The sequence below is a fragment of the Loxodonta africana genome, chromosome 2 (genome assembly GCF_030014295.1).
Source record: "Loxodonta africana isolate mLoxAfr1 chromosome 2, mLoxAfr1.hap2, whole genome shotgun sequence".
Taxonomy (NCBI): Eukaryota; Metazoa; Chordata; class Mammalia; order Proboscidea; family Elephantidae; genus Loxodonta; species Loxodonta africana.
Window position 1 is genome coordinate 38,611,865 of NC_087343.1, and position 72,089 is coordinate 38,683,953.

The window sequence follows — 72,089 nt, forward strand, 5'->3', positions numbered from 1 at the left end:
GGTTTGGAGAGGGATGCTGCTGAGGAGTGAGTGTCTTGGATCGGGTGGACACTTGAGACTGTGTTGGCATCTCCTGCCTGGAGGGAGATGAGAAGGTTGAGGGGCTTAGAAGCTGGCGAAATGGACACGAAAAGAGAGAGTGGAGGGAGAGAGCGGGTTGTCTCCTTAGGGGGAGAGCAACTGGGAGTATGTAGCAAGGTGTATATAAGTGTTTGTGTGAGAGACTGACTTGATATGTAAACTTTCACTTAAAGCACAATAAAAATAAAAAAGGAAAGAAAACTAGGGCTAGTAATAGTGGGAAGTCTGTAAGAACCTCTAGCCTGAAGGGTGAGGGGAGCCAGACTTCATTAGAACCTAAAGGAAATGACTTGTATAGAAAAGATCACCTTGAGAAAAGCAGTGACTTTTGGTTGTAAAGCATAAAGAGCCCAAGGCAACCTCTTGGCAGAAAACAAATCAGGGGAATAAACACCCTGTCTTTTTCCTCTTCCCTTTCATCTTCTGCTGAGGGTCCCACTGAGTGGAGGAAACATGAAGACAGGCGGCATGGGAATTCGCTGATATTTCCACACTTGTTTTCCTTCCTCATCCTCTATAGCCTTTCAGCCACAGTAAAGGTGTATATCCCCAACACAAGGGGCACATGAAGTCTCTTAAGATTGTTTTTGTTGTTAGGTGCCGTTGAGTTGGCTCCGAGTCATAGCAACCATTCACACAATAGAATGAAAACTGCCGAGTCTTGGGCCATCCTCACAATCACTGTTACGCTTAAAGCCATTGTTGTAGCTGCTGTGTCAATCCTTCCCTTTACTTTACCAAGCTTGATGTCCCTCTCCAGGGACTGGTCCTTCCTGATAACGTGTCCAAGTATGTGAGATGAAGTTTCTTCACCCTCACTTAGAAGAATTCTACTGTACGTCTTCCAAGACAGATTTGTTCATTTTTCTGGGAGTCTGTGGTATATTCAATATTCTTTGCCAACATTGTAATTCAAAGGTGTCAATTCTTCTTCCATCTTCATTATTCATTGGCCAGCTTTTTCATGCATATAAGGTGACTGAAAATACCATGGCTTGGATCAGGCCCACCTTAGTCCTCAAGGTGACATTTTTGCTTTTTAACGCTTTAAAAGAGTTCTTTTGCAGCAGATTTGCCCAATGCAATGCATCATTTGATTTCTTGACTGCTGCTCCCATGGGCTTTGATTGTGAATCCAAGTAAAATGAAATCCTTGGCAACTTCAATATTTTCTCCTTTTATAATGATATTGATTATTGGTGCAGCTGTGAGGATTTTAATTTCCTTATGTTGAGGTGCAATCCATACCGAAGGCTGCAGTCTTGGATCTTCATCAGTGACTGCTTCCAGTCCTCTCATGCTTCTGCAGGCAAAGTTGTGTCATCTGCACATCGAAGGTTGTTAATGAGTCTTCTTCCAATCCTGATGTCATGTTTCTCTTCATATAGTCCACTGGCTTGGATTATTTGCTCAGCATACAGCCTGAATAGGTATGGTGAAAGAATACAACCCTGACACACTCTTTCCTGATTTTAAACTATGCAATACTCCCTTGTTCTGTGCAAACAACTACCTTTTGGTCTATGCATAGGTTCCTAAAAAGCACAACTGATTCTTGAATTCTCATTCTTCACAGTATTATCCATAATTTGTCATGATCCACACAGTAGAATACCTTTGCATAGTCAATGAAACACAGGTAAACATCATTTTGGTATCCTCTGCTTTCAGCCAAGATCCATCTTTATGTCCTCTTTTGAATTCAAATTGAGCTTCTGGCAATTCCGTGTCAATGTACTGCTGCAACTGCTTTTGAAGGATCTTCAGCAAAAATATCAACCTGTGTGATACTAAGACTTTTTTCAAAAATGACCACATTCTGTTGGATCACCTTTCTTTGAAATGGGCACAAATATGGATCTCTTTGAGTCAGTTGGCCAAGAAGCTGTCTTCCAAATTTCTTGACATAAATGAGTGAGCATCTCCAGTGCTGCATCCATTGTTGAAACATCTCGATCGGCATTACATCAACTCCTGGAGCCTTGTTTTTCACCATGCCCTTCAGTACAGCTTGGACTTCTTTCTTCAGTACCATTGGTTCTTAATCATATGCCACTTCCTGAAATAGCTGAAAGCCTTGGCCAGTTCTTTTTGGTAGAGTGACTCTATGTATTCCTTCCATCTTCTTTTGATGCTTCCGGCACTGTTCAATATTTTGCCCATAAAATTCTTCAACGCTGCAAGTCAAGGCCTGAATTTTTTCTTCAGTTCTTTCAGCTTGAGAAATGAAGAGTGTGTTCTTCCTTTTGGATTTTCTAATTCTAGGCCTTTGCATCTTTCATTACATTACTTTGTTTTCTTGAGCCGCACTTTGAAATCTGTTCAGCTCTTTTACTTTATCATTTCTTCTGTTAGCTCTAGCTACACTATGTTCAAGAGCATGTTTCAGAGTCTCTTCTGATATCCATTTTGGTATTTTCTTTCTTTCCTGTCTTTTTAATGACCTTTTGCTTTCTTCAAGTTTGATGTCCTTGATGTCATACCACAACTCATCTGGTCTTTGGTCATTTAGCATTCAATGCATAATCTATGCTTGAGATGTTTTCTAAATTCAGGTGGGATATACTCAAGGTCGTATTTTGGCTTGTTCAAATTCGTGAACTTGTTTTTTTCTTCAGCCCCAACTTGAACTTGCTTATGAGCAATTGATAGTCTGGTCTGCAGTCAGTTCCTGGCCTTGTTCTGACAGATGATGTTGAACTTTTCCATTGTCTCCATAGATGTAGTCAACTTGATTCCTGCATATTCCATCTGGTAAGGTTCACGTGTATAGCCACTTTTTATGTTGTTTTAAAAGGTATTAGCAATGAATGAGCCACTGGTTTTGCAAAATTCTATCATGTGATCTCTGGTGTCATTTCTACCACTAAGGTCATATTTTCCAACTACCAATCTTTCTTCGTTTCCAACTTTTGCATTCTGATCAACAGTACTTATCAATGCATTTTGATTGTATGTTTGATCAATTTCAGGCTGCAGAAGTTGGTAAAAATCTTCAATTTCCTCATCTTTGGCGTTAGCGCTTAGTGTGTAAATTTGAGTATGTCATTAACCGGTCTTCCTTGTAGCTGTACGGATATTATCCTATCACTGACAGCTTGTACTTCAGGATAGATCTTGAAATGTTCTTTTTGACGATGAATGTGATGTTATTCCTCTTCTGGGTGTCATTCCTGGCATGGTAGGGCATATGATTGGCTGATTCAGAATGGCCAATACCACTCCATTTCAGCTCACTAATGCCTAGGGTATCTATGTTTATGCCTTCCATTTCATTTTTGATGGCTTTCAATTTTCCTAGATTCATACTTCATACATTCCACATTCCGATTATTCATGGATGAGTGCAGCTGTTTATTCTCATTTTGAGTTGTACCACTTCAGCAAATAAAGGTCCTGAAAACTTGACCTCATTCTCACCATTAAGGTTGGCTCCTCTTATGAGTCAGAACTGACTCAATGGCAACATGTTTTTTCTACTTTGATGAGGCAGCTCTTCCCCAGTCGTATTTTGAGCGCTTTCCAACCCAAGGGGCTCATCTTCTGGCACTATACAAGACAATGTTTCACTGCTATTTGTAAGTTTTACACCAGCTAATTTTTTCAGAAGTAGGCCGCAGGATCCTTCTTCCTAGTCTGTCTTAGTCTAGAAGCTCTTCTGAAACCTGCCCATCATAGGTGACACTGCTGGTATTTCAAATACAGGTGACATAACCTCCAGCATCACAGCAACTTGCAAGCTACAGTATGACAAACTAACAGACGTAGGGGACTCTTAAGATAGTGTGTCATATTGGAGTGATGTCGAATCAATCTTAGTTCCTCATGAAACCTATTATCTTAGCCATCCCTGGTATTCTTCGTGTACGGTAGAAGGAAAATTCCAAAACCCAAAACCAAATCCGCTTCCATCAAATCGATTCTGATTCATAGTGACCCTACAGGACAAACTAGGACTGCCCCAAAGGGTTTCCAGGTGGTACATCTTTATGGAAGACAACTGCCACATCTTTCCCCCATGGAGTGGCTGGTGGGTTTGAACCACCGAACTTTAGGTTAGCAGCTGAGTACTTTAACTACCGGGCCACCAGGGCTTTCAAAGGAAAGTTAGGGAGGGAAAATAAAAAGAAAGAAGTGATATAAAACATAGTTCCTACAGTCCAGACTTCTTTCTGCTCATTAGAACTAAGGTAGTAATCATAGTACCAGGGACAGCTTCATGGGTGTATGGCCTGCCAAGTCACACACACCTTGCACTTAAAAAGGCTCTGCACTTGGTTGATGCTCTGTTGTTGTCACCTTGAAATTCTTGATAATTTTTTAACAAGGGGCCCACATTTGTTTTTGCACTGGATCCTGCAAATTTGTAGTGAGTCCTGCATAGCTACCTTCTTCTAGTACCTATTCAAGTTACGCTTAACCTTTGTCAGGACCCAGCTAGGCAGGGCATTTTATGTAGTAGGATGACCCAAACCTTCCTTCCTTACTTACTTTTACTGGGTTGCCACAGTTTTCCAACGAGAACATGAGGCAAGGACATACTAAAAACAAAAAAGTCTCAGTGAATCTCCTGGAATTCTGACAAGGTCGTCCTTTATGTACCAGAAACTCATTTTCCTCCTAGTAATCAGAATCAACTGCTCTGGCCAGAAAAGCAATCCTCTAGCAAGAATCATGAAGATGGTGCAGGAATAGGCAATGTTTCCTTCTGTGACACATGAGGTCACCATGAGTCAGAGTTGACTCAATGGCAACTAACAGCAACAATGATTCCGCTTATGAGTGCAGCAGCGTGTGGAGCCCAAAATGACCAGAAGGTAGTCCCAACTCATGGTAACCACATGTGTGTCAGAGTAGAATTGTGCTCCATTCTTCTGCATCATGGCTGTGCTCTCTGGTAGAGGCATTCTTCCCTTGGAGACTACAAGTAAGCAGTTGCAGTCCAGTCAATTCTGATTCATGGTGACTCCATGTGCATAGGAACTTCGAAATAATCAATCCCAAGATTGCAGAAGCCAGAAGCACAAATTCTTCAAATGATTTACTAAGGGTTAATAGTGAGAAAGGCCTCTCCTTTGTCCATAGATCCATGAATTCTGGATTGAGAAGAGCCCCATATAGTAACAACTGTTTAATATACATAGATATACAGTAGTGTATTGGTAAATATTTAATAATCAGCTCTCTGGGAAAAAAAATAAGCCCTGTGCAGCATGTGTCCTTGGGTGGCACAAATGTTAATAAGTGCTAGACTACTAACAAAAATGTTGGTGGTTAAGATCCACCCAGAGGCACCTTGGAAGTAAGGCTTGGCTATTTGCTTCTGAAAGGTCATTAAAAAGACAGGAGAGAAAGAAAAGACCAAAATGGATGCCAGAAGAGACTCTGAAACTTCCTCTTGAACATACAGTAGCAAAAACAAATGGAAGAAATGAAGTAAAAAAGATGAAAAGAAGATCTCAAAGGGCAGCTCGAGAAGAGAAGAAAAGTAATATAATGAAATGTGCAAAGACCTAGAGCTGTAAAACCAAAAAGAAGAACATGCTTGGCATTCCTCAAGGTGAGAGAACTGAAGAAAAAACTCAAGCCTCAAGGGGCAATATTGAAGGATTCTATGGGCAAAATATTGAACAATACAGGAAGCATCCGAAGAAGATGGAAGGAGATGGGGCGAAGATGGCTGACTAGGTAGAAGCTACCTCAGATCCCTCTTGCAACAAAGACTTGGAAAAACAAGTGAATCAATCACATACATGACAATCTACGAACCCTGACCATCAAACACAGACCTAAAGAGTTGACCTGAGTGACAGAGACTGAGAACGAACAACCACGGGGAGGCAGCGACTGTTTTCGGAGCCTGGAGCCAGCGTCCCAGTCAGGAAACCTTGGCGCCGGGCTTTGGACTGGGCACAGAGGAGCTGAGCATGGCGTCCTGAGATGGCACAAACACGGGACGCAGCCCTAGCCCCCATAAGTGACCTCAGGGGAGCCCAGCCAGTGCACACAAGCAGCGCAGCAATGCAGCTGACAGGAGGAGAAGTCACCGGGAGGCAGCGACTGGTTTTGGAGCCTGGAGTGTGGCGTCCCAGCCGGGGAACCTTGGCGCTGGGCTTTGGACTGGGAGCTAAGGAACTGACCACGGCTTCTGAGACAGCACAAGCACAGGACGCAGGCCTAACCCTCGGGGGCAATCTCAACCCAGCCAAAGCACACAGGCTAAACACCCCTCAGGAATCTCAGATGAAACAGTCATCCCAAGCAAGATAAGTAACTTTGTCTATATTCCAGGGTGCTACTCTCTCCTATTTATCTGAACCCTCCTCTCCCCTTCCCAGGCAGCTTCATCAACACTGGAATTTCCTGAGCCAGAGAATGAAGTTAGCTGCGGTTTTTTTTTTTCTTTTTTTGGTCTTTTCCTAACCCCATTCTCCTGGCCTGAGAGAAGCAGCTACAAAAAACCCAGGGACCAAAAATCCTTCCCTAATTGGACTAAAAACACAGAACCAACTCCAGCCAAACATGTGTGATCCACAGTCTTGGGCTTTCATCCCTACAGGGAACAAGCCTGTATTATAATGCAAAGGCAATTCTGATAGGGATCTGACTGTAATTGCTTTAGCGGATTACTGGAAAGACAAGTTTCGCAGGTCTGATAACTCTGCATATTCAACAGAGCCCTCACTGACCCACAACAGGGAACTGAGGGCTGAAGCTCCCCCCAGACCACCTAGCCTCCTGCCTTAGTGGTCTAAGGAGGGTGACACCTACCAATCTGTAGAGGTACTTGCATTGGGGACCTAAGGTACAGCTGCAGAGCCCACCCACCAAAGTGCTTTAGGAATAGAGACACACCTACCTCACTGGCACTTGGGGGAAGCCTGTCAGCATCCTGCACCACCCCCTCCGGAGTGTGAAACCTTGCTGCTACTAGAATCTGGTGCACATAACTATCACCACTACTTCCCTAGGTGGACAGGTGACAGTCTGCACCACACACTTGATGACCCAAAATCAGATTCTACTCAAGAACAGTGAATGGACTCTTAGGCTTATATATCTGGTAACAGCCCAAACCAGCTGGTAATAGGACATAAGTGATCCAAGGGCTACAACAATCAAGACAGCACAATCTATTAGCCCCTCTATGTATACTGAAAGAAAACAAAACGAGATAAGACTCAGTGAACAAATATAGAACAAATCACTACAATATCTTAAAGATGGCTCGGAGACAGCAGTCGCTATCAAACCACATAAAGAAGCAGACCATGATTGCTTCTACAACTCCCCAAACTAAAGAATCAAAATCTTTCCCAAATGAAGACACTATCCTAAAATTGCCAGATGCAGAATATAAAAAAATAATTTACAGAATGCTTCAAGACATCAGGGATGAACTCAGAAATGAAATAAGGCAATCTACAGAAAAAGCCAAGGAACACACTGATAAAGCAGTTGAAGAACTCAAAAAGATTATTCAAGAACATAGTGGAAAAATTAATAAGCTGCAAGAATCCATAAAGGGACAGCATTCAGAAATACAAAAGATTAACAGTAAAATTACAGAATTAGACAACTCAATAGGAAGTCAGAGCAGGCTCGAGCAATTGGAATGCAGGGTGGGGCATCTGCAGGACAGGGGAATTGACAAAAATATAGCTGAAAAAAATCAGATAAAAGAATTTAAAAAAATAAAGAAACCCTAAGAATCACGTGGGACTCTATCAAGAAGAATAACCTGCGTGTGACTGGAGTCCCTGAACAGGGAGGGATAACAGAAAATACAGAGAGAATAGTTGAAGATCTGTTGGCAGAAAACTTCCCTGACATCATGAAAGACGAAACAATATCTACCCAAGATGCTCATCGAACCCCATTTAAGACTGATCCAAAAAGAAAATCACCAAGACATATTATCATCAAACTTGCCAAAACCAAAGATAAAGAGGAAATTTTAAAAGCAGCCAGGGAGAAAAGAAAGGTCTCCTACAAAGGAGAATCAGTAAGAGTAAGTTCAGACTACTCAGCAGAAACCACGCAGGCAAGAAGGCAATGGGATGACATATATAGAGCACTGAAGGAGAAAAACTGCCAGCCAAGGATCATATATCCAGCAAAACTCTCTCTCAAATATGAAGGCAAAATTAAAACATTTACAGATAAACACAAGCTTAGAGAATTTGCAAAAACCAAACCAAAGCTACAAGAAATACTAAAGGAAATTGTTTGGTCAGAAAACCAATAATATCAGATACCAGCACAACACAAGGTCACAGAACAGAACATCCTGATATCAATTCAAATAGGGAAATCACAAAATCAAATTAAGATTAATTTTAAAAAGAAAAAAATGCTCAAAACAGGGAATCATTGAAGTCAATGTGTAAAAGATCACAATAATCAAAAGAGGGACTAAATACAGGAGGCATAGAACTGCCATATGGAGAGGGAAACAAGGCGATATAGGACAATACAAGTTAGGTTTTACTTAGAAAAATAGGGGTAAATATTAAGGTAACCACAAAGAGCTATAACAACTCCATAACTCAAAATAAAAACCAAGAAAAACATAATGACTCAGCAAACATAAAGTCAAAAACTATGAAAATGAGGAACAAACAATTTACAAAGATAAACGTCTCAGCACAAAAAAAGTAAGTGGAAAAATGAAATTGTCAACAACACACATAAAAAGGCATCAAAATGACCGCACTAAACACATACTTATCTATAATTATGCTGAATGTAAATGGACTAAATGTACCAATAAAGAGACAGAGAGTCTCAGACTGGATAAAGAAACACGATCCATCTATATGCTGCCTACAAGAGACACACCTTAGACTTAGAGACACAAACAAATTAAAATTCAAAGGATGGAAAAAAATATATCAAGCAAACAACAAGCAAAAAACAGCAGGACTAGCAATATTAATTTCTGACAAAATAGACTTTAAAGTTATATCCACCACAAAAGATAAAGAAGGACACTACATAATGATAAAAGGGACAATTGACCAGGAAGATATAACCACATTAAATATTTATGCACCCAATGACAGGGCTGCAAGATACATAAAACAAACTTTAACAGAACTGAAAAGTGAGATAGACGCCTCCACAATTATAGTAGGAGACTTCAACACACCACTTTCGGAGGACAGGACATCCAGTAAGAAGCTCAATAGAGACACGGAAGACCTAATTGCTACAATCAACCAACTTGACCTCATAGACTTATACAGAACACTCCACCCAACTGCTACAAAGTATACTTTTTTTTGTAGCGCACATGGAACGTTCTCTAGAATAGACCACATATTAGGTCATAAAACAAACCTTTGCAGAATCCAAAACATCGGAATATTACAAAGCATCTTCCCAGACCACAAGGCCATAAAAGTGGAAATCAATAACAGAAAAATTTGGGAAGAGAAATCAAATACTTTGAAACTGAACAATACCCTGCTCAAAAAAGACTGGGTTATAGAAGACATTAAGGAGGGAATAAAGAAATTCATAGAATGCAATGAGAATGAAAACACTTCCTATCAAAACCTCTGGGACACAGCAAAAGCAGTGCTCAGAGGTCAATTTATATCAATAAATGCACACATACAAAAAGAAGAAAGAGCTAAAATCAGAGAACTCTCCCTACAACTTGAACAAATAGAAAGTGAGCAACAAAAGAATCCATCAGGCACCAGAAGAAAACAAATAATAAAAATTAGAGCTGAACTAAATGAATTAGAGAACAGAAAAACAATTGAAAGAATTAACAAAGCCAAAAGCTGGTTCTTCGAAAAAATTAACAAAATTGATAAACCATTGGCCAGACTGACGAAAGAAATACAGGAAAGGAAACAAATAACCCGAATAAGAAACGAGATGGGCCACATCACAACAGACCCATCTGGAATTAAAAGAATCATATCAGATTATTACGAAAAATTGTACTCTAACACATTTGCAAACCTAGAAGAAATAGATGAATTCCTGGAAAAACACTATCTACCTAAACTAACACAATCAGAAGTAGAACAACTAAATAGACCCATAACAAAAAAAGAGATTGAAACGGTAATCAAAACACTCCCAACAAAAAAAAAGCCCTGGCCGGACAGCTTTACTGCAGAGTTATATCAAACTTTCAGAGAAGAGTTAACACCACTACTACTAAAGGTATTTCAAAGCATAGAAAATGACGGAATACTACCTAACTCATTCTATGAGGCCACCACATCCCTGATACCAAAACCAGGTAAAGACATCACAAAAAAAGAAAATTACAGACCTATATCCCTCATGAACATAGATGCAAAAATCCTTAGCAAAATTCTAGCCAATACAATTCAACAACATATCAAAAAAATAATCCACCACGACCAAGTGGGATTTATACCAGGTATGCAAGGCTGGTTTTATATTAGAAAAACCATTAATGTAATCCACCATATAAATAAAACAAAAGACAAAAATCACATGATCTTATCAACTGATGCAGAAAAGGCATTTGACAAAGTCCAACACCCATTTATGATAAAAACTCTCACCAAAATAGGAATTGAAGGAAAATTTCTCAACATAATAAAGGGCATCTATACAAAGCCAACAGCCAACATCATTCTAAATGGAGAGAGCCTGAAAGCATTTCCCTTGAGAATAGGAACCAGACAAGGATGCCCTTTATCACTGCTCTTATTCAACATTGTGCTAGAGGTCCTACCCAGAGCAATTAGGCTAGACAAAGAAATAAAGGGCATCCGGATTGGCAAGGAGGAAGTAAAATTATCTCTATTTGCAGATGACATGATCTTATACACAGAAAACCCTAAGGAATCCCCCAGAAAACTACTGAAACTAATAGAAGAGTTCGGCAGAGTCTCAGGTTATAAGATAAACATACAAAAATCACTTGGATTCCTCTACATCAACAAAGAGAACATGGAAGAGGAAATCACCAAATCAATACCATTCACAGTAGCCCCCAAAAAGATAAAATACTTGGGAATAAATCTTACCAAAGATGTAAAAGACCTATACAAAGAAAACTACAAAGTACTAGTGCAAGAAACTAAAAAGGACCTACATAAATGGAAAAACATACCTTGCTCATGGATAGGAAGGCTTAACATAGTAAAAATGTCTATTCTACCAAAAGCCATCTTTACATACAATGCACTTCCGATCCAAATTCCAATGTCATTTTTTAAGGTGTTAGAGAAACAAATCACCAACTTCATATGGAAGGGAAAGAAGCCCCAGATAAGTAAAGCATTACTGAAAAAGAAGAAGAAAGTGGGAGGCCTCAATCTACCTGATTTTAGAACCTATTATATAGCCACAGTAGTCAAAACAGCCTGGTACTGGTACAACAACAGGCACATAGACCAATGGAACAGAATTGAGAACCCAGATATAAATCCATCCACATATGAGCAGCTGATATTTGACAAAGGCCCAGTGTCAGTTAACTGGGGAAAAGACAGTCTTTTTAACAAATGGTGCTGGCATAACTGGATATCCACTTGCAAAAAAATGAAACAGGACCCATACCTCACACCATGCACGAAAACTAACTCCAAGTGCATCAAAGACCTAAACATAAAGACTAAAACGATAAAGATCATAGAAGAAAAAATAGGGACAATGTTAGGAGCCCTAATACAAGGCATAAACAGAATACAAAACATTACCAAAAATGACGAAGAGAAACCAGATAACTGGGAGCTCCGAAAAATCAAACACCTATGCTCATCTAAAGACTTCACCAAAAGAGTAAAAAGACCACCTACAGATTGGGAAAGAATTTTCAGCTATGACATCTCCGACCAGCGCCTGATCTCTAAAATCTATATGATTCTGTTAAAACTCAACCACAAAAAGACAAACAACCCAATCAAAAAGTGGGCAAAGGATATGAACACGCACTTCCTAAAGAAGATATTCAGGCAGCTAACAGATACATGAGAAAATGCTCTCGATCATTAGCCATTAGAGAAATGCAAATTAAAACCACTATGAGATTCCATCCCACTCCAACAAGGCTGGCATTAATCCAAAAAACACAAAATAATAAATGTTGGAGAGGCTGTGGAGAGATTGGAACTCTTATACACTGCTGCTGAGAATGTAAAATGGTACAATCACTTTGGAAATCTATCTGGCGTTTTCTTAAAACGTTAGAAATAGAACTACCATACAACCCAGAAATCCCACTCCTCAGAATATACCCTAGAGAAATAAGAGCCTTTACACGAACAGGTATATGCACACCCATGTTTACTGCAGCTCTGTTTACAATAGCAAAAAGGTGGAAGCAACCGAGGTGTCCATCAACGGATGAATGGTTAAATAAACTGTGGTATATTCACACAATGGAATACTACTCATTGATAAAGAACAGTGACGAATCTGTGAAACATTTCATAACATGGAGGAACCTGGAAGGCATTATGCTGAGTGAAATTAGCCAGAGGCAAAAGAATAAATATTGTATAAGACCACTATTATAAGATCTTGAGAAATAGTATAAACTGAGAAGAACACATAGTTTCGTGGTTACGGGGGGTGGGGAGGAGGGAGGGTGGGAGAGGGTTATTTACTGAATAGTTAGTAGATAAGAACTACTTTAGGTGAAGGGAAGGACAATACTCAATACACAGAAGGTCAGTTCAACTGGATTGGACCAAAAGCAGTTTCCAGGATAAACTGAATGCTTCAAAGGTCAGCGGAGCAAGGGCGGGGGTTTGGGGACTATGGCTCAAGGGGACTTCTAAGTCAATTGGCAAAATAATTCTATTATGAAAACATTCTGCATCCCACTTTGAAATGTGGCGTCTGGGGTCTTAAATGCTAACAAGCAGCCATCTAAGATGCATCAATTGGTCTCAACCCACCTGGATCAAAGGAGAATGAAGAACACCAAGGTCACACAATAACTATGAGCCCAAGAGACAGAAAGGACCACATGAACCAGAGACTTACATCATCCTGAGACCAGAAGAACTAGATGGTGCCCGGCCACAACCGATGACTGCCCTGTCAGGGAGCACAAGAGAGAACCCCTGAGGGAGCAGGAGATCAGTGGGATGCAGACCCCAAATTCTCATAAAAAGACCAGACTTAATGGTCTGACTGAGACTAGATGAATCCCGGCGGTCATGGTCCCCAAACCTTCTGTTGGCCCAGGACAGGAACCATTCCCGAAGACAACTCATCAGACATGGAAGGGACTGGACAATGGGTAGGAGAGAGACGCTGATGAAGAATGTGCTACTTGTATCAGGTGGACATTTGAGACTGTGTTGACATCTCCTGTCTGGAGGGGAGATAGGAGGGTAGAGACGGTTAGAAACTGGCAAAATTGTCACGAATGGAGAGACCGGAAGGAGGGAGAGGGCTGACTCATTAGGGGGAGAGTAAGTGGGAGTATGGAGTAAGGTGTATATAAGCTTATATATGACAGACTGACTTGATTTGTAAACTTTCACTTAAAGCACAATAAAAATTATTTAAAAAAAAAAGATGGAAGGAAAACAGAGTCACTGTACCAAAAAGAACCAACAGACAGTCAACCTTTTCAGGAGGCAGCATATGACCAGGAACCCAAGATACTGAAGAAGTTCAAGCTTCACTGAAGTGAATGGTAAAAAACAAGGCACCAAGAATTGATGGAATACCAACTGAGATGTTTCAACAAACTGATGCAGCACCAGAGGTACTCACTTGTCTATGTGAAGAAACTTGGAAGACAGCTTCTTGGCCAACCAACTGGAAGAGATCCACATTTTTGCCCATTATAAAGAAAGGTGATCCAACAGAACGCAATAATTATGGAACAATATCATTAATATCGCACATAAGTAAAATGTTGCTGAAAATCATTCAAAAGTGGGTGCAGCAGTATGTTGACAAGGAACTGCCAGAAATTCAAGCTGGATTCTGAAGAGGACATGGAACCAGGGATATCATTGCTGATGTCAGATGGATCCTGGTTGAAAGCAGAGGATACCAGAAAGATGTTTACCTGTGGTCCATTGACTATGCAATGCATTGGACTGTGTGGATCATAACAAATCGTGAATAACATTGTGAAGAACAGGAATTCCAGAACACTTAATAGCGCTCATGCAGAACTCATACATAGACCAAGAGGCAGTCGTTTGCACAGAACAAGGGGATACTTCGTGGTTTAAAATCAGGAGAGATGTGTGTCATGGTTCTATCCTTTCACCATACTTACTCAATCTGTATGCTGAGCAAATAATCTGAGAAGCCGGACTATATGAAGAAGAATGTGGCATCAGGATTGGAGGAAGACCAGGGAGACATCTGACTTAAGGAACAACCAATCCATTCATAGGTTTGCCTGTGACTTCTGATGACATGCTTTGGTAATTAGACAGTCACTCCGGTACTCCTTCTTGGGAATTTGAACCAGGACATAAGGACAGCTGGTAATAGGAGAAGGAGCAAGAGACAAGAGTAGCTGAATCATGTTAATAGTGGAATACTAGAGTTCAAGGCCACAACTTCCTGTTACTAGAGGACCTTGGATGCTGATCAACCATCAAGCTGCAATCTCTACAGTTTCCCAGAAGGCCCAGCTCCTCAGTTTTTCCTGCAAGCCACTGTGACCTGGCTTCACAGGTGAGACTACTGTTTTCCCTTTTAGTTTCAGAATAAATTCCTTATTTATCAAAATTGCTAAAGCAATCTCTGCTTCTTGTAACCAAAATGGTACCCATCTCTACTGCCCCTGTAATCTGATTCATACCTACCTGGCTATGTCGTAGCCAAGTGTTTTTCTAACATGTACTAAACACTAAAGCAGAACTTTCCAGGAATATCTTCCATTGTTACATGCCCTTTACACTCCTTTTTTTAAAAAATGCATTTCATTATGTTTAAGAGATTATTATAATAATCTTGATCCTGCTCTAATTCATATTTTTTAAAATTTATCATGTGTAAGCTTTTTTTTTATTGAACCTTAGATGAATGCTTACAGAACAAACTAGTTTCTTACCAAACAGTACACACATTGTTGTATGACATTGGTTAACAATCCCATGATATGTCATCACTCTCCCTTCTTAACCCCAGGTTCCCTATTACCAGCTGTCCTGTTCCCTCCTACTTTCCAATCCCTGGCCCGGGGCTGGTGTGCCCCTTTAGTCTTGTTTCGTTCCCTGGGCCTGTTCAATCTTTGGCTGAAGGGTGAACCTCACGGGTGGCCTCATTACTTAGCTGAAAGGGTGTCCGGGGATCATACTCTCAGGGTTTCTCCAGTCTCTGTCAGGTCAGCAAGTCTGATCTTTCTTTTTCATTGGAATTTTTTTCTACATTTTTCTCCACCTCTGTCCTGGACCCTCTATTGTGATCCCTGTCAGAGCAGTCAGAGGTGGAAGCCAGGCTCCATCTATTTGTACTGGACTCAGTCTGGTGGAGGCCATGGTAGATGTGGTCCATTAGTCCTTTGAACTAATCTTTCCCTCATGTCTTTATAGACTTTTTTTTATTGATGTATAACAACTTTATTGAGATATAATTCACATATCATACAACTGACTCATTTAAGGTACACAATTCAATGGGTTTTTAAAATATTCACAGAGCTACGCAGCCATCTTTTGAGATTTATTTGGGTATAACGTGTGAGAGAATTCAGCTTAATATTTTTTCAGGTGGCACAGTGCTTAAGAAATCGCCTCCTAACCAAAAGGTCGGCAATTTGAATCTATGAGCTGCTCCTTGGAAATCTTATGGGGCCGTTCTACTCTGTCCTATAGGGTCACTGTGAGTTGGAATTGACTCAATGACAACAGTGTACATATATACACACATATGTATATTATATATACATATGTATGTATGTATATATGTATATACCTGTGTGTGTATATATATGAACCTGTTGCTGTCAAGTCAATCAGTTAGTTTTCTTAACACCATTTATGGAACAAACCATCTTCACACTGACTTGAAATGTGCTAGGTACCTTTGTTATTCCTTGAGACCATGGTTCCCACAGCCCTCAACCCAGCCCCCTCAGGGAGGGGAACCATTTCTTGACCACATCACTCAAGCAAGTCTAAGTGTTATATTTGCTGGTAGCATCATGTAACTCTTAATACCACCTACCCAGTTCGATTTTAACATTTGAAAAAGAAAAAAAAAAAAAAACTAGAGTCTCCATTTAACAGACAATATATGCATTTTTTTTAATGATAAAACTTTACTGTTAAAAATAATTAGTGTTTCCATCCAATCTCCCTGAGGGACGAATTGCTGGGCTGAGGCCTGTGGGGACATGTCTTGGGGAACATGTAGCTCAACTGGCATAACATAGTTTATAAAGAAAATGTTCTACATTCTGCATTGGTGAGTAGCGTCTGGGGTTTTAAAAGCCTGTGAATGGCCATCTAGGATACTCCACTGGTCTCATCCCTTTGGGAGCAAAAAAGAATGAAGAAAACTAAAGATACAAGGGAAAGATTAGTCCAAAGAACTGATGACCACATCTACCATGGCCTCCACCAGACTGAGTCCAGTACAAATAGATGGAGCCCGGCTACCACCACTGACTGCTCTGTCAGGGATCACAATAGATGGTCCTAGTCAGAGCTGGAGAAAAATGTAGAGCAAAATTCTAACTCAAAAAGAAAGACCAGACTTGCTGGTCTCAGAGAGACTGAAGAAACCCTTAGAGTACGGCCTCCGGAAACCCTTACAGTCCAGTAATAAAGTCACTCCTCAGGCTCACCCTGCAGCCAAAGACTGGACAGGCCCATAAAACAAAACGAGAATAGAGGGGCATACCAGCCCTGGGGAGAGGACTAGAAGGCAGGAGGGGACAGGAAAGCTGGTAATAAGGAGCCCAAGGTTGAGAATGGAGAGCGTCAATGTCTGGGGTTGTTAACCAATGTCATAAAACAATATGTGTACTGTTTAATGAGAAATTAGTTTGTTCTGTAAACCTTCATCTAAAGTACAGTAAAAAAATAAATAGTGTCTCACATCGAAGAGGAAATCGCCAAATCAATGCCATTTACTGTAGCCCCCAAGAAGATAAAATATTTAGGAATAAATCTTACCAGAGACGTAAAAGACTTATACAAAGAAAACTACAGTACACTTCTGCAAGAAACCAGAAGAGACATTAAGTGGAAAAACATACCTTGCTCATGGATAGGAAGACTTAACATCATAAAAATGTCTATTCTACCAAAAGCGATCTATACATTTAATGCAATTCCGATCCAAATCCCAATGACATTCCTCAATGAGATGGAGAAACAAATCACCAACTTCATATGGTAGGGAAAGAGGCCCCGGACAAATAAGGCATTACTAAAAAAGAAGAACAAAGCGGGAGGCCTTACTTTACCTGATTTTAAAACCTATTATACCGCCACAGTAGTCAAAACAGCCTGGTACTGGTACAACAACAGATACATAGACCAATGGGACAGAATTGAGAATCCAGACATAAATCCATCCACATATGAGCAGTTGATATTTGACAAAGGCCCCAAAACAGTTAAATGGGGAAAAGACAGTCTTTTTAACAAATGCTGCTGGCATAACTGGATATCCATCTGCAAAAAAATGAAACAAGACCCATACCTCACTCCATGTACAAAAACAAACTCAAAATGGATCAAAGACCTAAATATAAAATCTAAAACGATAAAGATCATGGAAGAAAAAATAGGGACAACGTTAGGAGCCCTAATACATGGCAGGAACAGTATAGAAAACATTATAACGAATGTAGAAAAACTAGATAACTGGGAGCTCCTAAAAATTAAACACCTATGCTCATCCAAAGACTTCACCAAAAGAGTAAAAAGGCTACCTACAGACTGGGAAAAAGTTTTTACCTATGACATTTCCGATCAGCATCTGATCTCTAAAATCTATGTGATACTGCAAAAACTCAACTGCAAAAAGACAAATAACCCTATTAAAAAAAGGGCAAAAGATATGAATAGACACTTCACTAAAGAAGACATTCAGGTAGCTAACAGATACATGAGGATATGTTCACTATTATTAGACATTAGAGAAATGCAGATCAAAACTACAATGAGATTTCATCTCACGCCAACAAGGCTGGCATTAATCCAAAACACACAAAGTAATAAATGTTGGAGAGGCTGTAGAGACATTAGAACGCTTATACTCTGCTGGTGGGAATGTCAAATGGTACAACCACTTTGGAAATCGATTTGGCACTTCCTTAAACAGCTAGAAATAGAACTACCATACGATCCAGTAATCCCACTCCTCCGAATAAATCCTAGAGAAATAAGAGCCTTTACACGAACAGATAAACGCACACCCATGTTTATTGCAGCACTGTTTACAACAGCAAAAAGATGGAAGCAACCAAGGTGCCCATCAACGGATGAATGGATAAATTATGGTATATTCACACAATGGAATACTACACATTGATAAAGAACAGTGAGGAATCTGTGAAACATTTCATAACATGGAGGAACCTAGAAGGCATTATGCTGAGTGAAATTAGTTGCAATAAGACAAATACTATATAAGACCACTATTATAAGAACTTGAGAAACAATTCAAACTGAGAAGAAAACATTCTTTTGTGGTTACAAGAGGAGGGAGGGAGGGAGGGTGGGAGAGGGGTATTCACTAATTAGATGGTAGATAAGAAGTACTTTAGGTGAAGGGAAAGACAACATACAATACAAGGGAGGTCAGCACAACTGGACTATACCAAAAGCAAAGAAGTTTCCTGAATAAACTGAATGCTTCGAAGGCCAGTGTAGCAGGGGCAGGGGTTTGGTGGACCATGATTTCAGGGGACATCTACGTCAATTAGCATATTAAAATATTCTGCATCCCACTTTGAAAAGTGGCGTCTGGGATCTTAAACACTACCAAGCAGCCATCTAAGATGCATCAATTGGTCTCAACCCACCTGGATTAAAGGAGAATGAAGAACACCAAGGACACAAGGTAATTACGAGCCCAAGAGACAGAAAGGGCCACATGAACCACAGACTACATCATCCTGAGACCAGAAGAACTAGATGGTGCCTGGCTATAAGCAATGACTGCCCTGACAGGGAACACAAGAGAGAACCCCTGAGGGAGCAGGAGAGCAGTGGGATGCAGACCCCAAATTCTCATAAAAAGACCAGACTTAATGGTCTGGCTCCCAGACCTTCTATTGGCTCAGGACAGGAGCCATTCCTGAAGCCAACTCTTCAGACATGGATTGGACTGGACAATGGGTTGGGTAGGGATGCTGGTGAGGAGTGAGCTTCTTGGATCAGGTGGACACTTGAGACTATGTTGGCATCTTCTGCCTGGAGGGAAGATGAGAGGGTAGAGGGGGTCAGAAGCTGGTGAGATGGACACGAAAACAGAGAGTGGAAGGAGAGAGCGGGCTGTCTCATTAGGGAGAGTAACTGGGAGTATGTAGCAGGGTGTATATAAGTTTTTATGTGAGAGACTGATTTGATTTATAAGCTTTCACTTAAAGCACAACAAAAATTATTTTTAAAAAAATGTCTCAAACTAGGAGACAGTAAATTTTTTTTAGGTGGTAAATTTTTACCATTAAAAAAAAAGTGTCTCACACTAGGAAACAGTAATTAAAAAATAAGTGTCTCAATCTGGGAGAATAAACTCCACAAAACTTACTAGTTGATTACATAAATTGAAAAAGTGCTCATTGTGCTCCTGATTTCAATTAGTATTTAAACTGGCTTGCAAAGTAAACGAAGACGAATCATTCTCATCCAAACAGACGTATGCGTGCGAATACGCGGAGTCGGCGCGGTTATTTCTTAAAGCAAAAGACTTCATGTATTTTCGTGGGAAATGCTCCGCGATGCATTATAAAGTGGCAGTGACATCTATTAAGGAACGTCCGAGGAAGATGCTAGTTCACCAACTACAAAGGCGCGGGTCTTGGAAAGCCTGGATTACCATGACGAAGGCTCGGTTCACCGCTATACGCTGAGGGTCCTGACCTGTCCCCAGAAGAGGCAATTACGCCAGGTCAGGCAGCCTCGAAGCTGCAGGAAACCCTGAACTCAAATCCACGGACCCGTCTCCATGCCAGGAACGTTATCCAGGTAGCAGAACCGCTGAAGACTTCTGGGAAGTTTTACCCAGAGTCCTTCGCTACGGTGGCCGGAAAAGCCCTTGACTAGTAAGCAAACAGTCGGCGGGGATGGGGGAGGGGATAGCGCACGCGCATTGAGGACTTTCCCCGCTCGGGAAGGGTACAGTCCCGCGAAGGCAAGAAGTAGGGCCTCAGTTTCTCACCAAGTGCACCCTCATTTCCTAGAAGGTGGGGGGTCTGCCCCAAACGAGCTTTTTCATTGGCTTAGGGTAGAGAGGGCCCGTTTTCCCTCGTTGTCAATTGGCTGTCCGTCCTGCTAGCCGGCTAGGAGGCGGGGCTTGGACCCCTTCAGGTTGCATCAGCTGGTCCAATCCAGGGCCACGTGGCGCAAGCGCAGTGTTCCCGGGCGCCGAGGTCCACCTCTGACCGGCCTCCGCCCTCATCTCTTTGAGACCTTCGCGTTTGGGTTCCGTCTTTCCTTCGTGGCTCGCCAATGTCTGAGGAGAAAGCTAGCGATCCTACCGGGAAGATGGGAGGCGAAGAGAAGCCGGTGAGCGGGCCGAGGGGGCTCAGAGGCCGGGCCGGGGCGCTCCTTCGGGCCGACGCTGGTCCCCGGTGCTCGCGGGGCGACGACGGGGAGAAGGGAGCGGCCCCCGCCGTGTGGGACCGGGAGGTCGAGGGGACAGCGGAGCTCGTGGGCAAGTCAGATCCGCTCTTGGAGAAGCAGTCGGCCATTCATAGAGCGGGGCGCGTCCTTGGAGCTCGTCTCCGGGACTGTCCTCTTGTGCAGATGATGAAACTGATCCCTTGAGTGTGTGACTTGCTCAGATCCACACATCTGATTAGAAACCGAGACAGAACCTAGCGCTCGGGGTCCATGAACTAGTGCCTTTTGACTGAGTCCAAGCTGGGAGAGCCTCCTTTGATGCTGAATGAGGAAGGAGGAGTTACTGCTGGGTTTAAGGAAGGGGAAACCGGGCTCCTGAGAGCTGATAGAACTTGCCCAAGCTTGGGTGGCTGTAACTGAGTGGTGGAGACCGGGGGCGACTCCAGCTGGTGATTCCACAGTGGTTCCACTCTTCCCCCTGCCCCGTCCTGGCGGCATGCCTTGTCGTATTCACACCAGCTGAGCTTTTCACCTTTCAGCTTCCTCTTTGGTGTCATCCTCTGCATAGAAACATCTCCCAGGTCACTTTCACACCACCAGATTTTTTTTTTTTTTTCATTTACGATCAAGAAATGTTGATTATTCATTCTGCCCAACACTGTGCTAGGCACTGCAGGTAGGAAAACAAATATGGCCTAGTCTCTCATCTTGAGGGCCTCACAATCTGGTGTTTGAGAGACAAAGACAGCCCTATACAGAAGGAGCTCCTAACTGGGCTTGGGAGGAGTCCCTTGAACTGAGTTTGGACAAATGAGTGTGAGTTCACTAGGTAAAACAGGCAGGGCAGGGCTTCCCAGGTAAAGGTAGGGAGGGCAGTGATAAAGGCACACCCAGGTGACCTTAGGCAACTAAGGATATTTAAAACTGTATCTTACCCATGAAAGATTTTAAGCAGAAACTGGTATTTGTGGATCGTATTTGTAAAGATCACTTTGGCATAGGGTTGGAAGGTGCATTAGAAAGAGGTGAGGCCACATGGGGGAGGCTGTTGCAATAATTCACATCAGAAGTGATAAAGTCTGAGAACTAAAAGCAGCCTCAGTTCTTAAGTCTGTGACAGGACACATCACATAAAAGCCACAATTTCCTCATCAATAAAATGAGGGTGCCGCTAATTCAGAGGATTGCATGAGGAAAACGTATATGCATATGCATTTTAAGCTATATAAATTAAAGGTGACGTACGGTGGCTACCTGTAGACTTTTTTCCATCACTTAAAGAGGTATATTTGTTTTGTAACTTGTTTGTGCTTTCATCTGATAATAGTCAACAACTTCCATGTCCATAAATATTCTGCTGTGTGAGTCTAAGTTGTGTGTCCTTTCAGTTTGAAATTTTAAATTGCTTGAATATAAATATAAAATAAAAAAAAAAAAAACCAAACCCAGTGCCGTTGAGTCAATTCCGAATCATAGCGACCCTATAGGACAGAGTAGAACTGCCCCCCTTAGAGTTTCCAAGGAGCACCTGGCGGATTCGAACTGCCAACCCTTTGGTTAGCAGCCGTAGCACTTAACCACTATGCCACCAGGGTTTCCGGATATAAATATATAACATATAAACTCATGCATTTTTGTTCTGTTTGGAAATAGAAAATAGTTGTCCACCACCTTCCCAGTTGTAGTAAATAGAGAATGAGCCTCAGGGTTCCAGAGAAACTGGTTTTAATGTCCTGGTTTACTGCTTAATAGCTGTATACATAAGGGCAAAGTAAATACCTTTGAGCCAGTGTTCTCATTTCTAAAATGGGAACGTTTTACAATACCGAAAACTCTTAGGTTAATTTTCTCTGTCTTCTCCACTACTCCTGTTCATTTGACAAATATCCATATGGCCAAAATAAAAAATGATGCTGTATCAGAATAATTAACTTACTTTATTCTCTTTCCATTTTAAATTTGCACATACAAGCCTACAGTTAATTTTTATCCCTCTTCTCACCCAACTTACTTGACTAATCAGGTCAATTCTGTTGCATAGTGAAGGCTTGTAGGGACTCTGTGTGTAGGTCTTTACTTGATTATTCATTATTCACCTGTTGAATAAAATTGAAACTTAAAAGTTTATTAAATCCAGGATACTGGAGTGGAGAAAGTTTTAGCCCAGCATGAATTTAGGAGTCATATTTTTTAATATATTTTTTAAATTATACAAATAATAAGTTGTTTTATAATATTCAAATGAATGGATAAATAAAATGTGGGACATCTGTACAGTGGAATATTATTTAGCAATAAAAAGAAATGGAGTGCTGATGCATGTTACAACATGGAGAAAAAAAAGACTGAAAAGACACATATACAAAACTAAATAACACCCCCCTCCATGTCCCCAGTAAACCAAAGCCAAGCCAGTTGCCATCAAGTCATTTCCAAGTCATGCGACCCCATGTGTGTCAGAGTAGAACTGTGCTCTATAAGGTTTTCAATGGCTGGTTTTTCAGAAGTGTAGATTGCCCACCTCAGGATGGGCTTGAACTCCAACTTTTCATTCAAAAGTTCGAGCAGTTGAGCACGTTAACCATTTGTACCACTCAAAAAAAAAAAAAAACCTGTTGCCATCACACCACTCGGAGTCCCCCAAAACCCCCTTCATTGCTGAGGATCACATCCCTGCTTAGAGTGTACTGATCACTGTCAGCACTTGGGTGCACATTCTTCCTGCCACTTACGGGTTGTGTGAACCTAGAAAAATCATCTGACTTTTTCCAGTTTAATCCTATTCGTAAATTGGAGTAATAGTAAGAATCACTTCACAGGGTTGCTACGAGAGTCAGGTGTGATTGTTGGTGGAGGTGCTTTTTTAAATTGTAAAATATTTCTGAAGTGTAATTTGCTTTAGGATTTTTTTTTTTTTTTTTTGAATAGTCACAGTGAAGTAAGTAATACATTTCTGAAAAGGTAATTCTTCATAGTATTCCATAGTGTAGACCAGGGTTTATCATTCTCAACACATTTGACATTGTGGGCTGGACAACAATTTTTTGTTGTGGGGGACTGTCTTGTACATTGTAGGATGTTTAGCAGCATCCCTGGCCTCGCCAGTTGTGACAATCAGAAATGTCTCTAGACATTGCCAAATGTCGCTTTGGGGTACAGAATCGCTCCTGGTGGAAAACCGCTGATGTAGATCAACTCTGCTATTACTTTCTGTAGGACTTATTGCTTTAACACTTTCTGTGACATCACTTGCTTCTTACTGAGGCCCAAGTTCCTTATGGTAACTTTCAGTGATTTAGTGCTATCTGAGCCTAGTCACTATGATCTTGCATTACTTTCTTAAAACAAGCTGTCTGCTTCAGTCACCCTGCTTTAGTCATTCTCTCCCTTTTTTTAAGACATTTCTAGCAAATTAATGTACACCTAGAACACATTTCTTGCCATTTTCAAAATCCAGCTATTGAAACCTTATCCATCCTTTAAAGCCCACCCCTCTGTAACACTTACTTCCATCCCTGCTTAGCTGACTTCTGACCCTAGTGCTGCTGCTGTGTTCTTTTCTCCCCCAGGAGTTTCTCATACACCTGTGCCTTAGTTTCCCTGGAGAGGTTAAGTTTCTACATGGTAGGAATTGGGTCTTATGTTTGTTGCTGCCACAGGGTTTAACAAAATATTAAGAGCATGTAAGCTTTTGGTAGTACTTGTGAAATGGATGGATATACATTGTATTAAGTATTGTTTCTGAAAGTACTGTTACTGAATAAATTGCATGCATCGTTGTGGCTACATATTTAATATATGGTTCAACCAAACCTGAACCAAGAATCATGGGAACAGGCAAAATAAATGAATTTGAGAAACTGAAATTGTCAAATAACTACCTTCAGCACTTTTAGGCCTTGACTTTGATGTAAGTTGTTAATGTATCTTTGGTAATCCTGAAATTTTTCTAGCCTTTCAAAATCAGAGTTTTACTTTTTTTTTTTTTTTGGTACAGATGCTAAAATAACATACTCAAAACTTTGGGAGCAGAATGCTGGGAGTTAGATTAAAATATAAAACTTCTGTTTTTTTTTTTATTTAGGTAGGTGCTGGTGAGGAGAAGCGAAAAGAAGGAGGCAAGAAGAAGAATAAAGAAGGATCTGGGGATGGAGGTCGAGCAGAGGTAAATGTTTTAAGACTCTCTTATCAAAGAGTGACCAGTGGTAGGGAACTATCTCTCATTTATCCTACGTGTAAGGATTCTAATGGTTTACATGGGGCTGTAAGATGGTACTAGATAGACAAATCAGGGTAAAGAATTGGGAAACAATTGCCAGAGAGGGGAATTAAAATTTATAGTTACTCGTTATTGAGAAAGGAAAATAACTGACCTGATTCTGAGGTTGTAAAATCAGAGAACAAAGGTTGGACTAGTAATTACTCAGTTGCTAGGCTGAATGCTAGCTTTCTGATCAGCTCATTCAATGAGATATTAAGGGGTAGAGACTTGGTGTTTATTCTAAATAAAAGAGAACCCAAAGAAAGTTCCATTTCTTGATCCCTTCCACACTGTTTGCATCTGTACCTTCCACTAAGGTTAGGTTTTGAACCAGGACATTTCCACTCTAGGCCTCTCAAATCTAAAGAAAATCCTTTCTCTTGGTTCCCCAGGCTCACGGTAAATGGAACGGGCATTTCTGAAACCAGCCCAGAATCAACCTGGTTCCTTGGTGTTTTGTCTTAGGAGACAATTAAACTTGTCCTTCCTGCTTTCTTTTTGAAGTTGAACTGCTGAGTACTATGCTTCACTTTTTTGTTTTAGTCATTGTAGCCGTTTTATTGGAGACTCTTTAGAAAACTTAGACCAGCATACAGAAGCACAAAGGGACAGGCTTCTTAGAAGTACATATTATATAGTGCAATAAACTGACTTTAAGGAGCCATTTTTATAAATTCTCACTGCTCTTGGCTCAGTTTCAACTCATAGCAACCCTGTAGGGTTTCCAGGGCTGTAAATCTTTGTGGAAGCGGACTGCCACATCTTTTCTCCTATGGAGCCACTGACGGTTTTGAACCACTGGCCTTTTGGTTAGCAGTTGATTGCTTTACCCACTGTGCCACCAGGGCTCCTTTTATAAATGTTAGATTTGCTAAATTTGTATCATTGCCATTTACTTAGGGGCATGTGTATAGATGATTAAGTGTAGTGTTGCTTAGAGCCCTGCCTAACCATTTCTCTTAACGTTTGCCCAATCTCCTGTCCATTATTCCCACTACAGTTGTGGGGGAAATTGTTGACTGTGAATTTTTAAAGTGTGTAAGTGGAAAAATGTAGTGTTCTCTGATTTATTTTTGTACTTTCAATTTAGTAGTAAATGCTATTCTGTCACAGTTTGAGAATTAGCCTGGAAACAGGAAACAAAGGGTATAATTACAGAACTCTTTGGAATAGAGAATTTTAAGTGGTACATGGTGTTAAACATGTTTTAAATGATCTGTCAAGAAGAAAGATTGCACAGCGAGATGTCCAAGACCTTTCCTCCTCCTCTTCCTCTCCCATCATTTGTATACTTGTCTTGTTTACCCTCCACAGGCAGCGTGCAGGCTTTTATTCATCTCTGCATTCCCAGAGCCCAGCACAGGGTATCTGCTCAATGAATGTTGATAAATTAAGTTTGACACCAAGTTCTGATTGGGCAGTGCCAAGTGAATATGGAGATAAACTTCATTAAGCTACAGAACAGTCAGTCATGTAGTTGGATAGGAGTGTACTCATGCTTCAGAGAAGCAGGGCCAGGTAGGAAACCATTTAGACTGAATGGTTCAGACTATGTTTGTAGAATGACAGGGCCTGAGCTTTCAATTAATTCAGTGGTTCTTCACCATCAAGGGCTATGGACCCCTGTTGTAATGTGACGAAAAGCTCCCAGGAGAAACTACATAACTAAAGAAACGGAAGGACTGCTGAGGGAGCAAAGTATGAAGAGATTAGGGTTCTTCCATTTGAAAAGATGAAGGCTCAGAAAAGATAGGATTGAAATGAGAAGGAAATTTTGTATAAGGAAAAAATGATGAAGGGACTGTTTCACAAGATAAACTTATTGTTCTAAGAGGTAGTTAAGATAGACTGAATATATAAATATCTTTTAAAAAATGGTGTGACTCTTTTTCTAACTATAATATTGAGGGCAATGTTGTTAACCTCTGAAGTTGACATCGCAGACAATCATGATCACCCAAAACCATGGTATCCAAGCTGAGTGGACAATGAACCCCTAATGATTTTCATTTTCTGTTATCTCAAGCCAGGTTACCAAGGATTAAATACTAGCTTGTGCTCCTTTCAGACCGTGCGTGCTATGTCAATGTATATTATAAGCAGAATTTTTGGTAGCATAATCAGAATCTAGTAAGTTGTAAAGCATATATTTGAGTTAGTATTGTAGCTGATTGATTTAAATCCATAGGAAGGTAGAAACTTGTGGCAAAATTAAACCATCTTTTCTTCATTTTCATTTTTAACTATTACCCATGTTATTGTAAATGGCATAGATGTTGTTGGTTTGACCATTTTGTGACCACAGATTGACTACCTACTTTGTGAAATGTTTTAGAGACTGGAGTCTCTGACAATAGAGAAGTTAAATCTTTGATTGTTGTCTCCTTTTTTCTTTCTTTGTCAAACTTCTGGGAGCCTGAGTGGGCATTTTATATAAAATATTTTGGTTAATTTTATCCACTGTAGACTGTAGTGTTGTGCTATGGTTTCTTATACTTGCTAATTGAATACTCCAAGAAAGAAGGTGATCATGACTTCTTTGAATTCAGTAAATACTTTCCTCGAATGGGAACCATCAAGGCCAAAAAATTTACAGTTGGTAGTTCAGAGTTGCAAGTAGACGTATAGGCTGATCAGCTGCACAGGCCATTTCCTGAACAAGATTGAAGCAAAATGGGAAAACCAGTTAGTTGTTTTTATTTCCACTTTGTCTTAGTTATCTGGTGCTGCTATAGCAAATATACCTCAAATGGGTGGCTTTAAAAAAAAAAAAAAAATTCCAGCTGAGGAGGCTGAAAGTCAAAATTCAGGATGCGGCTCTAGAGGGAGGTCCTTCTTTCTTTGTTTCAGCTTCTAGTAGCCAGCAATCCATGGGGTTCCTGGGTTTGTAGATAATCTGCTGTGTGTGTGTCTTCATATGGTGCCTTCCCCCATGTGGTTATTTATGTTTTTAAAAAATTTTTTAAAGATTATAATAAAAGGACATATAATTTCTTCATTTAACCTTCCTTCCGGACCAGATTAAAGTGATACCTCGTGATTTCAGCAGTCCATATATCATGATGAATCAGTTACCTAGGGATTTGATATTGTCTGTTTATTACATTTTTCCTTTAAAAAGGAAATATTTACCAATTATTTATTTCCTCATTTTTTGTCTTGCAGTTAAATCCTTGGCCTGAGTATATTAACACACGTCTAGAGATGTATAATAAACTAAAAGCGGAACACGATTCCCTTCTGGCAGAAAAAGCAGAAAAAGATAGCAAACCACTTAAAGTCACTCTACCTGATGGTAAACAAGTTGATGCGGAGTCTTGGAAAACTACACCATATCATATTGCTTGTGGAATTAGGTATAAACTACTCTGATCTTGAACGTCTGTAGTTTGTAATTAAACTTTATTGTTATCCTGCTAAATTTTATCTACGTATTTTTTTTTTTTTTTTATGTTGCTGTTTAAAGTTTTAATGTATTTAATATTTGGGATTTTTAAAAATCAAAATAATGGGGAGCTTTATACTCAAGATTCAGAGTTAATTTCTGAGTCTACATTAGCCTTATAAGGGATTTTATGTTATTAGTACTTCTACTTTGAGCATTCTGTTGTTGCTGTCTAGTCAGTTCGGACTCAGAGTGACACTCTAGGACAGTGTAAGACTGCCCCATAGGTCTTCCAGGGAGCGGCTTGTGGATTTGAACTGCTGATTTTTTGGTTAGTAGCCGAGACCAAATATTTTGACTTAAATGTCTTGGTATTGATGATAAAATAAAGGTAGATCATCTCACATGGGAAAGTTAAGAAACTAATATATGACACCAGAAAGAATGCACTATTTTTATAAATCCAAACAAGGACCATACCTAATCTTTAAACTTCTGGGTTGAGAAGAAGCTATTTCAGGTAGCTGAGGATTAGATGCATACTGTTGTTAGGTGCCATCGAGTTCAGTTCTGACTCATAGCGACCTAGTGTACAACAGAACAAAACACTGCCCAGTCCTGCACCATCCTTACAATTCTTGTTATGTTTGAGTCCATTGTTGTAGCCACTGTTGTCAGTCCATCTTGTCCAGGGTCTTCCTCTTTTTCAGTGACCCCCTACCTTACCAAGCGTGATGTCCTTCTCTAGGGACTGATCTCCCCTGATAACTGGTCCAAAGTATATGAGGTGAAGTTTCTCCATCCTTGCTTCCAAGAAGCATTCTGGCCGTACTTCTTCCAAGGCAGACTTGTTCATTCTTCTGGTAGTCCATGGTATATTCAATATTCTTTGCCAACACCATAATTCAAGGGCATCAGTTCTTCTTTGGTCTTCCTTATTCATTATCCAGCTTTCCCATAAATATGAGATGATTAAAAATATCATGGCTTGGGTCAGGCGCACCTTAGTCCTCAAAGTGACATCTTTGCTTTTTAACACTTAAAGAGATCTTTTGCCCAATGCAATGCATCGTTTGATTTCTTGAATGCTGTTTCCATGGGCATTTATTTTGAATCCAAGTAAAATGAGATCCTTGGCATCTTCCATCTTTTCTCCGTTTATCATGATGTTGATTATTAGTCCAGTTGTGATGCTTTTTTGTTTTATGTTAAAGTGTAATCCATACTGAAGGCTATAGTCTTTGATCTTCATCAGTAAGTGGTTCAAGTGTTCTCTTTCGGCAAGCAAGGTTGTGTCATCTGCATATCACAGGTTGTCAATGAATCTTCCACCAATCCTGATGCTGCATTTTTTATTTAGTCCAGCTTCTTGGATTATTTGCTCAGCATACGGATTGAATAACTATGATGAAAAGATACAACCGTCTTGCATACCATTCCTGATTTGAAACCGCCCAGTATCCCCTTGTTCTGTTTGAACAACTGCCTCTTTGTCTATGTACAGGTTCTGCATGAATGCAATTAAGTGTTCTGGAATTCCGTTCTTCACAATGTTATCCATAATGTGTTATGATCCACACAGTCAAGTGCTGTTGCATAATCAATAAAACATAGGTGAACATCTTGTTGGTATGATCTGCTTTCAGCCAGAATCCATCAGCAGTGATACCCCTTGTTCGACATCCTCTTCTGAATTCGGCCGAAATTTCTGGCAGTTCCTATGTATTGCTGCAACCATTTTTTAATGGTCTTTAACAGAATTTTACTTGCGAGTGATATTAATGATGTTGTTCGATAATTTCCTCATTTGGTTGGATCACCTTTCTTTGGAATGAGCACAAATGTGGATTTCTTCCAGTCAGTTGGCCAGGTAGCTGTCTTCCAGATTTCTTGGCGTGGATGAGTGAGTACTTCCAGTGTTGCATCCATTTGTTGAAATATCTCAAGTTGGTATTCTGTCAGTTCCTGGAGCCTTGTTTTTCACCAATGCCTTCAGTACAGTTTGGACTTCTTCCTTTACAGTGCCATTGGTTCTTGACATACGCTTCCTCCTGAAATGTTTGAATGGCAACCAATTCTTTTTGGTACAGTCAGTCTGTGTATTTCTTCCATCTTTTGATGCTTCCTGCATCATTCACTATTTTGCCCATAGAATCCTTCATTATTGCAACTCATGCTTGAATTTTTTCTTCAGTTTTACTCTGTCCTAAAGTGTCACTATGGATTGGAATCAACTCGACAGCAACAGGTTTATAACCTATAATGTGAATCAAATAAAGGTGATATACATTTATATAAATTTTATTTGACTAGATATGAAAAAGAATGAATATGTTTCTCTTTAAGGGGAAAAGGGAAGAAAATGACCCCTGAGTGTGTCTGGGTAACAGTTTTATCCATATTGTAAAAAGTTTTATTGAATAGTTCTTTATTTTAGCTATGTATTTGCTGTAAATAATACTAAGCATTTGAAGAATTTATTTCGAGGTTAGCTTTGCCTCAGAGAAAAGTTCTGTTATAGATTAAAGCAGGGAGGAGCAGCAGAGGTGTTAGCAGCCCCTGTTTTTCCCTTTGGAGCCTAAATAGCTTGTCTTTGTAGAAAATGTATTTGGAAAAATTAAAAATCAAACCGCTATTCCTTGTCATCGAGTTGATTCCAACTCATAGCAATCCTCACTGGACAGAGTACAACTGCCCCATAGGGTTTCCAAGGAGCAGCTATTGGATTTGAACTGCCATCCTTTTTGTTAGCAGCCAGGCTCTTCACCAGTGTGCCACCAGGGTTCCAGTCAAACCTCTAGAAGTTGTTATTGCTTGTTTATCATAGTTGCCATGTTTGCTTAAATAAGAGATGTTAAATGTCAAATGTTAGTGTTCTGAATTTTTAGGATCTTCCAGATACAATCTTTGGTAAATTTTGGGGGTTTGTTGCTTTTTCCAGTTCGGTAAGCTGGGTATACATCTGTATGTAATATGTAAGTGTTAATATATATGTAGTGTTGATTTATTTTCCTGTTCTTGGCCTCAAATTATATATTGTGCCACAGAAGATTGTTTTTTAGATTCTCATGTTTTTATATATATGTGTATATTTTTAAAGTCAAGGCCTGGCTGACAACACTGTTATTGCTAAAGTGAATAAAGTTGTTTGGGACCTAGACCGTCCTCTGGAAGAAGATTGTACCTTGGAGCTTCTCAAGTTTGAGGATGAGGAAGCTCAAGCAGTAAGTATTTCATTCATTGTCTGTAGAGTGTCAGGATGAATATTCACATTTGTAGTCTTTTCCAGCCCATTCCTACAACCAATGCTTTATTGATGTCTCATTGTCATATCTGAAATTTTAACTTCAAAATTCATTTTTGTCCTTCATTTAGGGAACATAATAAAAGTAAGTGCATTACAAAGTTAAGAGGTGAAGTTGAATAAATTTATTTTAACTACTTGATATTTCAGTGGGGAAATGTTAATGAAAATTTTATTAAAAATTGCTTTCTACACTGTATCAGTCAACATTTCAGCAAGATGCATACATTAATATAAATACTTAAAGTATTTCCCATTGGATAATTGATTTCCATATTTTTTCCCATCTTACAATGCAAATTTGCTGAAAGTGCACTATAAAAATCAACCTGCATTTGATAGCAAGGTTTTCTCCATGATGGTAAAGTATTTTGTTTCTGCAATGATTGTTTACTTATATATTGGATCAGTGATTTTCAGATTTACTTTGAAGTCAATAAGTTTTTTAATACCATATTTGTGCTCTAATAATAAATCTGAAAAGCACTGCTGTAAGTATATTCTGAATCATCTTAATGACTATATCAATCCAAGTACTGCCATTTGATTTCAGTGCCCATATGTTTCTCCTTGTGTTTTATAATTGTGTTGTGGGGCCAAGTTGTATCTCTTTAATTGGCTTTGACTGATATTATAAAAACAGATGTAGTTCTTAAGTGATGTTCCATGACCAAGAAAAGGCCAGATGACAGCATATCTGACGTGGGTCAGTAAGATGGCCGTATTGTGAGTGGTGATTATTCAGGGAACAGAAATCCATCCCGTTTAATCATTGATGCTAACTTGAATTTAATTAGTTTGGAAACAAACCGCATGATTTCTGAGGCACAAGTACAATTTAAACATTAGGATCTTTTTAAATTGTTTTGACTTTGGGTAGACTCACACCCAGTTAAAAAGTTTGTAAATTTAGATTTCCATGTATAGCATTTATTTATGATAATTTTTATCTGTCTCTTCCAAATGACCATATTCATTTATAATTTTATGCCCAGGTGTAAACCATCTCATTTTTCTTCGAATTTTCAGGTATATTGGCACTCAAGTGCTCACATAATGGGTGAAGCCATGGAAAGAGTCTATGGTGGATGTTTGTGTTATGGTCCGCCCATAGAAAATGGATTCTATTATGACATGTACCTTGAAGAAGGGTAAGTTAAGTAACTGTATAAAGAAAAATAAAGTCTAAGTTATTGTAAGTCTACTACAATTAATATGTTACTTTTTAAAGCATTCTCAGTAAAGGAAAAAGAATGTAAAGTTGATTGCTTCACTGTCACCAAGTATTCCCACTATCAAAACTTGAAGCATTGCAATTTACTTATGAGGTAGTAAAGGCTTTATTCCACATCAGCCTGAGTGGGGAGGGAAAAGCAGAGGGGAACTTTGTAGAGAACTCTGTTCTGGTTCAATGGAGGGGTCCTGAGGTATGTTGGGAAATAAAAGGAAGCTGGTCCTCCCCTTTCCTTTAAACCTGGCTATGGTTATAGAGTTGTGAGTGTGGGGTCATTAATGGAAAAGGTTCCCATGATGGCCAAGGTAGAAGCCACTGAAAATATAAAATAGAAAAATATTTTATAAAAATTTTAGTGTAGACCTCTAACATATGAGGCAAAAGTCAAATTTTTTATAATAGAACCCTTAAAGTGTTCTAAGGAAACATTCCTCCAATCTGCAGTGTGATTAGAACAGAATCAAAGAGGTTGTACTTTCTTCCCCTTCAGAGGTGTGTCCAGCAATGATTTTTCTTCTTTGGAGTCTTTGTGTAAGAAAATCATTAAGGAAAAACAAGCTTTTGAAAGATTGGAAGTTAAGAAAGAAACTTTACTGGAAATGTTTAAGGTAATTGAACCATAACAGATGGCCTCCACTTTTGTATTGTTCATTATGTTACCAGTGGCGTCACTAGGGTTGGTACTGTGTGTTAACGCATGGTGTCAAGCCCCCATTGACCTCTTCCTGTATCAGACCGTACAGTATCCTTAGTACTGTTTGTTATCAATTTTAATCATAGAATAATATGTGATAACTATACAGTTGGCTCTCTGTACCTGTGGGTTTCTCATCTGCGGATTCAGCCAACCACGGATCGAAAATATTCAGGAAAAAAGAAAGTTCCAAAAAGTAAAACTTGAACTTCCCGCATGCTGAGCGCTACGCCGAATCCACACGAGTGAAGTGATGCGTAGGCATCGCTTGCTGTAGCCTCCTGCCATTTCACAGATCTTCAGTCTCTCTCCAGGATTGGTTGTTTGAACATTGTTTGTCTCACCTCTCGTTTGTTTTTTTTATGTGTACCCTTTGTTTCTGAAAAATGGCTCCTAAAAAGTAATTAAGTAGTCAGAGCAGTCCCTCAAAGGCTAAGTGTGAGGAGGTTAAGGAGAATGAGAGGAAGGAGTTTAAGGCTAGTAAGGGATGGCTGGTTAGCTATGTAAAGCTCTACAGCACAAGAACTTAAAGATTGTGGGAGAATCAGCATTGCCAAGGCAGCATCAGCGTTCCCAGAACAGCTCAAGAAACTCAGAGCACATCTGCAGTTGTGATGAAACCACTATTTACATAGCATTTTCTTTGTATTAGATATTACAAATAAAACAGGTGATTTAAAGTATACGGGAGGATGTGTATAGTTTATATGCAAATACTGAACTATTTTGTATAAGGGACTCGAGCATCCTTGTGGGTCCTGAAACCAATCCCCCGTGGATACTGAGGCACAACGGTAGCTTTAAATTGCTTAAACGTAATATTTCTTAGATTATATGGATGCTAACAACAAAATTGTTTTTTAAAATCTTTCTACATTGAATTACAACATTGTTGATAACTGACCGGAAGTCTTTTTTGATTTTTCTCCTTCTTTTCCTTTAATGACTACTTCATTCTCAAAAAAGTTATTGGTATAGGTTCACAAATATTAATTACCACAATATTGTAGTGAAAAAACAAAAACAAAAACTGTTGCAGTCAAGTTGATTCCAACTCAGAGTGAGTCTACAGGACCGAGTAGGACTGCCCCGGAGGATTTGTGAGGAGCAGCCCAACTCAGAGTGAGTCTACAGGACGGAATAGGACTGCCCTGTAGGGTTTGTGAGGAGCAGCCCAACTCAGAGTGAGTCTACAGGACGGAGTAGGACTGCCCCGGAGAGTTTGTGAGGAGCAGCCCAACTCAGAGTGAGTCTACAGGATGGAGTAGGACTGCCCCGGAGGGTTTGTGAGGAGCAGCCCAACTCAGAGTGAGTCTACAGGATGGAGTAGGACTGCCCCGGAGGGTTTGTGAGGAGCAGCCCAACTCAGAGTGAGTCTACAGGATGGAGTAGGACTGCCCCGGAGGGTTTGTGAGGAGCAGCCCAACTCAGAGTGAGTCTACAGGATGGAGTAGGACTGCCCTGGAGGGTTTGTGAGGAGCAGCCCAACTCAGAGTGAGTCTACAGGATGGAGTAGGACTGCCCCGGAGGGTTTGTGAGGAGCAGCCCAACTCAGAGTGAGTCTACAGGATGGAGTAGGACTGCCCCGGAGGGTTTGTGAGGAGCAGCCCAACTCAGAGTGAGTCTACAGGATGGAGTAGGACTGCCCCGGAGGGTTTGTGAGGAGCAGCCCAACTCAGAGTGAGTCTACAGGATGGAGTAGGACTGCCCCGGAGGGTTTCTGAGGAGCAGCTGCTGGGTTAGAACCGCTCGACTTGTGGTGTGGCAGCCCAGCTTTTCACCGCTGTGCCACCAGGGCTCCACTGCAGCTAAGACGCCAGAAAATTGGACAAACTCGGTGATTGTAAAACCACCGGCAGCAACTACAACAACAGCATGTGCTTGTAGCGGGTGTAGATGAAACCACACAATTCGGAACATCCTAGTAACTGGGTAATAAGGACGGCTCTGACTGGAGCCCACTAGAAGGTTCAAAACGTAAATTAGCGCAGAGCTTTAGCCTTGTAGGCTTATCGATACATGGAAGCTGAGCTTACGAAAAATGTTTTTGTTGTTATAACTAACTGCAGGGGTATTTTTATAAAAAACAATAAATTTCTGCTGAAACACTGCACAAAAATTTTACAGACAATCATTTTGGTGTCACTCCCCCTGGCGGTGTTAACCTGGTGTGGTCCCCACCTCCCTAGTTAGGCACTGCGTGTTACTTAAAGTTGTACTGCAGGGGTTCAGCGTACTAAGTTGAAGCCTACTTTGTTCATTAGAAAAATTTAACTGTGTTTTTAGTACATGAAATATTTATATTCATAAAATGCTTTGATAAGATGTGCTGGATGAATTATATTTTAGTTACATTACTTAGAAGTGAAAATTAATAGTGTTTTAAAAAACAATTTTTTGTTTTCAGTACAACAAATTCAAATGCCGGATATTGAACGAAAAAGTGAATACTCCAACTACCACAGTCTATAGGTGAGAATATCAGATGTCATTAAAGGCAACTGTTGCATAGGCTGTGTTAAGTCTTTGTTAAAATTCCTTTCATTTTATCTTTAGGTGTGGCCCTTTGATAGATCTCTGCCGGGGTCCTCATGTCAGACATACTGGCAAAATTAAGACTTTAAAAATACACAAAGTAAGCAATCTACTTAGACGCTCTATGTAAATGTGTTTGTCTAGCATAGATATGTGTTTAAACTTTTATTGATTTCTCTTTTCTACCATTTTTCTTAGTAGTTTCCTTTTGCATTTGTCAAAGATGGATTTTTTCTCATACTATCTTCCAACTGTGGGCATTATATGGTGTCAGTGTTTTATAACCCAAATTATCTCAAGGAGTAACGGGCTCAACGGTCCTCACCTAAGCACATGGTGATGAAGGTTGTGGGGTTCATGGAATCAGACAGGCAGGGGCCACTGAAGCTTGACTTCGAGAGTCACTCCGCATGTCTAAGTCAATCATTCCCCAAGGTGTTGTTCTAGCAAAATTAATCCTGCCAGTTGTATACTAGTTCATAATTGTCTTATGGGTGATTATTACAATGCGCTTTAAATCATGAGAGTAATTGAATCATTTCAAGTTGCTTTATGTTGGTTCATTTTCCATTTTTTGTTTAGTCATTTTGTGAGTGATAACCTTGCAGTCAGAGTAATTAACGTTCGTGGAATTGTATTTTGATGAGGGTGTTAAGGGGAGGGCGTTTGTGAGGAGAGAAAGCAACTAGCTTTGTGCTCTGGAATGAGCAGGAATGAGCATGCCTACTCTAGTTAGGCTCCAGAGCAATTGTGAGACATTTACTAAGCATACTTTTTATGTCATTTTTTTTCTTTGTCATAAGGATTAATATGAATTTGACTCGTAGGTGATTATGAGAAATAACACCCAATTCTTAAGTATGAGATATTTACAAATTTAAATGTTGTTTCATGGTTAATCTTTGTTTTCAGAACTCCTCCACATATTGGGAAGGCAAAGCAGATATGGAAACTCTCCAGAGAATTTATGGCATTTCGTTCCCAGATCCTAAAATGTTGAAAGAGTGGGAGAAGTTCCAAGAGGAGGCTAAAAACCGAGATCATAGGAAAATTGGGAAGGTATGTTGATTTGAGTTTTCATCATTTCTTTTTAAGTCTGAAATTTAGTTAAGTACTAGTAGTTTTCTGGTATAATGGAATAGAGATGCCTTTTGAAGCGATCATAGCTTTCAAGTAACTATGGTACTGTGTCCTGTGTGAGTGTACTTACTCATTGTACACATTTTCTTTCTAGAGAGTGCTTCAAATGTATTTTAACTACTCCTTTTACTGGGAGCAAATGCTGATGACCTACCAATTTCTGTAAAAGAAGCATAGCAGCATTTTTTGGAGCTGGGAGATACTTGGGAAATCATTTAGTTCTACTGACTCATTTTAAAGATGAGGAAACTGAGTCCCAGAAAGATTAATCCACTTGTTGTCCACAGTGACACAGTGAGTCACTGATGGATTTTGTGGTGTCGTTTATCCTTGTAGTCCCTTCGTGTCTCCTATATTGGAAGTTATTTTTGGTAAGAACATTCCTTCCTGCAGGTAGTGTTCTCTGTGTGCTAGGGGTCCTCGGCGGTTAGATTATGGCACTTCGGCAGGAGGCAGTATCCACTACCATGCCCCCTTGATTGCCTCAAATAAATTCCAGCAATAACAAAGCAATTGTACGGCCTCTCCCTGAGGTTTTTGGGCATTTGATGAGGGATTGGTAGGAAGCTGTTGTACGTTTTCCTCTCCATGTCCCAAAGTCAGCCAACTTGATCTCCTTCTATTTCAGCATCAATGTATTTTTTCCAGTCTCCTTCCTACACTTCCTACTGGAAAAAAAAAAAAAAAAAAACCTAGATCATGGAGATTTGAGGAGTTAAAAACTATGAGAGCTTCTGCTGTGAATAGTGGAAGAGAACTGAGAGACTCCTGCCTCACTTCACTGTTGGGTAAACTTGACTAGATCCAGGAAGGTAACATGCAGGAAGCATGTTTTTGCTAAGTTGCAAACCAAATGCATTTATGTACCATTAAATTATATCAGAAATACTGACCTGTTTTCTTTGATTCAGGAGTGTTGTGACCATATTCTGAGCTCAAGAACACTGACATTTATGTTGATGTCATGTATGTATATAAACACTTTTTGTTTTCATTTTACCCAGGATCAAGAACTGTATTTCTTCCATGAACTCAGCCCTGGAAGTTGCTTTTTCCTGCCAAAGGGAGCCTATATTTATAACACACTTATTGAATTTATCAGGGTAAACCATATTCATTATTTTCTTCTGTAGATTTAGGCTATAAGGTGATTTTATTAAATAAGATCTGCTAAAAGGAAGAATAACCTTGTATTTGAAAAAGAAACATACAAAAGAGTAAAAATGCGAGTCTGCTGTCTCATAAAATGTATAAAAAATGACTTCTTCCTAGTACATGATTTTGTCCATATACAAGGATATATACTCAAGAGAGAACAGCTGGTAAGCTTGGAGTGGGACCTTTACACAGGTGCTCTGTGGCCTCTTTGACCATTTATTTGTATTTTCCTAGAAAAAGCAAGTTAGTCTTTACATTTTTTTTTTTTTAAATTATGGAGCCCTTTAAGCATAACTTTGGTATAAAGAGTAGTAAAATCAATATCTGTACTGACAATCTAGATGGAACAAATATTTACATTGTGCTATATTTGCTTCTGGGTTTTTGTTAAAGAAGTAAAACCTGACATGCACAGTGGACAGCCCCCTTTGGGACCCTCTTCTGATCCATTCCCTCCTTGCCTAGAAGAAAGTATTAGTGTGCAGTTGGTATGGATCCTTGTGTCCATGTTGTTTTACGTGTCCCTCTAAATATGGACCATTAAACTATGTTTTTGTGTGCTTCATATTTACACACGTGGAGTCTGATCGTGTATTAGTTTGTGTTTTGTTTAGTTTTTTAGTTAATACAAATTCAGTTCGTCCATTTTCACTGCTGCATATTATTTTGTAACTACCAATATATGCCCATTGCTTTATTGATGGACATTGATTTAACTTCCAATTTTCATATATTACTAATGCTGAAATTAGTGTCCTTTTTAAAGCCTCCTTATGTACGTATGCAAGAATTCCCTCTTTGGCATATACCTACAAGGGGAATTTCTGAGTCCTAGTATATGTGTCGAAACCCTTGTGGGACCAAAAGGTTGGTGGTTTGAATCCACCAGGAGCTCTTTAGAAACCCTTTGGGGCAGGCCTATTCTATCCTGTAGGGTTGCTATGAGTTGGACTCAACTCGACAACGATGGTTTTTTTTTTTGTTGTTTTGTTTTAGTGTATGTGTATCTTGAACTTGATAGTATAAATCTGCTTTTCAAATCTTTACTCCTACCAGAAAGTATGAGAATTTTTTTTCCTATACATGTGTTCTACCTGTTTGTTTTCTAAGAGTGAATATAGGAAACGAGGATTCCAGGAGGTGGTCACCCCAAACATCTATAACAGCCGACTCTGGATGACCTCGGGCCACTGGCAGCACTACAGTGAGAACATGTTCTCCTTTGAAGTGGAGAAGGAGCTCTTTGCTCTAAAACCCATGAACTGCCCAGGACACTGGTATGCAGCAGCTATGAGTTTCTATGAAAATTTTTTCTGTTCTACAGTTAGCTCTGGATTGCACTCCTTCCTTTGAAAGAGTTTTTGTTAAAAACAAATTATGTAATAGAGGAGTATTTAAATGCAACGTTATTGTGGTTTTATAACATCTTGTATGCCCAGTTGGGCCCCCAGAACTATAAACATTCAAAATGGTGCCAAAGCTATAGCCGCGAATGAGGCAAAATGTAAAACAGACTGAATCTGGGCCTTAGCAAATTCTCTAGTTTTTTTTTTTTTTTAAGAGGCACGTTCATCATAACCTACTGTTAATGAATTGACATATTTGGTAAGTTTTTGCCTTCAGGCTGCTCCCTTTCCATCCTTCTTGAAAGTTGGGTGGAAACCAAGTTGGGGAAGCACTAGGGAGGTCTTTGGATGCAGGTAGCCGAGGCCCAGCCCCATGGGCAGTGTCCACAGCTCCAAGTAAGGATTCAAGGGCAGAGGAGGTGAGAGAGATCAGGAATATCCAAGAGGAGCCTTGATTGTAGGCTAATTCTTAATTTTCCCAAATTCTTCAAAGTCTCTGAAGTACTTTCAGACTAACAAGGAATTGAAGCACTTACGGGAGTGACAGGAAAGCACATCTAACTTGGGTTGGCAGTGTTATAAATGATTTGTATGTAGCTAAGGTTTTTTTTTTTTAAAGTATGAGCTTTAAAGGCAGTCCTTAAGTTAATGTAAATATTGAGCACAAGGACTCGACTTCAGGCTTTTGGGAATATTTTTTTTATTCTATCTTAGCTACAATTGGTTGTATCATAATTTATTTGCTGTTTTATTCATACACGTGCATAAATTGCCAGAATTTGAGAAATGTTGCTTGTATGGACAACTAGAATCATTGGCTTTTTGACATACTTTTTTCAAAAAATTTATATAAAAGTATTAAATGTAATATTAGAGAAGCAATTTTAGTCTTGTGAAATTCTCAGTGGATTTTCTTCTTTCTTCAGCCTTATGTTTGATCATCGGCCAAGATCCTGGAGAGAGTTGCCTCTGCGGTTAGCTGATTTTGGGGTACTTCATAGGAATGAGCTGTCAGGAGCACTCACAGGACTCACCCGAGTACGAAGATTCCAGCAGGATGACGCTCACATATTCTGTGCCATGGAGCAGGTACGAAACCCTGTGCAATGAGATGCTTTGAAAGCAGTGCCAAGACAGTCCAGGAAAATAACAACTGTGTCCTCTTTTTATTTAAAGATTGAGGATGAAATAAAAGGCTGTTTGGATTTTCTACGTACTGTGTATGATGTATTTGGATTTTCTTTTAAACTGAACCTTTCTACTCGCCCAGAAAAATTCCTTGGAGATATTGAAGTATGGAATCAGGCTGAGAAAGTAAGTGGTGTTTTTCAGCTTGTTTGAATATTGCTAGACTGAAATGGACTTGTTCCAAATTATAAGAAAGCCAAGCCTTTTTACATGGATAAAAGCAGAAGAAAATTAGAAATGGTTCCTAGGTTGGAGTAAGCTAATTTAAGGTTCACCTGGCCCAAGCCATGGTGTTTTCAGTTGCCTCCTATGCATGTGAAAGCTGGATGATGAGTAAAGAAGACCAAAGAATTGATGCCTTTGAATTGTGGTGTTGGAAGAAAATATCAAATATATCATGGACTCCCAAAATAACAAACAAATCTGTCTTAGAAGAAGTGTAACCAGAACACTCCTTAGAAGCAAGGATGGTGAGACTACGTCTCACATACTTACATGTTGTCAGGAGGGATCAGTCCCTGGAGAAGGACATCATGTTTGGTAAAGTAAAGGGTCAGCGAAAAAGAGGAAGACCCTCAACGAGATGGACTGACACAGTGGCTGCAATAATGTGGTCAAGCGTAGCAACAATTGTGAGGATGACGCAGAACTGGCCAGTGTTTCATTCTGTTGTACATAGGGCGGCTATGAGTCAGAACTGACTTGATGACACCTAACAACATTTTTTTTTCTGTGATAATGTATTTTGAAATGGTTGAAAGTTTTTCAGTTATTAAACCATAAGCTTTAAAAGAGGTTTGTGTGAGAGTATATGTAAGTGGGCAAAATTATAAAGCTGCGAGTAGTGACCCATCCAAGTTATGGTATTGTTAATCCCACATTAGCCTGGAAGAAGGGATATTGCAGATGAACAAAAATAAACATCATTTTGCTTTATCCTTAGCAACTGGAAAATAGTCTGAATGAGTTTGGTGAAAAGTGGCAGTTAAACCCTGGAGATGGAGCTTTCTATGGTCCAAAGGTCAGTACCAAAGTATATTAGAGTAGTCCTTTGGGCTAATGTGTGATTTTTATTTTTCGGTGAAGAAGAGATTACTTTAAAGTCAGTTTTTAAGAAAAGGAAAATCAGCCCTAATCTTACTGTTGAGTTCAGCTTTAGTGTAGACAACGTTTTATAACAACCTGATCTTTGTTTCTTAGATCGACATAGAGATTAAAGATGCAATTGGCCGGTACCACCAGTGTGCAACGATCCAGCTGGATTTTCAGTTGCCCATCAGATTTAATCTTACTTTTGTAAGGTGAGCTTCTGAGTCTGCTCTGAATGTTTTTCTCCAGGCACATAAGGGAAAAATACCTAATAAAGCAAAGCAAATTCTTTGTTTTTCTTTATAGCCATGATGGTGATGATAAGAAAAGGCCAGTGATTGTTCATCGAGCCATCTTGGGGTCAGTGGAGAGAATGATTGCTATTCTTACTGAAAACTATGGAGGCAAATGGTAATCCCGGTCATTGTTTTGTTTTTGTCTGGACAATGTAAATAGGGTAGAAAAAATGTCTGTTTTCCAGTTTAGTTGTGAGATGGAGAGGGACAGTGACTCTAATTGGTCACTTCAAATTAATGACAAGTGTTCACTAAAAAGTAAGGAATCCAAATCTAAACTCAAATTTTTTAGCTTTGAGAATATTTTTTAATACAATAATGTTTACTTCATAACTTGATTTGTGTGGTTATGTAGTATTTTCTGAGTAGGAAGAAACATATTTGTTATTTTGATTGCTTTTGACATCCATTTAGCTTTGTTTGGGGATTTATACAGCTTTGCTGTTTCTGTCCGGGTGAACAAGGGTAGGCTTTTTGCTTCCCTTGTTCATCCTACTGATCATACGGGGCAAGTATTTTGACATCCTTTAGAAGCCAACTATTCTTTTTAATTGAGAATGCAGACTCCAAATTGTTTGATCAACTTTTTGTGACTTGTTTCCATTAGATTATGTTTTTGCTGGCAAGAAATGAGCACTTGACTTGCATTTTATCTTATACATTACAGTCATTTATTTCAGTTTTTATTTGTAATTTGGTTATCTCAGACATTTGGGGGAGTTTTTCATACTTATCAATGAAATAAGATAACCTCAATCAGTTATATTTCACAAAATCAAATCAAGTCAAATCTGCCTGGCTCCTAGGGATTAGGGGAATCCTTGGGTAATTGCTATGCCGAACCTGTGATAGGTGAAAAAAAACCTCAATTAGGGTAGAATTTAGAACCTACTCTAGCCATTTCCTTGATATAACAAAATAATGGAAAATGGAGGAGCAATGGGGAGAAACGTTGGCCTGATGTCTGCATCATTGGGATGGTTTGACGCAGTGCACCTGAAATTCTCCATCAGGAGAATGGCAGATGGGGTCATCCTCAATAAGTAGTCAAAACACACTTGTTTTTAAATACCGTCACCAGTTTTTATCAGTTACAACGTACCAAATCCTGAAAATTGGATCTTGAATAAACTAAAGGTACCTCCTGTGTCCCCCACAAAGTATAAAATAAAAACCAAAAAAAAGTATAAAATCGTGCTTGAATAATCACTCAGTGTTGTTATGTAATACTTTTTTAACACCTCCTGCATCCGGGGCGTGGCGATTCAATATGTGTGAGGCCTTTGCAGTCTGCTTAGCAAGACAAATCGCAGTTACAGATTTTTGTTATTTAGGGTTAGTTTTCTACTCCTGAGTTTTCCCCCTTAGTCTTCTTTGGATGTTGAAAATAAAGCCAAGTTTTTTAAAGTAGCCCTTTCGTATTTCTCAAAAAGAGACTAAAGAATAGACTAAGAAATGTGCCATGCCTATTTAGGGAATATGCCCAAATCCACATTAAATACTTTTATTTTTTTCTAAAGGCCTTTCTGGCTGTCTCCTCGCCAGGTAATGGTGGTTCCGGTGGGACCCACATGCGATGAATATGCTCAAAAGGTAATCCTTAAATATGACTTTTCTTCAAATTTATTGTCTGTTGTTCAGCTTTTCAAATAATATAAGCCATATAGTTTTGGCAAGGCAGGCCTCACGTGATGAGAAATGTTGCTATTTTCATTGTACATTCTGATCAGGACTTCCAGAAAATCCTACTCTTCTCTCTAGTGGTCTGGGTGGCATTGTGGTGGGAGGTCTGCTTAGCAGGAACTTTGTAACATCTGCAGAAACCCTGGTGGTGGAGTGGTTAAGAGCTACGGCTGCTAACCAAGAGGTCAGCAGTTCGAATCCACTAGGAGCTCCTTAAAAACTCCATGGGGCAGTTCTCCTTTGTCCTGTAGGGTCACTATGAGTCAGAATCCACTCGATGGCAATGGGTTTTTTTATGGGTATCTACCAAAAGAAGATAATCAGTGTTCGTGACTTTTGAGTTAGAGCCCCAGGGTGCTATCCCTATAGCAGTGATGAGGAAGGAACTCCAGCCTCAGGCTCTTGGCCCCTTGTTTGGGTTAATGGCCATTTGTAAGGAAACTGGGTTTTTAATTATTTACTTATTTATTTTTAGTACACTTTATTTTGTAGAACAGTGTAAGGTCTACAGAGAAATTGTGCAAAAAATGCACAGAGTTCGATATTTCGCACTCTCACTCCTGCCGTTTCCCCGGTTATTAACATGCTGCGATAGTGTGGTACATTTGTTAGACTTGATGAGTCAATATTGATACATTATTATTAACTAAAAGAGCCCTTTATTATTAACTAAAATCCATTGTTTAAAACATTAGGGATCACTATTTGTGCTATGGCCCTATGGGTTTTGAAAAATGCTTCATGTCATGTGTCCACTGTTACAGTATCACACAGAATAGTTTCATTGCCCCAAAACGCCCTGAGCTCCACCTGTTTATTCCTCTTTCCCTTTTCTCTGAACCCCTGGCAGCCACTGATCTTTTACTGTCTCTATAGCCTTGCCTTTTCCAGAATGTCACATAGTTGGAATCGTGCAGTGCAGAGCCTTTTCAAACTTGGCTTCTTCCGTTTAGCAGTATGCATTTAAGGTTCCTCCTTGTCTTTTTATGGCTTGATAGCTTATTTCTTTTTATCACTGGACAATATTTCATTGTGTGGATGCACCACAGTTTGTTTATCCAGTCACCTATCGAAGGACATCTTGATTGCTTCCAGTTTTGGGCAATTATAGATAAAACTTCTATAAACGTTCATGTGTAGGTTTTTGTTTGGACATACGAAGCTGTATTTAAACCAGGTGTGTTTTTTTTTTTTAATATAAGATGCAAATTCCCAAAACTGATTGTTTATGAGCAGAAATATATTTTGTTATTATTCACTCATCATTAACTTGTTGTAATCTAAATTACTTTTAAACTTAAGTTTTTATTATTCCATTTTAAAGCTAAAAGATTAATGCCCATGAGAACCTAATGAAAGGGAAACATTCTCATATTTAGAAGTTAATATTTATTCAATCGAGGAAGGTTTCTTTGAAACATTAATCATACGTTTTTCATTTCTGAAGTCTGAGGTTAATGTGAAATGACAGTGAAATAAAAATGATTGCTTCAGATCCTTTTATCCTATCAGTGGAAATTGGTTGGCAGGTGAGTGGGATATTTAATTTAGCTTACAGTATTACTTTTTGGGAGAAGAAAATACCACAGTTTTATGCAGATAACATGTGGTTTCTACATCTGTTTGCCAGTTGCACCTTCACCCTGCAAGGTATTTTCAAAAGTGCTGCTATGCCAATTTTTTTTTTACATGTTGCTATAAAAAAAATTAGCACACTTATGAAAATACCTTAAGGGGAGAGGACGGGGTTGGCAATCAGAAGACATGCGTTATTTGCTTAAAAATATGGTACTAAAAACTTTGTTTACTTAATACACATAGACTTAAGATAATAAAGTAGAACTAGTATTTTTGAGAAGAAAACTTAAAAAGACAATAATATCTAACTTAGTTTGCCAACTTTAAATTCCTAGAAACTTACTTCAGGAAATCCTAATCTGATCTTTAGCTCGAACCCCTTTATCTGCTTCCTAAGAAGTTCTCCTTAAATCAGAAATGAAATCAGTATTTAGAAAAAAAAGAAAATTTAGTATTTCTTAAACCTATTATTTTCTTTTATTCAAATTATTCTTTTAGAATAGAGTTCTGTTTAATTAGGTTATTGGTATACACAGGGCATTAAAAAAACAATTAGTGTTATAAGACAATTTTATATGGCAGTTTATATTCCATTCTCCAGGAATATGAAAGAAGCTGTGGCAGTGATTTTAGCCTATTGATTACATTGTCAGTGTTTATTTTAAGAAATATTGCACACATAAATGGCAGCAACGAGTTAATTCCTACCTGACTCCTTACCAAATTGCTGCCTGTTTAAGGGACCAGAAACATACTCTGTTGGCCTGGGCATCTATCTTGGATGTTATATGGAAGCCATTCAATTTATTTCCTGGAAACAGTATCAGGAACTTGAGATGTATTTGTAAAAGGATTTCTTTTCCTTTATAATCTGTATGACTTAAGAGCAGTAAATAAGGAAGACCTTAGATTGAAGCAGTGCTGGTGAAGAATTTTAAATACATAGTGGGCTGCCAGAAGAAAAACAAATCTGTCTCGGAGGAAGTATAGCCAGAATGATCCTTAGAAGGGAGGATGGTGAGACTTCCTCTCGCTTACTTCGGACATGTTATCAGGAGGGACCAGTCTGTGGAGAAGGACATCATGCTTGATAAAGTAGAGGTTCAGTGAAAAAGAGGAAGACCTTCAATGAGATGGATTGACATAGTGGCTGCAACAGTGGACTCAAACACAGCAACGATTGTGAGGATAGTGCTGGACCAGGCAGTGTTCTGCTATACGTAAGGTCTGTGTGAGTCAGAACTGACTCATGGCACCCAACAACAAGATGATTTAAGAGAACTGGTTAAATTTAATTAATTGCCTAAATTCTGATGTTTTAAAATCTGATGATTTTTCTAAAACATTTATCTCTCAAAAGCAAAATAAGTTTTGATTTTTTAAATGGTAAAACTTAACATATTAATAGTATATGCTTCAGTATATGCTGTTGTTAGGTGCCATTGAGTCAGTTCCAACTCATAGCGACCCCGTGTACAACAGAACGAAACACTGCTCGGTCTTACGCCATCCTCACAGTTGTTGCTACACTTAAGCCCATTGTTTCACGCACTGTGTCAGTCCGTCTCACTGAGGGTTTTCCTCTTTTTCATTGGCACTCTTCTTTACCAAACATGATGTCCTTCTCCAAGGACTGATCCCTTCTGATAACATGTCCAAAATTTATGAGATGTAGTCTTGCCATCCTTGCTTCTAAGGAGCATTCTGGTAATACTTCTTCCGAGACAGATTTGTTTGTTCTAGATGCACACTTCGTACGTGTCACATTCCAATTATTAATGGATGTTTGCAGCTGTTTCTTCTCATTTTGAGTCATGCTACATCAGCAAATGAAGATCCTGAAAGCTTGACTGAATCCACGTCATTAAGATTGACTCTACTTTGAGGAGGTGGCTTTTCCCTTGTCGTATTTTGAGTGCCTTCCAACCTGAAGGGCTCATCTTCCAGCACTGTATCAGACAGTGTTCCGCTGCTATTCATAAGGTTTTCACTGGCTAATGCTTTTCAGAAGTAGACTGCCGGGTCCTTCTTCCTAGTCTGTCGTAGTCTGGAAACTCAGCTGAAATCTGTCTGCCATGGGTGACCCTGCTGGTATTTGAATACCAGTGGTACAGCTTCCAGCATCACAGCAACACGCAACCCTATAGTACAACAAACTGACAGGCATATCATTTGGTTTACATGATTATCCAAATCTTATGTTGAGCAAAACTATTTACAATCAAAATGTAGTTCTAATTTTAGATGTGAAGCATTGTGTGTCTCTCTTGCAATAGGTACGGCAGGAATTCCATGATGCTAAGTTCATGGCAGATGTCGATCTGGATCCAGGCTGTACATTGAATAAGAAGATCAGAAATGCCCAGTTGGCACAATATAACTTCATTCTAGGTATGGAAAGAAACTTACCAAAGAAAAACTTCCCGAACCTCAGGAAGATCCACTAAAATCTTGAGACCTGGCCCTAAGTTTGGTTCCTTCCAGTCCTGATTGTTAAAACTACTAAAGTTTCTTCAGTTAATATAAGAGGAAAATTTAAGTTTGAAAAGAATGACCTTTAAAAGTTTGTCTAAAAATTTCCTCCCCTTTACCTCATACTTCTTCATGCAGTAAGTTTTTTTTTTAATTATTAATTTTTATTGTGCTTTAAGTGAAAGTTTACAAATCAAGTCAGTCTCTCATATAAAAATTTACATACACCTTGCTATACACTCCTAACCACTCTCCTCCTTATGAGATAGCACAGTTCTTCCCTCCACTATCTCTCCTCATGCCATTCAGGTAGCTTCTGAACCCCTCTGCCCTCTCATCTCCCCTCCAGACAGGAGATGCCAACATAGTCTCATGTGTCTACTTGTTCCAAGAAGCTTATTCTTCACCGGTATCATTTTCCATCCCATATTCCAGTCCAATCCCTGTCTGAAGAATCATACAGTAAGTTTTTATTACATTGGCTACATTAAGTAGCTCAACAAACGTAGCCATTTTACAGCAGCATTGCAAAGTGGTACGTATTTTCAGAAAATAAATAGATTTTTAAATCAGTTGCTCAACTATATACCGTCACCTGTTTATTTTAATGAAGGTTCAGGGTGGCTCTTGGGCCCCAAGATAATTTCCGCTCAAGCGTTCAGGAAGAATCCTTGTGTGTCTTTGATTCAGTCTCACAAAGCTTTGCATCTTTTATGTTTTAGTTGTTGGTGAAAAAGAGAAAACCAGTGGCACAGTGAACATCCGCACAAGAGATAATAAGGTCCATGGAGAACGTACTGTTTCTGAAACCATCAGGCGGTTGCAGCAGCTCAAGCAGTCCCGCAGCAAACAGGCAGAGGAGGAATTCTAACCAAGAACTTCTCACCACTGGGATCATTGGACAGTGATGAGCAGTGTTTCCCTAATGTTCAGTTCGTATTCCAGAGAACATCCATTCATACCAAACTGGGAACACTTTGACAACGTCTGTGTAGGTAACTGTAGGATAAATCTTTTTTGACAGAGAGGTTTTGGACAAGGTGTATTTGAAGGAGTTAATCAAAAGAAACTCATTAAAATGGTTTAATTCATTAAGTATCTGAGCATTGGAAGTAAAACATGAGGAATGCTTTGGTGTGATGTGGGAGAACTTTTTGTAAATTTAATGCAGTCAGAAAATAAAATTTTCTGATTTGATTAAGGTAACAGAGATTAGAATTGGATTATGGCAAAAAAAATAAAAATTTTTATTCACGTAAGTTTCAAGACTGCTCTCTCTTCACATATGTATGTACCAGGAACGAATGCGTGATTCAACAATATATATATTTGAAGTTTAACAACAAATATGAGGCAGAGTGAGTGAAAGGGGCAAATCTACAGTGTATGCTGTTCTCAAGGATGCTGGCTTCTCAGTCATTGGATAAATTGTCTTTCTGGAGTGTCATTTTTAACTTATCTTTTTTGGAGTAGAAACCTCTTCTGTTAAAAACAACCATGGATTTGTTATAGAGTAGATTTATACAAATTTTAAAGATAAAGAATGAGACTTCAAAGAAACATGTTTATGGCAGGTTGCCCTGGGTCCCAGAATCCCGTGATACACAAATTCCCTCCTACATAAGGAATAATTTTCAAAATTTTCTACTGGTGAATGTATGATTGGGAAAATGCCACAGAATAAGAAGTTCCTTATGTGGATGTACATTAACTCCTCTGTAATAGAATCATTTTTTAAAAAGCGCCACCTTCTCAGTTCTCTGATAACCCTCAATAGCTTGTTCATAATAGTTGCTTGAAAGACAAGCCTGTTTACGTGGTTCAATCCTCACTTTAACAAAGGAGATAAGATCCTTAATCGTACAGAGTATTATTTTTAAAACCTCATGATTAAGCTTTGCTTATGAATGTCTGAAGACTTAGCCTTTGATAGATTTGTAATTAATTTTTATGTGTATTTTTTGAGGGAAATAGTTTTATATTTAATCAGGACTTTGCATTGTCAGTAATGACACCATAATTTTCTAATTTGTCTTTAAACAGTATATTTGATTTTTATTCCTTTACGTGAAAATTCGTAGTATGTTAGTTCAGATTTTCTTCAGTTTTAAAAACTTGATGTTACAGAATCATCGTTTTAAATGGTTTCCATAATATGTAGTCCAAAGACCAACTCTGGTTTAGCTAGATTTCATTTTGGTACCTATCCTGCATTTAACAGTAACAAATGGCTTATATGGTATATTAATAACTTCTATTGAAATATTTCCCCCACATGTCTATCAGTTTGTCATACTGTGTGTTGCTGTGATGCTGGAAGCTATGTCACCAGTATTCCGATACCAGTAGGGTCACCCAAGGAGGACAGGTTTCAGCTGAGGTTCCAGACTAAGACAGACTAGGAAGAAGGACCCAGCAGTCTACTTCTGAAAAGCATTAGCCAGTGAAAACCTTATGAATAGCAGCGGAACACTGTCTGATACAGTGCTGGAAGATGAGCACCCCAGGTTGGAAGGCACTCAAAAGATGACTGGGGAAGAGCTGCCACCTCAAAGTAGAGTCAGCCTTAATGATGTGGATGGACTAAAGCTTTCAGGACCTTCATTTGCTGATGTGGCATGACTCAAAATGAGAAGAAACAGCTGCAAACATCCATTAATAATTGGAACCTGGAATGTATGAAGTATGAATCTAGGAAAATTGGAAATTGTCAAAAATGAAATGGAACACATAAACATTGATATCCTAGGCATTAGTGAGTTGAAATGGACTGGTATTGGCCATTTTGAATCGGTCAATCATGTAGTCTACTATGCTGGGAGTGACAACTCAAAGAGGAATGGTGTTGCATTCATTGTCAAAAAGAATGTTTCAAGATCTATCCTGAAGTACAACGCTGTCAGTGATAGGATAATATCCATACGCCTACAAGGAAGACCAGTTAATACGACTATTCAAATTTATGCACCATCCACTAGGGCCAAAGATGAAGAAATAAAAGATTTTTATCAGCTGCTTCAGTCGGAAATTGATCGAACATGCAATCAAGATGCATTGATAATTACTGGTGATTGGAATGTGAAAGTTGGAAACAAAGAAGAAGGATCAGTAATTGGAAAACATGGTCTTGGTGACAGAAACAATGCCGGAGATCGAATGATAGAATTTTGCAAGACCAACAACTTCTTCATTGCAAATACCTTCTTTCACCAACATAAATGGTGACTATACACGTGGACCTCGCCAGATGGAACACGCAGAAATCAAATTGACTGCATCTTGGAAAGAGATGATGGAAAAGCTCAATATCATCAGTCAGAACAAGGCCAGGGGCTGACTGTGGAACAGACCATCAATTGCTCCTATGCAAGTTCAAGCTGAAACTGAAGAAAATCAGAGCAAGTCCACGAGAGCCAAAATATGACCTTGAGTATATCCCACCTGAATTTAGAGACCATCTGAAGAATAGATTTGACACGTTGAACACTGGTGACCGAAGACCAGACAAGTTGTGGGATGACATCAGGACATCATCCTTGTAGAAAGCAAGAGGTCATTGAAAAGACAGGAAAGAAAGAAAAGACCAAGATGGATGTCAGAGGAGACTCTGAAACTTGCTCTTGAGCGCCGAGCAGCTAAAGCAAAAGGAAGAATTGATGAAGTAAAAGAACTGAACAGAAGATTTCAAAGGGCCTCTTGAGAAGACAAAGTAAAGTATTATAACGACATGTGCAAAGAGCTGGAGATGGAAAACCAAAAGGGAAGAACACGCTCGGCGTTTTCTCAAGCTGAAAGAACTGAAGAAAAAATTTAAGCCTTGAGTTGCAATAGTGAAGGATTCCATGGGGAATATATTAAATGATGTGGGAAGCATCAAAAGAAGATGGAAGGAATACACAGTCATTATACCAAAAAGAATTAGTCGATATTCAACCATTTCAAGAGGTGGCATATGATGAGGAACCGATGGTACTGAAGGAAGAAGTCCAAGCTGCTCTGAAGGCATTGGCGAAAAACAAGGCTCCAGGAATTGATGGAATATCAATTGAGATGTTTCAACAAATGGATGCAGCGCTGGAGGTGCTCACTCGTCTATGCCAAGAAATATGGAAGACAGCTTCCTGGCCAACTGACTGGAAGAGATCCATATTTATGCCTATTCCCAAGAAAGGTGATCCAACCGAATGTGGAAATTATAGAACAATATCATTAATATCACACGCAAGCAAAATTTTGCTGAAAATCATTCAAAAACAGCTGCAGCAGTGTATCGACAGGGAACTGCCAGAAATTCAGGCTGGTTTCAGAAAAGGTTGTGGAACCAGGGATATCGTTGCTGATGTCAGATGGATCCTGGCTGAAAGCAAAGAATATCAGAAGGATGTTTACCTGTGTTTTATTGACTGTGCAAAGGCATATGACTGTGTAGATCATAACAAACTATGGATAACACTGCAAAGAATGGGAATTCCAGAACACTTAATTGTGCTTATGAGGAACCTTTACATAGATCAAGAGGCAGTTGTTCGGACAGAACAAGGGGATACTGATTGGCTTAAAGTCAGAAAAGATGTGCGTCAGGGTTGTATTCCTTCACCATACTTATTTAATCTGTATGCTGAACAAATAATCCGAGAAGTTGGACTATATGAAGAAGAACGGGGCATCAGGGTTGGAGGAAGACTCATTAACAACCTGCGTTATGCAGATGCCACAACCTTGCTTGCTGAAAGTGAAGAGAACTTGAAGCACTTACTAATGAAGATCAAAGACCACAGCCTTCACTATGGATTGCACCTCAAACATAAAACAAAAATCCTCACAACTGGACCAAAAAGCAACATCATGATAAATGGAGAGAAGAGTGACGTTCTCACAGATTTCATTATACTTGGATCCACAATCAACAGGTATGGAAGCAGCAGTCAAGAAGTCAAAAGATGCATTGCGTTGGGCAAATCTGCTGCAAAGGACCTCCTCAAAGTGTTGAAGCGCAAAGCTGTCACCTTGAAGACTAAGGTGCGCCTGACCCAAGCAATGGTATTTTCAGTCACATCATATGCATGTGAAAGCTGGACAGTGAATAAAGAAGACTGAAGAAGAGTTGATGCCTTTGAATTGTGGTGTTGGCGAAGAATATTGAATATACCGTGGACTGCCAAAAGAGCGAACAAATCTGTCTTGGAAGAAGTGTGGCCGGAATGCTCCTTAGAGGCAAGGATGACGAGACTGCGTCTTACATACTTTGGACATGTTGTCAGGAGGGATGAGTCCCTGGAGAAGGACATCATGCTTGGGAGAGTACAGGGTCAGCAGAAAAGAGGAAGACCCTCAACAAGGTGGATTGACACAGTGGCTGCAACGATGGCTCAAGCATAACCACAATTGTAAGGATGGCGCGGGACCGGACAGTGTTTCGTTCTGTTGTGCATAGGGTTGCTATGAGTCAGAACCAACTCGACGGCACCTAACAACAACAACAACATTGAAATATTTAGAGAAGCTTTATAAATCCTTCAAAACTTCTCAAGACGTGTTGTTGTTAGGTACCGTTGAGTTGGTTCCGACTCCTAGCGACCCTGTAGGACAGAGTAGAACTGCCCCATAGTGTTTCCAAGGAACAGCTGGTGAATTTGAACTGCTGACCTTTTGGTTAGCAGCTGAGCTCTTAACCACTGTACCACCACTGCTCCTCTCAAGATACAGAAGTATAATAAAGACATAGTTTGGCAGGACTGAGAATTAAAGAATCCCCTTTGTCTAGCAAACACCTACTTAGTTTAGCCCTTACATCCAGTGGAAGCATTGCTGACCACCCTGTAAGAGCTCTTCTAACCCTATGCTTACCCCAGAAAGCTCTGTAGTTCTTCGCTTGGTTTTCCTTTCCCTTTTCTGGAGGGCAGTGACTCTCCTGTTTACTACTGTATTCATCTGTTCTATTCTGGCACTTACTGTTGAAGAAATGAGAACCCAGCTGCTAAGCCTTTATTGACCATCTAGTCTGTTGACTTATGTCATTTTGTTAGTAGTCAAACATACAGAAACAATTTGAGAAAAATTAAAACAACATACTCAAAGTGCCACGTTACAAAATCTATAAAGCTGGATTTTGTAATGTTGGCACTGAGCTGGAAAAAGGTGAAACTCAAACCAAATCATGAAGGAAATGGTGGCCCACGCGGGAAAGTCAGGAAATAATTTCAAATGCCAAGATTAAGGTTGGAGCCCTGGTGGCGCAGTGGTTAAGAGCTCAGCTGCTAACCAAAAGGTCAGCAGTTCGAATCTTCCACTCCTCCACTTTGACCACCCTTAGCCCCTTCTACCTAAGTAGGTAAATAAGAAAGCCAAAGAGTGATAAAAGGCTTATAATGAAACCTGCTTCTTGTCCTTTTGACCCTCACCTGGCTCCCACTCCCTGAAGCAACCACTTTTAGTGGTTTTGGCGAAGAATATTGAATATACTGTGGACTGCCAAAAGAACGAACAAGTCGTTCTTGGAAGAAGTACAACCAGAATGCTCCTTAGAAGCAAAGATGGTGAGACTATGTCTCACATACTTTGGATGTGTTTTCAGGAGGGATCAGTCCCTGGAGAAGGACATCATGCTTGGTAAAGTAGAGGGTCAGCTGAAAAAAGGAAGACCTTCAATGAGATGAACTGACATAGTGGCTGCAACAGTGGACCTAAGCATAACAACGATTATGAGGATGGCACAGAGCTGGGCAGTGTTTTGTTCTATTGTACATAGGGTCGCTGTGAGTCGGAACCAACTCGATCACACCTAACAACAGTGTATACCTCTGTTACTGTCTTTTAATACTAGGAGTATATTACCGTCCCTTGAGTCATCACTTTTAGAAGCCGCCTGTCTTAGGCTGGGTTCTCTAGAGATGCAAAACCAGTGAAACATACGTACATATAGTGAGAGACAGAGAGATTTGCCTAAAGGAAATGGCTTACACAGTTGTAGAGGCTGCCAAGTCCCAAGTCTGTGGGTCAGGTGTCAGGCGGGAGGCTTCTGACTCCCATAACTGCAGAGGTTGACGAATCCAAGAACGGCTTCTGGCTCACAGGCTGCAGAGGCTGATGAATCCCAAGATCAGCAGGCAATGTGGCAGGAAGCTGGCTCATGTTCCAAGAACCAGAGATCAGATGATGACAAGCCAGATGCAGAATCCAGAGCAAGCAAGCAAGCTTTGCCAGAACATCCATATATATATACTGGATTCATGCCACACTTCCAGGAAAACTCCCCTTACAACTGATTGGGTGATCACATTATGGAGGGTGACCACATCATTACATAACTGCCAACCCACTGGGAATCATGGCCCAGCCAAGTTGACACACAACCTTTATCATCATACCCTCTATTGACTTCCTATTTCAGAACATAAGGATTTTTTATTCCTTCCCTCCATCATTCTAATATATTTCAACCTTTTGTTAAATTTATATTGGGTATCTCTTTACTATGTTAATAAACATTATGCTGTATTAGAAACCCTGATGGCATAGTGGTTAAGTGCTACAGCTGCTAACCAAAGGGTCAGCAGTTCGAATCCACCAGGCGCTCCTTGGAACTCTGCGGAGCAGTTCTACTCTGTCCTGTAGGGTTGCTATGAGTTGGAATCGACTCGACGGCACTGGGTTGGGTTTTTTTTTTTTTTGGTATTAAATACTATACTATGATTATATATTTTCTAGTACATATTTTCATTCTTTTATTGATGTTAGTATCTCTTTTTTAGTACTGTTTTTGTATATATGACTTGAACACCTCTGTTTTATACCTCTCATTTACAGTTTTCCTAGCAGTCAAACCTGACAGAAAGTCCACTAGTTCAATTTATGATCCAGTTCAAATCCTTTCTAGAATCTTCCAGTCCTCTGCTCCAGTCTTGGCTCATTGTTCTCTGGGCCTACTGCACGGCACCACCATCTTGTCAGGCCTCACCTCTCTCGTGTGCTTGGTTCTTTTTCCTGGATCTCAGGTTTTCCTTTATCTTTGTTCAGCTACTTCATGTTGATGTATAGGATACTCCAGTTGCTTCCCAAAGAAGAATGCATGGGGTAAGTTTTTTGAGACTTAGCATATCTGAATATACCTAGTTAAAAGCATAAAACTCTTGGTTGAAAGAATTTGGAATACATTTTTCCCATTTTCATCTGCCTTCAGATGTTTCTGTGGAGATCCGTTCTTGTCTCCCTCTGTATGTAACCTGTTGCTTTTCTCTGAGAGGTTTACATCTCTTCTCCTTTGCCCTACTGTGACATTTCAGGATGGCTGGGTAAGTTTTCTGCCTTCCTTCATGGTGACCAGTCAGTGTGCCTTGTCATTCTGGAATTGTATATCTTCCAGTCCGAGAAATGTTTTTTTGTTTGTTTAAAGCCTTTGATGGTTTCCTCCTTCACCTACTTCTGTTCTGAATGGGACTTACTATAATTTAGGTGTCCTACTTTTCAGGAGGTTCCCTTAGCTTTATCTTGTCATTTGTTCTATTTTTTTAAATTTAGCTGCAAGTTTTTTAGTTTTCAGGAGTTCTTCCTTCTTATATTGGTCCTCATACTAAAGCATACTGTTCTTGTTCCTTGGATTCTATTTCTTTTCTAATCTCTAATGGTATTAGTTGTAATTACATTTAAGTTTTGTTCTGCTCACTGCATTATCTCTAGTTTTTTTAAGTTTGTTGTGCTTTGGCCTGTCTTTCATATTGTAAGTTGCCTAATTTCTGGGAATCCTTGTTTACAAGTGAAGTGAAGCTCTAAAAATTTATTAGAAGTGTGCGAATGTGTGTGTGTGTGTGTTGGGGTGGGCTGGGGACCATACTGAATTCTGAACTGATGGACATCTAGTTTTTTCATTCAGTTCTAACCTAATGGAACTCCTGTTACTTAGATAAGGGAGTCCCTGGGTGATGGGCTGGTGGTACACTGGACTACTCTCCAAAAGAATGGCAGTTCTGAGCTATCCAGAGGTTCCTCAGAAGAAAGGCCTGGCGATCAGCTTCTGAAAAGTCACATCCTGGAAATGTCTGTGGTGCAGTTCTACTCTGCACACATGGGGTCCCTGTGAGTTGGAATCAACTAGACAGCAAGTAACAAATTGTTTAGATGTTCTACTTTCTGAGAGTTCTTGTTAACTATTTTCCCATTGATTTTTTTTTTTAATTTCAACTACCACTTCTTTTAGTTTTCAAGGGTTCTTCCTTCTTATGCCATTCCTTATAGTGTCCTGTACGGGTCGTTGAGTTTCTTTAGAGAAGTCTCCCTGTGAGCCCACCCTGGTGGTACTGTGTGAGGGAAGTGGGTAGGGAAGGGATGTCTTGCTATTTAGTATGCAGACTTTCACTTAATCCCTGTTTCCAGGACAGTACCTCATCCTCATCCTTCTCTGAGTGCAGTGTTCCAGAAGCCTGCATTCCTTCTTGTTCTCCGGAGAACAAACCTAGCTGTCTCCTGGGAGGAGCAGGGTGGCACACAGTAAGAATGTAGATGGGGGTTGACTGCTCTTTATGCAGACTTTCAGTGTCCTTGTATTTAGCTCCCTTTCATCCGTTGTACCTGATGCCTCTAATTCCTGGACCATTCTGGGTTTTTCAAGGCAAATAGTTTTGCTCTTTGTTGGTAGGACTCCTGCCCTTTGCAGTCATTTAAATCTGACCTTCTTTCTCTCTGCTGCATCATTTGCCAATGCCCCATCTACCTTCCATCTTCAGATGTTGTGGTTTAGGGTAACAGATGTCCCCTGGTGTGTTGGACTGCTAATTACCTGCTTAATGTGTCCTCCTTAAAGCGTTCCGCTTCCCAGATTTTCTTGCAACTAGGAATACTAATGTGATTAAAAAAAAAAAAAAAGGTTAATGAGAAAAGAGAAGTCCCTGCGTGGAGTTTTTGAGAAAGTTTGCTGAGGAGAGCAAACTTTTGCCTTTTGCCTGCTGTTCTTGTCTTTTTTTTGCTCGGAGGACAGTCTAGCAGCCGTCTTGCAACCAAGAGGTGACGGTGAAAGTGAAAAACGCATTAATAGAGAAGAGAATGCTAGCAGCAGCTAGATCCTGGATGATGTTGTGGACCTGAAGAACTTGCCCAGACTGTCTAACCCTGGATTTCTTGTATGATAACAATAAATCCCCCATTTGATACAGTCCCTGTGGTCATATTAATGGTACATTGTTGTCAAAGAAATCCCGAACCTAAACACTTAGTTTCATCAAAGATGGAGATTTGTTTGCTTTTTGTTGTTTCAGGATCATTTTTGAGCTAACAGAGTTGAATATCTTTCCCCTGCCATCTCTGCCTGCTTTTGGATCTCCCAAAAGTCTAGTCTCTTAATTGTTTTATTTTTTTCCACTGAGGCCTCTCCTGCCCCTGATGCCCTTTGCTTCTTTCCCCACTTAGCTTTGACTTCCATGATCAAACACTTGAATTCCTCTTTTACCAGTGCTCTCAACTTCCAGGTACCCTTGTTCTGCTTGACTCAGTGGCCAAAAACTGAACCCTTCTCCAAGGGACTGAATGAGCACTGTTAGAAAAAAGTATAAAATATTTAAATTGGTACTACTTCCAATTCATGATCTCCAACCTCAGCTGCACAATAATTCATTCATGTATAGTTATCTAATCCAGTCCCTCAGTAATTAATACCACAACTTTCTTCAAATCTCCTACTCAACACCTACCCCTTTCACTCTCAGTAGACTACTAGTTCTTCTGCTTCATTAAATCTACACTGGTCATTCCTGCCTTCCTTCCAGTGAATGAGGTCTTTTCCTTCCTACTTTTAAGGCCAAACATTCTACTGGAGCTATTCATTCATTGGAGAGAGTGTAGGATAGAGGCGAATGTTTGTGCTTTGGGGCCAGGCAGTTGGGTTAATATCCTATTTCTGTCACTTACCAGTTGGATAACTGTTATGAATTGAACTGTGTCCCTCTAAAATATATGTTGAATTCCTGTGGATGTAACCCTGTTTGGAAATAGGGTTTTTCTTATGTTAATAAGCTCATACCAGAGGTGGGGGGGTAAATCCTAAACCTAATCACCCTGACTTAGAAAAAGATCAAAATAGACATAGAGACACAAACGGGTGAAAACAGATTCCAAAGGACACCAAGGACCACTGGTATACACCAGGAAGTAAGAGAGGATCACAGAAGGAGTAGACACTACTGAGACACCAGTTAAGACTTTAACGTCCAGAACTGTGAGAAAATAAATTTCTGTTTTTTAGAGACACTGATTTGTGATATTTCTGTTATAGCAGCACTAGGTAACTAAGACAGTAACCTCAGGCGAATTCATTTCATTTCTCTGGGCCTCTTACTCCAAAAATGTGGATAATGCCTTTTTCATTTTACCCCTAAAATTTGGATAAGATTGTGAAGAGCCAGTAAAGTTTATATGTAGTATAAAAACAGTGATGCTATTATTCTTACCTGCTCAGGTACCCTGCTCCAGCAGTTATCCCCTCTGTATCAACAATTTCTCCTCCAATTGCCTTCTGCCCCTCAACCTGAAAACACCAATGTCTTTCCTATGCTGCTGTATTCTGCATCCTTATGTAGCCTGACTTCATTTCCCACCACACCATTCAATTGGTGCTTGCCAAAGACCAAAGAGGTCCTCCCTGTTGCATTTGATGAGTCTCTTTGAGGGAATTCATGTGTCCGGGGAAAAAAGAACAAAACCTTGGGTCCTGGGTCCTCTACTAGGCAATGAACAAGACAAACATGATCCCTGCTCTCATGGAGTTTACAGTTTAGCAAGAGAGAAGGAAATGAAATCTGATGCATATTATGAAGGAGGAAACCCTGAGTGCTGTGGAAGCACATATAGTCTGTAGGCTCATGGGAGGTAGACCAGCCTGGCAGTTGGTCTCTATTCACCTGGAACAACAAAGGAAGAAAGAAAGTCAGGAATTGGAGGAGGAAATGGAATGTGTGGCTAATTGTCTCATGAACAACTGCCTCCTTTACCGTGAGACCAGAAGAGCTGGATGGTGCCTGGCTAACACTACTGAACATTTTGATCAAAAATTCTATCAAAGAATCCTGATCAAAAGTGGAAAATGCAGAACAGAATTTCAAATTCTCATGGACTCCAGACTTTCTAGAGTCATGGAAGCTGGATGAACCTCTAAAACTATTGCCCCGAGATAATCCTTAAACCTTAAAGTATCCCCCAAAATCTTCTTAAAACCAAGCAATAGTTTAGCTTAACTAGTAAAGAATCTCTACCTTGAGCCTTGTGCTCTTTTAATATCTATCTATATGGAATCAAATTGACAACAGCAACTTGAAAAGATTAGATAGGAAACTTAGGAGAGAGTGAGTTTCTGTTAATGGGGGAGGGACAACTCAGAAAAGGAGGGTGAGAATTGTACAACTTGAATTTAATCAATGTCACTGAATTGTACATATAGAAACTTGAATTGGAGTTAGGTTCTGCTGTGTATATTCTCACTACCAACAATAAATAAATGCCTGAATGAAATCAGAGGTTGGAGAATGAGAGAAAGGGATTGATAGAAGAAATAAAGTGATTGGACTTTGAGGGGGCTGCGATGGGAGAGATAATGGGGAAGAGGAAGCAGGGCTATTGAGAAATTCAGAGTGGAGGGATTGAGGGATGGTGCCGTTCGTTGAGAGAAATTGTAGCAAGGAGACTGGGTGGAGGCACATCACATCCTAGGAGGAATGGATAATTAGATCTAGATTCATAATGGCCCTTGTGAAGTGACATTTTTATGTCAGCTTTGAAAATATGCGGTCATTTGCTTTCTATAGGTGCTCAAACAAAAAAAACCAAATCCATTGCCACGGAGTCGATTCTGACTCATAGTGACCCTAAAGGACAGAGAAGTGCCCCACAGGGTTTCTAAGGAGCACCTGGTAGATTTGAACTGCCAACCTTTTGGTCAGCAGCCGTACTCTTAACCACTATGCCACCAGGGTTTAGAGATATTCAGTCTGGAAGAGGCTTACGTAAACCAGTTTCTTCAAGGTATGACTTTTTGGAGTCTTTAATGTCTCAGGTGCATTATGAATCTTCAGTGATGCCAGAACTCCTTTTATTGAAGGTGACTCTCCTCTCTCTGCTATTACACGGTGTTTACTCTTGGAGAACCTATATGCATAAAAGATATGAAAAATTAAGGGCTCCAGGCAGCAGAGGACAATCTTGTCCTCCTCATCAGTTAAAATAACTTCAGTGCAAACATAAACTTCAAAGGAAGCTTGTTATGCTCCCTTCATGGTTACACCCAAGTTAATCTCCAGCACTGCAGAAAATTAGCCTTTGAAACTGTTCAAATGAGGTACCCCTTAATGCTGAAACATCAAGTGGGAACATCTTAGTTATCCACTCACTGGGAAGAGTAATAGAAGGCAACAGCACTATTTATCATGTTTATCTTGAAACGGCCTTGCACTGGCCATTCTCAGGTGCCCATTGTTATAACTAATAATGGAAAGAGCGCAACGAGAGACTCAAAAGCTGCACTGGGGAGGCCCTCACCACCTCGGCTGTAATGAGGGGGCATAGTGAGACGTAGGCAGGGCATAGGTCCAGAAGAGGGGAAAGAAAACTCTCATGTGGAAGAAAGGCCAGTGTTAGGACAGTGCCAGGAATGTTTTAACAGGATATAAGAAATGTCTATTGAAAAAAGTATGAACTGCTGGTGGGAATGTAAAATAGTACAACCACTTTGGAAATCGATTTGGAACTTCCTTAAAAAGCTAGAAAAAGAACTACCATACGATTCAGCAGTCCCATTCCTTGGAATACATCCTAGAGAAATAAGAGCCTTTACATGAACAGATATATGCACACCCACGTTCATTGCAGCATTGTTTGCGATAGCAAAAAGATGGAACCAACCACGGTGCCCATCAATGGATGAATGGATAAATAAATTATGCTATATTCACACAATGGAATACCATGGATCAATAAAGAACAATGATGAATCCGTGAAACATTTCATAACATGGAGGAATCTGGAAGGCTGAGTGAAATTAGTTGCAAAAGGACAACATTGTATGATACCACTATTATAAGAACTCAAGAAATAGTTTAAACAGAGAAGAAAATATTCTTTGATGGTTACAAGAGCAGGGTGGGGGAGGGAGGGAGAGGGGTTTTCACTAATTAGTAGATAAGAGCTATTTTAGGTGAAGGGAAAGACAACACACAGTACAGAAGAGGTCAGCACAACTGGACTAAACCAAAAGCAAAGTTTCCTGAATAAACTGAATGCTTCGAAGGCCAGCGTAGCAGGGGCGGGGACTTAGGGACCATGGTTTCAGGGGACATCTAAGTCAATTGGCATAATAAAATCTATTAACAAAACATTCTGCATCCCACTTCGGAGAGTGGCGCCTGGGGTCATAAACGCTAGCAAGCGGCCATCTAAGATGCAAAAATTGGTCTCAACCCACCTGGAGCAAAGGAGAATGAAGAACACCAAAGATACAAAGTAATTACAAGCCCAAGAGACAGAAAAGGCCACACCAAAGACTACATCGGCCTGAGACCAGAAGAACTAGATGGTGTCCAGCTACAACTGATGACTGCCCTGACAGGGAACACAACAGAGAACCCCTACCAGAGCACACGACAGAGAACCTCTGAGGGAGCAGGAGAGCAGTGGGATGCAGACCTCAAATTCTTGTAAAAAGATGAGACTTAATGGTCTAACTGAGACTAGAAGGACCCTGGAGGTCATGGTCCCCAGACCTTATGTTAGCCCAAGACAGGAACTATTCCCAAAGGCAACTCTTCAGATAGGGATTGGACTGGACTGTTGTTGTTAGGTGCCGTTGCATTGGTTCCGACTCAGCGACCCTATGCACAACAGAACAAAACACTGCCCAGTCCTGCACCATCCTTACAATTGTTGTTATGCTTGAGCCCATTGTTGCAGCCACTGTGTCTGGACTATGGGATAGAAAATGACACTGGTGATGAGCGAGTATCTTGGATCAAGTAGGCACATGAGCCTATGTGGGTGGCTCCTCTGAAGGGGAGTTGAGAAGGCGGAGGGGGTCAGAAGCTGGCCGAATTGTTATGAAAACAGAGAGTGGAGGGAGGGAGTGTGCTGACTCATTAGAGGGAGAGCAACTAGGAGTATATCTGTTGTTAGGTGCCATTGAGTTGGCTCTGACTCATAGCAACCCTATGCACAACAGATCGAAACACTGCCCGGTCCTGCGCCATCCTTAAAATCATTGTTATGCTTGACCTCATTGTTGCAGCCACTGGGTCAATCCACCTCGTTGAGGGTCTCCCTCTTTTCCGTTGACCCTGTACCTTGTCAAGCATGATGTCCTTCTCCAGAGACTGATCCCTCCTGACAACATGTCCAAAGTATGTAAGACGCAGTCTTGCCATGCTTGCTTCTAAGGATCATTCTGGGTATACTTCTAAGACAGATGTGTTCGTTCTTTTGGCAGTCTATGGTATATTCAATATTCTTCACCAACACCACAATTCAAAAGCATCAATTCTTCTTTGGTCTTCCTTATTCATTGTCCAGCTTTCACATGCATATGATGAAATTGAAAATGCCATGGCTTGGGTCAGGTGCACCTTAGTCTTCACGGTCACATCTTTGCTCTTCAACACTTTAAAGAGGTCCTTTGCAGCAGATTTACCCAATACAATGCGTCTTTTGATTTCTTGACTGCTGCTTCCATGGCTGTTGATTGTGGATCCAAGTAAAATGAAATCCTTGAGAATTTCACTCATTTCTCCATTTATCATGAAGTTGCTCATTGGTCCACTTGTGAGGAGTTTTGTTTTCTTTATGTTGAGGTGCAATCCATACTGAAGGCTGTGGTCTTTGATCTTCATCAGTAAGTGCTTCAGGTCCTCTTCACTTTCAGCAAGCTAGGTTGTGTCATCTGCATAACGCAGGTTCTTAAGGAATCCTGATGCCCCATCCTTCTTCATATACTCCAGCTTCTCGGATTAAGGAGTATATAGCAAGGTGTATATGAGTTTTTGTGTGAGAGACTGACTTGGTTTGTAAACTTTCACTTAAAGCAAAATTAAAAAAAAAATATGGATTATACTCAGAAGGAGTTCTGCCTCACTTGAAATATCCTGTATAAAATTCCATAATGTGGCTTTACCACAGTTTATTCAGATTCTCTTACTGATGGGTCTTCAAGTTGTTACAGAATTTTTTGGTTTATCATTTTTTTTTTTCTTTTTGGCACACAAACTTGATGTAAAAAGGATCTTTTACATAGATTTTTATGTAATGGTCCTCTTATTTCTACAGAATAGTTTCTCAGAAGTAGGATTGCAAAGTCAAGATCTGTATGTTTTTATTACTAATTTCATAAGCTCTGTCTTAAATTCTTTACAAAATTTACATTACAGTACCTGTGTCCCACATTGTTATGATTACTAGACATAATCATTTACCTAGCCAAGGAACAAAACCTTGCCAATCTGCAGGGTAAAAACTGCTATTCCATTATTGAATTATTTTAGTTTTCCTGATACTTTGATATAAAATAAACCTGTTGAATGACAAATATATAAATGACTTCCAACTCTGAAGATGAGATGGCAGAGAAATGGTTCTGCCTGGAGTTTGATGAAGTTTACGATGACATTATTATGGATTGAATTGTGTCCCCCTAAAATTTATGTTGAAGTCCTCACCTCTGGTACCTGTGAACATGACCTTGTTTGGAAATAAGATCTTTGGAGATGTCATCAGTTAACATGAGGTCATAGTGGGGTAGGGTGGGCCCTAATCTGATCTGATTGGTGTCCTATAAAAGAGAAGAGATGCAGAAATAAGGCCATGCGAAAATGCATCTACATGCCTAGGAATGCCTGGGGCTACCAGAAACAGAGAAGCAAGGATCTTCCCCTAGAACCTTCAGAGAGGGCATAGCCCTTCTGATGCCCTGAATTTGGACTTCAAGTCTCCAAAACTGTGAGACAATGTATTTCTGTTTTTATAAACCAACCACTACGTAGTTTTTGGTGTCTGTGAGCTGTGCAAATGATTAATGCACTCAGCTGCTAAAGAAGTTGGAGGTTCAAGTCCACCCAGAGGTGTCTTGAAATCAAGTCCTGCTGATCTACTTCTGAAAAATCAGCCATTGAAAATCCTAACACACATGGGGTCACCATGAGCCAGAGTCAACTCCGGGGCGAACAATTTATGTGGTACTTTGTTATGGCAGCCCTAGATAACAGTAAATAATGATGTCCACTTTGTCCCCATCTTCCCCGCCTGACTGTGATCCCAGTGGAGCAAACAAAGTCCTCTTGCATGTTGGCCATGTCTGGAATGTGCCCTCCTCCTCCCCCTTTCTGCATGTCCTGTACTTCTAGCTTCTCCTTATGAGGCTCCTTCACTGTATCATTTGAGAACTTGAACTTGATGGGAAAGAGGAGGGCAAACAGTCTCAGCTAATTTTCAACTATGGCCAGAAAATACAAAATACAATATTCTTGTGATACATGGAGTTATTGTTACAATAACTAAAGTGGAAGGAGACCCATTTTTCAGTAGTGTCACTAGGGTTGGTGTCACCCAGTGCAGTAACTTGGTGTCCCCCTCCAGGGTAGGTGGGGCTCGACAGTGGCCTCCCTCCCCCCAAGCTGAGGGGAGCGGTCCTGCCCCACCCCCTGCAGGGCTGAGCACAGTGCTACAGCAGCTCCGCCCCTTCAGCCCCACCCACCTCACGGTCCTTCCCCCTCCCATTGGCCAAGGCAGAGACCCTCCTCTTGCCCAACCAGTGAGTGACAAGTGGGGAGGGTGACAAGTTGCCACAATGGGTTACAGGTGACACCAACCCAGTGACACCACTGCCTTGGCTGCCACTCTTCCCGCAGCACTGGCCTGCCCACCACCAGGACCCTGGGGTCTTTTTGATGTCACCCCCTCTGACAGTGTCAGGGGTGAGGCCCACATCCCATGCACATACACATCTGTAGTAACGTCACTGCCATTTTTTCCATGGGATCATTCCCTAAGGAGGTATTTTAAAAACAGGATCAACAAAGCCCTGTTGCTAGGAGAAGGTGCAGGAACATTTTCAGGTGTTCATTTTAATTAAGGGTGTAATGGGATCAGTGGCAGGGGATTAGATAGGGATGGAACTAGAAATGGAGGGATACAAGGATATCAGGATTCTAGGGCTCAGTAAATGACCTGCCTTTTCTTCCTCTCCTGGGTGTGGAACCGATGGAGAAAGAGAAACACAGGAGCCAGACAGCGGGAGATCCAGTCATTACCTTCATCACTGATCAAGCTGTTCAGAGCACAGGCTGGGGACTGTGATGACAGTGGGCTAGCTTCAGTTTCTCCTTGGGATAGAAGCCAAACTCAGCCACCCAGTCAAGACAGAGCCGCAAAACCCTCTCCGGATGTCTTCGCTACCTAGTACTCCTGTAACAGAAATGCCGCCTGCTGTAATAGAAACAAAAGTTGAGTGGCCTTAAAGAACAGAAATTTATTTTCTCACAGTTCAGGAGGCTAGATGTCCAAAATCAGGGTGCCAGCTCTAAGGGAAGGCTATTCTTCTGTCCACTGTAGGGAAGAATCCTTGTCTCAGCTTCTCTAGCCCAGGCTAGATCCCCATGTGTCATCTGTCTACTCCCTGTTTGTGCTTGCTGGCTTTAGTGCCTAATCTGCTCTTCTTATATCAAAAGCAATTAGGTTTAAGGCACACCTTACACTGATCTGGCCTCATTAACATAACAAGGAAAACCCTATTCCCAAATGAGATTACATCCACAAGTACAGGAATTAGGATTCCAACACATATTTTGGGAGGACATAATTCAAACCATACCACCCCATAAATCATAGGGCAGGGACTACATGCTTCCTAGGCAGGCTGGTTTACAAGAGGAAAGGGGAAGGGACTGATGGTGCAGGACTTGTTCCTTCTCCTGCTTTCACCAATCAGATAACTTGCCCCTCTCCAGCTGCCTTCGGGGAGAGGGAAGTGGGATGGAGAGAGACCAGGAGTGTGAGCCTAAGCATGAGGAGTAGGGAACAAGTGATGGAGCCCCGGTGGTGCAGTGGTTAAAAGTTGGCTGCTAATTGAAAGGTTGGCAGTTTGAATCCACCAGCTGCTCCTTGGAAACCCTATGGAGCAGTTCTACTCTGCCTATAGGGTCACTATGAGTCAGAATCGACTTGACAGCAATGGGTTTAGATTTTTTTTTCTAACAATTGCTAGTTTTGTCACTGCTGTTTAGTGAACTCTTATGCCTATTCAAAGACACTCCTGGCAGCGAGAACACCCACGTGGGTATGCGGTTACAAAGGCCAAAGCTTCACCCAAGCTTTTGTGAAGTACAAGACTCCTTTGAACTGTATCTGTAGTCATCATTTTCAAAAGATCTACTGCTTGGAATCTCAAATACTAACAGTTGGTGCATAAACAGAGGCCTGGTCTTTGCTTTATGTAATCCGGAATGAATAAATTCAATAAATAAACCAATAGGTCTTAGCACCTGCTCATGCACTAGAAGAAGAAACCAGCCCTTATTTGGTAAAATCTTCATGTAGGGCCCATTCTGTGGAATGTGCCGCCTGGGATGACGGCTGAGGTGGAAGACTTGGCTGCAGCTGGTGGTGGTGCTCTACACTGTGACCCCATGTGACAGAGCAGAACTGCCCCACAGGGTTTTCTAGGCTGTAATCTGTGTGGCAGCAGATCACTCGGTCTTTTCTCCCACAGAGCTGCTAGTGGGTTTGAACCATCTACCTTTCGGCTGGCAGCCAAGTGCTTAAACACTGCATTACCAAAGTGGCCAAATCACTTCTCTCTGAGCTTCAGGTCAATTTCCTGCACAAAACGAGGGGTTTGAATATGGCAGAATCCCTTCCACCTGAACACAGGTTTTCCTTTAAATATACAAAAGAAATACTTTTTACTGATGTTATGCATGTTAACCAAAAAAAGTAGATGTGATGACATTTCAGATAAAAAAAAAATTATTTGTGGGTGGCAGGAAGGAAAATGACTGCTCTATCAGGATTCGTAGTAGAAAACAACGGAAGCCACTGTAGCTAGTTCAAGTGAAAAGGAGTTTTTTAAAGGATAGTAAGTGGTTCACAGAATCTCTAGGCAGGGCAGACGTGGAAGCTATGTAAACAGGAACAGTCCCCAACAGAGCTCCTACCACTGCCTCAGTTCACACTACATCTACATCGCTGAGAGGGGTGTATCTGCCTCAGCATCTCTGTGCTTGCCTCTGAAAGCTGGGCATCTTTCCACCAGGATCCACTCGCCCCTCCAAGCTGGCTGTATTCTCATGGTGCCTCCTTCTTCCTTGTGGTCTAGTTGCAGAGAAGTTTGGGGAAGCTCCTGGCTTCTGTCTTGAGGAGGTAGCACGTTGTCTTAGTTATCTAGTGCTGCTACTGTTACCCTAAGCAGGTCACGCCCAGTGCGGCTTCTCATCAATAAAGACACACTGAGGTGAGGAGGGAGGAAGGGCGTTTATTGCAACTGCACAGGCAAGGAGCAAGGTGTATATATCAAATCAAACTCCCTGAACAAAGGAGGCAGAACCTTTTATACTGTCCTTCACAAGGAAGTACATACAAACATCATAGACTACATAGGTTATCATGGTGTGCAGGCTCAGGAAGACAAACTGCATTTTTTTTTTCCTTTTTATGCACAGAAAATGGTGGGTAAGTCCTGCCCTGGAAGGAGATCTTACAGTTTTGAAGCTCATGAACTGGGTGTCACTGGTTTAAGGCAGGAACTGAGCCACACACAGCATTCAGGGTCTTTGAGGACAATGGACAGGAAAAGGAAGGTTCCACTTGGTAAAGGCTTAGCAGCTGATAACCGAGCCACACACAGTGCTGTCTATCACTTAAGGTTTTTTTCGATAATGGACACGAGGAACAGGTCTTGCTTGATAATGGCTAAGCAGCTGCTGGCTGCGTTGACTATCAACATAACAGAAACACCACAAGTGGGTGGTTTTAATGAACAGAAATTTGTTTTCTCATAGTTTAGGAGGTTAGATGTCTGAAGTCAGGGTGCAAGCTCTAGGGCAAGGCTCTCTCTGTCCACTCTGGGGAAAATCCTTGTATCATCTTCTCTAGAATTCCCAAGGTTCCTTGGAGATCTCCACGTGGCGTCTGTCTTCCCGCATTTGTGCTTACAAGCTTCTGTGTCTAATCTGCTCCTTTTATATCTCAAAAGTGGTTCAGTTTAAGACACAGCCTACACTGATATGGCCTTATTAAGACGAAAAAAGAAAATCCTATTCCCTGATAGGATTACATCCACAGGTATAGGCGTTAGCATTTACAACACATTTTTTTTGGGGGGGGGGTGCATAATTCAATCCATAACACATACATAAAATGGGAACTTCTCCAACTGTAGGAACAGAATTCGAAAAGTTGTTGTTGTTGTTGTTAGGTGCCTCGAGTTGGTTCCAATTCACAGCGACCCTATATACACAACAGAATGAAATACTGCCTGGTCCTGAGCCATCCTTAAAATCGTTACGCTTGAGCTCATTGTTGCAGCCACTGTGTCAATTCACCTCGTTGGGGGTCTTCCTCTTTTCCGCTGACCCTGTACTCTGCCAAGCATGATGTCCTTCTCCAGGGACTGATCCCTCCTGACAACTTGTCCAGAGTATGTAATATGTAAGACGCAGCCTCGCCATCCTTGCTTCTAAGGAGCATTCTGGTTGTACTTCTTTTAAGACAGATTTGTTTATTCTTTTGGCAGTCCACGGTATATACAATATTCTTCGCCGACACCACAATTCAAAGGCGTCAATTCTTCTTTGGTCTTCCTTATTCGTTGTCCAGCTTTCACATGCATATGATGAAATTGAAAATACCACGGCTTGGGTCAGGTGCGCCTTAGTCTTCAGGGTGACAGCTTTGCTCTTCAACACTTTAAAGAGGTCCATTCCAGCAGATTTACCCAATGCAATGCGTCTTTTGATTCCTTGACTGCTGCTTCCATGGACATTGATTGTGGATCCAAGTAAAATGAAATGCTTGACAACTTCAATCTTTTCTCCATTTATCATGATGTTGCTCATGAGGATTTTTGTTTTCTTTATGTTGAGGTGCAATCCACACTGAAGGCTGTGTGGTCTTTGATCTTCATTAGTAAGTGCTTCAAGTTCTCTTCACTTTCAGCAAGCAAGGTTGTGTCATCTGCATAACGCAAGTTGTTAATAAGTCTTCCTCCAATCCTGATCCCCTGTTCTTCTTCATATAGTCCAGCTTCTTGGATTATTTGCTCAGCGTACAGATTAAATAGGTATGGTGAAATAATACAACCCTGACACACACCTTTCCTGACTTTAAAACCAATCAGTATCCCCTTGTTCTGTCTAAACAACTGCCTCTTGATCTATGTAAAGGTTCCTCATGAGGACAATTAAGTGTTCTGGAATTCCCATTCTTTACAACGTCATCCATAGTTTGTTATGATCCACACAGTCGAATGCCTTTGCATAATCAATAAAACACAGGTAAACATCCTTCTAGTATTCTCTGCTTTCAGCCAGGATCCATCTGACATCAGCAATGATATCCCTGGTTCCACATCCTCTTCGAAACCGGCCTGAATTTCTGGCAATTTCCTATCGATATACTGCTGCAGCCATTTTTGAATGATCTTCAGCAAAATTTTGCTTGCATGTGATATTAATGATATTGTTCTATAATTTCCACATTCAGTTGGATCACCTTTCTTGGGAATAGGCATAAATATGGATCTCTTCCAGTCAGTTGGCCAGGAAGCTGTCTTCCATATTTCTTGGCATAGACAAGCGAGCACCTCCAGCGCTACATCTGTTTGTTGAAACATCTCAATTGATATTCCATCAATTCCTGGAGCCTTGTTTTTCGCCAATGCCTTCAGAGCAGCTTGGACTTCTTCCTTCAGCACCATCAGTTCCTGATCACATGCCACCTCTTGAAATGGTTGAATATCGACTAATTCTTTTTGGTATAATGACCCTGTGTATTCCTTCCATCTTCTTTTGATGCTTCCTGTGTCGTTTAATATTTTCCCTATGGAATCCTTCACTATTGCAACTCGAGGCTTGAATTTTTTCTTCAGTTCTTTCAGCTTGAGAAACGCCGAGCATGTTCTTCCCTTTTGGTTTTCCATCTCCAGCTCTTTGCACATGGTAGGTGACAAAAAAGCAGGACAAATGTCCATGTCCACTGTTACATCCCGAAGGCAGAAATCTAGAAGCCTGAATGTTAAGGCACCACTTACTGCCTTTGATTAGCATGTGTGAGCCAGGCATCTTGGGGCTCCCTATGTTAATTTACCATCACCATTCTTCTTGTAATAAATACTTTTCAAAAAATTCAGTTCTTGAAAGTGAAGATTGTTACTTTGGTCAGGGCCCTGGAAATGGATACATTATGGTGAATTAGTCATTAAGTATTAATTCAATGGGCGGCTACGTGGGAAGGTTGGTTGAACGAGCTGATTTCAAGAGAGTGTTTTGGGGGAAGGAGTGGCTGAGTACAGATCTCCCTCTGTACTTTCAAAGCATAGTCCTTCAGAATCACCTAGGCTGCTTGTTAAAAATCAATTTACTAGGCTGGCCCCTGACCTAAAGAATCATCTCTGGAAGAAAAGTCTGGAACATACATTTTAACAAGCTCCTTAAATGGTTGTTATACACACCAAAGCTTGAAAATTATTGCTTTATGTGGGAAATATTGACACCTTAAGGGAATGTTAATTAACAAATTTAGAGTAAGTGAGGTAATGGTTATAGCAAGGTACTGTTGACATCTATATTGTTTATCCTAGTCTCTGTTTATTTGGACTAATGTCTCCTACATGCATTCTAGTCCACAGATTCTAAAATGGAATTGTCTTACTTTAATCAGTACGTTTCGATTTTATGTGGCTAATATTTCCTACC

The 72,089-nt window shown here is 40.3% G+C and overlaps 1 protein-coding gene across 1 annotated transcript; it reads left to right on the forward strand.

Annotated features, from left to right (window-relative positions):
* The first annotated feature begins 20,417 nt into the window (after positions 1 to 20,417).
* TARS1 (threonyl-tRNA synthetase 1) lies at positions 20,418 to 49,426 on the forward strand. Its single transcript, XM_010588086.3, has 19 exons — positions 20,418 to 20,747; positions 24,889 to 24,969; positions 28,231 to 28,421; positions 31,551 to 31,674; positions 32,784 to 32,905; positions 33,479 to 33,596; positions 36,090 to 36,154; positions 36,239 to 36,317; positions 37,130 to 37,276; positions 38,362 to 38,460; positions 39,626 to 39,792; positions 40,788 to 40,950; positions 41,038 to 41,175; positions 41,993 to 42,070; positions 42,250 to 42,350; positions 42,445 to 42,549; positions 43,955 to 44,027; positions 47,972 to 48,086; positions 48,890 to 49,426. The coding sequence occupies exons 1-19, from the start codon at positions 20,691 to 20,693 to the stop codon at positions 49,036 to 49,038; spliced, it is 2,172 nt and encodes a 723-aa protein (XP_010586388.1). The 5' UTR covers positions 20,418 to 20,690; the 3' UTR covers positions 49,039 to 49,426.
* Positions 49,427 to 72,089: the final 22,663 nt, after the last annotated feature.

Excerpts from the sequence above, each read along its gene's own strand:
- TARS1 (XM_010588086.3), top strand. The coding sequence starts at position 20,691 with ATGTCTGAGGAGAAAGCTAGCGATCCTACCGGGAAGATGGGAGGCGAA. Across the intron at positions 38,461-39,625 it reads CACTTATTGAATTTATCAGG|AGTGAATATAGGAAACGAGG; the intron begins GTAAACCATATT and ends TTGTTTTCTAAG. Across the intron at positions 42,550-43,954 it reads GAAAACTATGGAGGCAAATG|GCCTTTCTGGCTGTCTCCTC; the intron begins GTAATCCCGGTC and ends TTTTTTCTAAAG.